A 71524-nucleotide genomic window follows, 5' to 3' on the forward strand; every position below is an offset into this window, starting at 1 on the left:
CTCCAGAAGTCCCTGGGCCCCTCTCTCCGCAGCCTGAGATTTTTGTATTGGAAAGCAGTAATTTGGGGTCTTTCTTCCATCTTGTTTTCACTTCTCTGGTATCCTAAGACAGTTTTAGTTCCTCCATTTGCTTTCCAGTCCCGAGATTTTATTGTTCTCTTCTCCTTTGCGGCGCTCTTTCTCCTTGCAGCACATGTCCTTTTTAGTCCCTTGGCTGCCATTTTAAGTGAGGTTGCGGGAGGGTATTTAATCTACCAGTCTTAACTGAAGTCTTGTGATATAGATTAAGTGAATAAAGCACATTGCAGGGTGAAAAAAAACCCAAAAGTTAATTTCTATATTAACAAAGAAAGAAAAAAAAAGAACAAAACCATGATATATGATTCATATATCTGCTTGTACATGTATTTTAATACATGGTATGGACAGATATATTCCCACCTCTTAACATTACCTCATGGTAATTGTCTTAGGGAGGTGGGGAATGGGGGAGAGGAAAGAACACTATTATTTTTTAAATTTATTTACTCTTAAATTATTTGAATTATTACGAGTATTACTTGTAATTTTTTTAAATGTTGAAAATGTATTTGCTTTGCACAAACTGACCTTATTTAAGTTTATTTATTCTGAGAGAGAGCAAGTGGGGTGTAGAGGCAGAGCAAGAGGGGTGAGAGAGCGAATCCCAAGCAGGCTCCACACCATCAGTGCAAAGCCAGGTGTGGGTTTCAAACTCATGAACTATGAGATCATGATCTGAGCCAAAATCAAGAGCCAAATGCCCAACTGACTGAGCCACCCAGGTGTCCCTATTTTGTGTTTTTTTTTAAATGTTTATTTATTTTTGAGAGAGAAAGAGAGTGCAAGCAGCGGAGGGGCAGAGAGAGGAGACAGAAGATCTGAAGCAGGCTCTGCACTGACAGCAGTGAGCCTGATGTGGGGCTCGAACTCACCAACTGTGAGATCATGACCTTAGCCGAAGTTGGGTGCTCAACTGACTGAGCCACCTAGGCGACCCTGAACTGATCTTTTAAAATTTACACAGTTGCCTGTGTGACCCATCCAGGGGTTGGAGGGTCTTGGGTTTCAGGGAAGAAATAGTCCTAAATCCTAGATGTTGTCTCAGATTTTGGCAGGGCTCAAACAAAGCCAGCAAGATCCAAATATTCAAGTACCAGAAGTACCTGCCTCTATGCTTATATTTCGTATAGAATAAAAGGAGTGTTCTCACCCCTAGCTGCAGATTAGACTTGCCCTGGAGTACAGAAGAATGTGAGCAGCAACAGTAACCACAAAACACCTCACTGCCCTGCCCCTGGACTAATTAAATCCCAGGCAATTCTAATGTGCAGCAAGGATTGAGATTCATTTATGCAGATATTATTTTAATCCCTTAAATTTTTTTTTTAACGTTTATTTGTTGAGAGACAGAGAGAGACAAAGTATGAACAGGGGAGGGGCAGAGAGAGAAAGAAGGAGTCACAGAATCCAAAGCAGGCTCCAGGCTCTGAGCTGTCAGCACAGAACCTGACCAATCAATTCGTCTTAAACTCATGAACTGTGAGATCATGACCTGAGTCAAAGTCAGACACAACTGACTGAGCCCTTAACTGACTTAATCCCTTTTTTTTAAAAAATTTTTTTTAAATGTTTTGTTTATTTCTAGGAGAGACAGAGAGACAGCGTGAGCAGGGGAGGGTCAGAGAGAGAGGGAGTCACAGACTGAAACAGGCTCCAGGCTCTGAGCTGGCAGCCAGCACAGAGCCCGACGCGGGCCTCGAACCCACGAACCGCGAGATCATGACCTAAGCGAAAGTCGGACACTTAACCAGCTAAGCCACCCAGGCGCCCCCTTAATCCCTTTTTAAAATCAGAAAGACCAACTCTCTGATGCACTCAGATATTAAAAACAGGTTGCTTTGCTAGATTTTTTAATTCTTCAATTTTCTGACATCACATAACACAATACCAGGGAAGTTTTTAGTCTGTGTCTTAAAATACTGCCTAGATTTGGCTTTGCAGGAACCACAGTCATCAACTGTGCAGTATATCTCATAGCATTTGCAAGCTGAATGCTCTCTCATGGGCTTTAGAGATAATGCAACTCTTCATTTTACAGATAAGGAAATGTCGCCCAGAGGTATTCTCTCACAGATTTACTATATTGGGGGGGGGGGGGGAGAAAGAGAATGTGTGTGTGTGTGTGTGTGTGTGACAGAGAGAGAGAGAGAGAGGAGAGAATGAGAAAGTGAATGTTGTAAAAGACTTGTATTACTTTTACAAGTTTATGTAACTGGCTTATTCTATATTATAACAAGAACATTCTCTAAAGATCAGTTTTACTTAACTTGAAAAAACATCAGTCAAGGTCCAAATGAATTGAGAACTGCTCATCTATTCTTCCTTGTGGATTTGTACTAACTCAAGTCCTGGCCTTGGCCTCTTGCAGAAAACAAAGAATAATTTTCTTAAAAAAAATTCTGTATCTTTATCCAGTGTGCTTCTCTAAGCTTCTTTGCAGCTTTACTGAAAGTATTTTGTTTCAGAGAGAAATCCTCTCGGCTTAACCTGCAATGTCCCAGAACAAATGGTGTGCTGTGTGAACAAGGCACTAGATTGCCAGCTTCTGTGTCTGAGACCCATGGAAGGCTTCAGGTCAAAGTGTTTTCCTTACTGAGGTCAAAGTGAGTAACAAGACAAGGTAGTTCACAGCAGGAAACAGGTTACTCGTGTCATGAGCCAAGACTCAAGTTCAGAAGGGAGGAAGGAAATTAATGCTCATTGGATGAAAATTTATTCTTGGGCTTTCCTCTATTAAAATCACATTACATTTCCAAGCTACGCCATTACAAATGTCATAACATATGATATGTTATCTTAAATGTACATTTATGGCTTCTCAGGGATATCTGTTAACCTACATGTATACTTACATCCCATGCCTGCGTTATTTAGATGTACCTATTCCGTATGTACAAAAAGTTATGTTCTCCTGTAAGTGAACTCATGTATACCTTTGTGTTGCATCACATGTATATGCAATCACTGGACAATATTTTTTCCTATTTTTATTAAGATTTATTGACGTATAACTTACATGAAATAGACACATACTTGAACTGCACAATTTGGTAAGTCTTTTTACTTGTATACACCCGTGAACCATTACCACAATCAAGATAATGAATACATCCACCTTCCCAAGTTTCCTTTTGGCCCTCTGTAATCCTTCTCAGCCCCTCTCCATTCTCCTATTCCCTTCTGCTGATCTGTTTTAATTTTGCATTTTGTAGAATTTTATATAAATGGAGTCATGAGTATTACTATTCTTTATCTGGCCCCTTTCAGTCAGCATAATTATTTTCAGATTCACCCATATTGTTACACATATTGGTGGCTCATTCCATCTTGTTGCTGAGTATTTACCACAATTTATTTATTCATCCATTTATTGATGAACATTTGGATTGTTTCCACTTTCTGGCTATTATGACTAAAGCTGCTATAAACATTCATGTACAAGTCTTTGTATGAACACAGTTTTCATTTCTCTTTGGTAAATACCTTAAACTAGATGGGCTGGTTCATAAGTTAGGCATATGTTTAACTTTTAAAGAAACTGTCAAGCTTTCCCATAGTGGTTGTACCATTTTCCACTCCTCCAGTAGTATATGAGAGCTCACCCTGGCCAACACTTGGTGTGGTCAATCTTTTTTTATTTTTGACATTTTAGTGGGTGTGTAGAGGTATCCTGTGGTTTAAATTTGCATTTTGTCAGTGACTAATGATGTTGTATATCTTTTCATGTGCTCATTACCCATCTGTATATCATCTTTGGTGAAGCATCTATTCAAATCTTTTGCCACTTATTAATTAGGTTTTCTGTTTTCTTATGATTAAGTTTAAGACTTTTTATGAATTCTGAATACAAGGACTTGGTCAGCCCTGTAATTTGAAAATATTTTCTCCAATTCTATGGCTTAAAAAACTTATTTTAACAGTGTCTTTCAAAGAGCACAAGTTCTAATTTTTGTGAAATCCAATGTATTACTCTTAGAAATGGATAGCGCTGTTGGTGTCATATCTAAGAAATCTTTGCCTAATCCAAGGTCACCAAGATTCTCTCCTATGTTTCTCCTAGAAGTTTTGTAGCTTTAAGCTTTATATTTTAATCTGTGATCCACTTTGAATTACCTTTTAATATGATGTGAGATATAGGTCAAAGTTCATTTGTTTTTGACATAGATATGAAATATTTTTTTAAAAGGCATTCCTTGGGGCACCTGGGTAGCTCAGTCAGTAAGCGTCCGACTTTGGGTCAGGTCATGATCTCGCGGTCTGTGGGTTCGAGCCCCGCATCGGGCTCTGTGTTGACAGCTCAGAGCCTGAAGCCTGCTACAGGTTCTGTGTCTCCCTCTCTCTCTGTACCTCCCCTGCTCACACTCTGTCTCTTACTCTCTCTCATAAATAAATAAACATTAAACAAAATGTTTTAAATTCTAAGACGTTCCTTTCTCCACTGAACTTTACACCTTTGTCAAAAATCAATTGACTATATATGTGGGGTTTATTTCTGGACTCTCTAACCTGTTCCATTGATCTATTTGCTTATTATTTCTCCAAGACCACATTATCCTCATTACCGTAGCTTTAAAATAAGACTTGAAATCACATAATGTAAGTCCTCCAACTTTGTTCTTTTTTTTTTCAAAACTGTTTTGGCCATTCTAAGTCCTTCGAATCTCCATATGAAATTTAGAAGTAGATTACCAATTTCTACAAAATAGCATGGTAGAGTTTTTATTAGAATTGCACTGAATCTATAGGTCAATTTGGGGAGAATTGACATCTTAACAATGGTGAGTCTTGTAATCCACAAATGTGGCATATCTCTCCATTTATTTAGGTTTTAATTTTTCTCAGCAGCATTCTGTAGTTTTTAATGTACTAGTCTTGCACACCTTTTGATTTATATTTCTTTTTTTAAGTTTATTTATTTTTGAGAGAGAAAGAGAGCAAGTTGGGGAGAGGCAGAGAGAGGAGGGGAGAGAGAGAATCTTAAGCAAGCTCCACATGGTCAGTATGGAGCCTGATACAGGGCTCAAACTCATGAACCATGAGATCGTGACCTGAGCCAAAGTCAGACACTTAACCAACTGAGCCACCCAGGCACCACATTATATATATTTCTAAACATTTCATAGTTTTGTTGCTATCATATATTTTTAAATTTCAGTTTCTAATTGCTGCTAGTATATAGAAATACCACAGATTTGTGTCTGTTGATTTTGAATCCTGAAATCTTCTTAAACTCACTTATTAGTTCTAGTAGATTTTTTGCAGATTCACTAGGATTTTTCAGTGTAGATAATCATATAGTCTCCATAGTTATTATTTCTGGTGTTTATTATTCCTTCATAGACCCATATTACCACTTGGTATAGTTTTTCTTACACTTGAAGATTACTTTTACTATTTCTCACACTATGGATCTTCTGGTGACAAATTTTCTTTTCTTTCTTTCTTTCTTTCATTTCTATAAGTCTGAAATGTCCTATCTTGCTTTTGTTTTTGAAACACATTTTCATTTGGTTATGGAATTCTACATTCACAGATTTTCTTTCAGTAATTTAAAGATGTTCTGGGTGCTTGTAAGATTTTTCTCTTTATCAGTAGTTTTAAGAAATTTAATTATGATGTGCCTTAGTGTAGTTTCATTTATGTTTATTGTGCTTGGGGTTCATTGAGCTTCCTGAATCTACGAGTTTACAGTTTTCATCAATTTTGGAAATTTTTAGGACATTATTTCTTCAAGCATTTTTTCTGTTCCCTTTCTCTGTCTTTTCCTTCAAACTCCAATGACCTCACTGGCTTATTTTAGATTACCTAAAAAATAAATAGCTGTAGCCCATAGGTGGGTGAGACACAGAAAAGGTAATACAAGTGGTCTTTGATTTATCATAGCAGATGAGATGGAGAAAGAGATAATGGAGAGATGGGTAATGTGCTGGGTGAGAAGTCGGAAGTTCCTTGTTTGAACTGCACCAAAGTTAACTATGCAACTTGACGTTAGCCCCTTTATACTTTGGATCAATATTCTCAACTATAAAATCTGGGAGTTGTTCTAGATGATACTTGAAGTTCCCATCAACTTACATATTTTTTGATGCTGGGTGAATTTTGGTGAGAGGAAAGGGGAAAGAAAGGACTGATTCATTCTCATATCTTTACAGGTGTCTAGTATCTATTTATCTTCAAACCTCTTAGTGTAACGAGTTTGAGCAATTTGAGCTTGACGGAGTTATGGAACTTGGTTATTTGGACCAATCCTCTAATTGAAAACAACCTAAAAGCTAAATTTTTAAAATTCCTTAAAAACACCAAAGAGCCGACAAGGTTGTGTGTGAAATTACTAGGGAAATTAGGAACTCAGAGAAATAAGCAGAATACTGAAGCCACACTTGCTTGTCCAGGGAATTGATTTATTATTGGCCTAGATCCCAAAGATAAGGATGTTCCAGTGACTGAGAATTTGATGACATAATTTATCTTCATCCAATGGATGGGATAATGACCTTAAGAACAGGGTCCATCTCTACAGTGAATTCCTCATTTAATATTAGTTGTGTTCAAGGATTGGATGTTCTGTCTGGAACAAAAGCTGTCATTATGTAAGAGGACTCAAGCTGAGCTTTTAGATCATTAAACTACTTGACATGACCTCTAAGTTCTTATTTCACAGTCAGAAATTCTTTTTTTTTTAAGTTTTTTAATGTTTTATTTATTTCTGAGAGAGAGAGAGAGAGAGAGAGAGAGAGAGACAGCATGAGCAGGGGAGGGTCAGAGAGAGGGAGATACAGAATCTGAAACAGGCTCCAGGCTCTGAGCTGGCAGTCAGCACAGGGCCTGACGTGGGGCTTGAACCCACGAACTGTGAGATCATGACCTGAGCTGAAGTCGGACACTTAACTGACTGAGCCCCCCAAGCGCCCCCCAATCAGAAATTCTTAAACCATATTCCCTAGGCGTTCCATAGGTTCTGGAAAAGGTGTGCAGTTTTGCTGGGCAGGCCCTCCCCCTCATTCTGCCACTTACTTTCCCAGCTGCTTTCATTTCTTCCAACAGTCAGGCATGCTGTGAAATTGAGTTTCAGTATCATTCTATTCCAATCCATCAGCTCAGATACTGATCATGAAACAGGTCAATGTGTTAGCTCTCAACAAAGCATTTCTGTTTTAGATTTGTCAAAATAGACTTCCAAAGGCATGTGTTTATAAGGATGATTGATGATTCAACCAAACTTCAGTGGGGTCACTTTTAATTTGGGCTGAGGGAACTGACAAGCCCTTTGTATCTCCTGGTTGTCAACAGTGGCCCACACAAGTAGGGGGCTTCCTAGAAATAACTCCTGTTCAATCCAGGTCAACCCAAATATTCCCCAAGTGTTATGCTTCTGGCTTGAGAATTATGGCAATCAGGATATAAGTGGTGCTGGAGGTAAATGTTCTCATTCTTTTGCTTTGTATTTCCAAGGTTCCATTTACAACATCTGTTATATGTGCGTCTGTGGGGCTTGGATGGTGACTGAGGCTCCGTAAGGACTGTTAATCGCAATGATGTAGAGAGAATAGTTGAGGCTTATATCCCAGTGGAAAAGCCTTTTCAAGCCTGTTCTCCGTTTTCTGCTCCTTCTCCTTAAAAGATGCCCTTTTAAGATTTTTATTCCCTGGAGTGAGGGTGTTTTTCCAATCTCTAATTCCCAAGAGGCAGGCAAAATTAGGAGGCCTTCTGTCTCTATTGCTTGCCTGTAGTTTTCAGAAGCAAATTAAGCTATCAATAAATCTAGATCAATAAGTTAGGAATGAGTCTTTACTCTAAGTCAGTAGGCCATCTATTCATGGGAATGATGTTTTGTGAAGCATACAGCCCCTCTACCACAACATACCTTTCACAACAAATAGCGAGCTTTTATGAGGGGCCAGGCACTATTCTAGAGCTGGAGCCACAGAAGTAAATAAAAACAAAGTATTTATCCCTTATTATTATCCAATGGAGATAATATTCCCTGGCCAGTTACTCTGTGAGCATGATCTTCAGCAAGACTGGAAGCACTGTGAATTACATTTATGCAATAATTGGAGGATTAACATTGATTTCAACTGCAAAGGAAATGGCAATGTCCCTACCTTACTACTACACCCCCTGGCCCCCCCACGGCACCTAGCAAACATATGCATTCTTTACACTCCCTGGCTTAGATGATTTTCAAACCAGGACTCATGATACTGTTTATTTGTTTAACAAAAACAACTAAACATCAAAACATTAGCCGCAGTTTCAAGTAGCATACTCAATGCATATTTATTTTGTTACAGGGTTTGGAAATTCAGAGAATTCTTTTTAGTGCCAAAATAGCAAAGAAAAATATGAAACACAATAAAAAGAATGGAGTCTAAGCTTTGACCTAAAGTGCTACACATTGACTCCGATTCTTTTTGCTTTCATATGCCATGAGAGGTTTTTTCTTTTTTTTTCTTTTTTTCCCTTTTGGCATTAAATTGACCTTATCTGTCAAATCCAAAGACTCAAGGCTGCAATACAGCATTATGCCTTTGTTCTCATAACCCTTTTACTACCTTATGTAGTTTTCAGGAAGCTAGACTTAAAAAACCAATCATAACACAGTGTCTCTTCCCACCTAAGATTTTTCCTTCATTTTAAGAGTTTTTAAAAAATTTTTTTAAATGTTTTATTTATTTCCAGGAGAGAGAGAGAGACAGCATGAGCAGGGGAGGGTCAGAGAGAGAGGGAGTCACAGACTCTGAAATAGGCTCCAGGCTCTGAGCTGGCAGTCAGCACAGAGCCCGACATGGGGCTCGAACACACGAACTGCGAGATCATGACCTAAGCGAAAGTCGGACGCTCAACTGACTAAGCCACCCAGGCGCCCCTCATTTTAAGAGTTTTTTAAATATTTTGTAATAAATTCCAACTGGGAGGCATGTGGGTTGGGCAGTGGAACAAGGATCGTTTAACTGGCCCTTGTTGAAGACGAAGGGAAATCTTAGTAGGAGAATGTATTTATTTAGGCTGCTTCCATTTAAGAGAAATGTCCTCTACCCCCTTCCACTCAGATGGGCTGTTCATTAGCCAGACTGAATCACAGAGCAAAAGCAGAAAGAGTCTGGCTGGAAGCTGCCACCTCTCTAACAAAAGCAGCCACATACATGAAGGGTTCAATTCGCTTCATGTGGTCTAGGGCTGAGTGGAGAAGGCAACGGGACATCTGGAACACAGATGAACATATTCCCTGATGGAGGCTGGGAACAGTGCAATTCCTCTCTGATTAGCAATCTAAAACATGCACTCTCTTTGTACCTTTCATTCAGCTAGAAAGAGGCTGTTCCAGGTATGAATATCAAGATTCCACAGAGAATAAATAGTTCAGCTGAGATGAAAGAGCCAATAAGAATTTTAGCTCAAAGCTCAAAGCAACTCTGAACCTAATAGGTTGAGAATAAACATCTCCTATTATGGAGAACTTGTTTTGGCTCTGACCTTCTATTACCAACTGCTCTGAGGGCTCAGAACCTCTGATAGGGCTGGGAGAGAGGTTCATTCTTTTAAATTTCGCCTTAACCCCTGCCAAGTGGTGTTACAGAACCAGCAGAAAAAAATGCTAACCCTTCCTCCACCATTTCTGTAACACTTCCATCTGGGTATCCATCTGGGAGAATTTCAGAAAGTCTGGAATGTGTAGACATTTCAAACACAAATTCCCACTTTCCTTTGCTCAATTAAAAACTGAACATTGTTACTACTTACACTTTGTTCATTCTTATAAGTAGCTTACTATGGTCATCTGGCCAAAATAATAACCCCTTCTTTCCTTATGGAGACTAGGTGAATGATATCTACTGGAAATGAGATAAATTTATCTTAAGGTATCCTTGGAAACAGAGAACAGATCTGGAACAGAGGACTAAAAGTCAGACATTACTAACTGCATATCTTGTTTTTCTCCAAGGCTTCAACTTTTTCTTCTCTTGCTTGCTCCTTCCCATACCCAACATTCCTTATTAAGTCACCTCCCACTATCTTTTTAAAGGGCTAATTTAATTCCCAACTTCTCCACGAAAATGTTCCCTGCCAAATTAACATAGTGACTTTCTAAACCATAGAACAAATCATACATCAAACAAAATCTTTTTTGTTTCTCTCCCAAAGCACTTTCACTATTGTGCACACCTAACAAGATATTTCTTGAAAGGAGAATGTACATCAGACCTGGATGTTGCCTCTTACAGGAGCCTGTATGTAGTCCAGTGGAGAAGATTGTTATAATACAGGCTGAAAGTAGTAAAGGAAATAAAGAATGCAAAGATAAACTACTGTCCTTTGCTGTGTCACTTTGAAGGGAGCAAAATCAGGGTAAACTTTGTGAAGAAGGTATCGTGGGTGGAGAACTGTGAAGGATGAATGGGCTATGTGGCTCTAGAATTGGCAGAAAGGTCATTCCAGACATAGCAAACAACCTGGGCTCCAAATCTGAAGGATGGAAAGTATAGATCATGCATGAAATGCATCAAATAGTTTTCTTTGATTACAGTGAAGTGATCAAGGAATACAGTATAAAATGGGGTTAAATAGGAAACTGGGGGGGGGGGCACATCGTGGAGACCAAAGAGTTTGCAAATTTGCATAGGGAACACGGAAAGTTTCTGAAAGATTAAATGCTTCAGGGCTGTATTTCAGGAAAACTGACCTGGGAACATTATGAGTGTGCTGAAATGGAGATGGTAGAGTTAGAGAATCCAGTTAGGAAGCAGTTGTATAGTTTAGAACAGAAGTAATGAGGTGGTGACAATGAATGGAGAGTTGACATATTGTAAAAGTACAATAGGAACTCAGAAACTGATGAGAATTTGAATGGACCTGGAGAGGGGGAGAGAAGACACCTATAACTCCAAAGTTTTCAATCTGGAGGACTTGGAAAGCATTAATACATCACAGTAGGGAATAAAGGAGGAAGGAAAGAGGGATGAAGAAGAGAACGATGAATTTAGTTGAGAATATATTGAGTCAGAAGTAGGGGTAGTGTATCATTAACACGTCCAGCATGCCATCGGTTTATGATGTTCTGGAGTTCTGTACAGATCAGGGACAGAGTCACTAACATAGAGATCGTAGCTAAAAGTATAAAACTTGTTAAGGTAGACAGAACAGTGAGAGAAAGTACAGCAATATGACAACTCAATTTGGACACATGTATTGAGGGGGTAGGTAATGAATAAAGAACAAGGGAATAAGGAGAGAGAAAAAATGCTCTGAAAGCAAAGAAGAAAACCAAAAGAATAAACTATTATAGAAACTAACAATGGAAAAGTTTTGTTTGTTTGCTTGCTTTGGAAAAGTTTTAATAAAAAAATAAAGACTTAACTAACAATGTTGAATGCTGTAATGAGTTCCACGAGAATTACAGAAAAACGGTCATAGGATCTGGTGTGGCAAATTACTGATTTTTAAAGAAAGCTGTTTTTGAAGAAACCAAGCATTTCAAAGGGTTAATGAGCAAGTTAGGGGGTGGGACAGAGAAAAGAGCCCCTGACTGGGAACCAGAGACCCTGAGTTCCAGCTTGGCCTTGCCGTTAAGCAGCCATATGACTTCTTAACCTCTCTTGAGCTGTTTGTTAGTCTTCAAAATTCTATAAAATCTGTCCTGACTCTTGTTTTCAAAGATTCAAGTAAGCTAACTATTTGCCTAAACTCTACAGACTTATGGAGCTACAAATCTTTATTGGATATATGCCAATTTCAGTACTTGTAACTTATGTAAAAGTGAGGCTCTAAGTGTTTCCTAATACAGAATAATTCAAACCATATCCTTCACGTATCTGCTTGAAGCAAACCTCCCACCATCCTCCTCCCATCCCTAGTCCACTCTCCTTTATTTCAACAACTGAGCCAAGATAGTATCTCTAGTTTATCCAGCAACTTGTCCTATTACTTGAAGTCAGGTGCCCCCAAAAGCCTTTTTTGTGTGTTGAAATCTGTTGGGTCATATTAACAATCAATCCCCAAACCATGGCTTTCCAGCCACATGTGATCGTATACTTGTACAGGAACACTTTCTGAAACTCAATGTCTCATATCACAAAATTAAAGCATAAATATGTTATTCAAGAAGAACCCAGATGCACTGAAGAAAGAACATTTGCTTTATTTGGGGGCTTTAAATCTATCAGGATCCTATAGCAATACAAACTCAGAATCACTGAAATGTTAAGGACTATAAATCTTTTAGTTGGGTTCAGGCACATAGTCCCATAATATATTTGAAGTTAGCGTAGGTGTGAAGTAGTTTGATTGAATCTTGTGATTAAAGTTAAGAAATAATGCTTTGTTTGAACACACACACACACACACACACACACACACACACGGACAGGATAACTTTCTCTTGCTGAGACACCAGAAAATTTTCCTGGAGTTCTCATCCCTTGCCTTTCTTTCCTCCAAAGAGGTTGGCCTGTTCTTTCTCAAGAATTCTTGTTTTAATTCCAAATGGATATTATAGGGAAAAAAAAGAAAAAAATTCAGTTTGTTTTTGAAAGAACTTATATAATTCAGCTCCAAATTCAGTGGAGAAAAGGAGAAGAAAAGGACAGTTCGCATCTTTGGTGCACCTGTTAAATGCCCAACCTGTTCACATACATTATCTTACTCAAGCCTGACAATAAGACTTTGCAGTAAATTCAGCTTTGGTGTTAGAGATAAGAAAAATGAGGCTCAGGGAGGTTAAGCTATCCTCTCAAGGTCAAATGGCAAGTTATAAAACTAGGATCGGAACAAGGGCTGAAACAAGACTCCAAAGCTCAAGCATGTTCTACTTTACCATGCAGTTCAGTCTAGTGAAAAATTCACTCTTGAAAAGGTCCTAGCATTTTAGGCATAAAAGAGTATTTGTTACAAATCACTGGAGCCTCTAAATTCTATTGTATCAGTACTGAATTCTACTGAAAAAAAAAAAAACTTAACAAAACAAAACAAAATAAAAACATCCCAAAGCATCACACACGCTTAGTTCCCCTCCCAACTGAAAATCGACAGTGAGGACAGTTCCTGAGTCATGTTCACAGAAAGCTGTCCTTGGACTCTATTATTGAGCTCACACCCCCATTCCCGACTTCCCAAGTGGCACCGAGAAAGAGAAGAGGAAATGTAAGAAAAGTAGAAGATGGGATCCTCTGACACCATGGTGGAAATTAGCACATTTCCCAGAAGACCAAGATAAAAATGCATGTGAGAAGAACAAGGGAAGCAAACAGATGGGGCAGTAAAATGGAGGCGGAATGAGCTCATCAGGATTTCCAGCACACGGTTTAAGTCCATACTGGGCTCTCAGCTGACCTGGGAGCCAGGAGACATAGTGAATGAGTGGGTGGTTACTATGCTGCAGCATCAGTTACACGAAGAGATTAGGTGGAGCTGATTCACTGCGGCAGGATCCGCACGACTTTTCAAGTGGAGGAAAATCTGTGGGCCCTGGTCTCGGCCACTCACAGAAGCATCCTTATGGACAGCATGAGTCAGATGTGTGGGATCCTGCAGGTAGACGGTGTTGTTGTACCGTGAGTAAACCAAGGGCGAGCTTTGCTGTTGCCGAGAGCAGGTTTCAACCGGACTATGGCACAGCTCTGTGTGAAGGTTTATCTGCTGGATACACAAACTCCCCACCTTCCCATACTCCTCCTTGGCTACAAGTGGTTCATAACACAAACAGAAAGGACAAGGCTCTGGAACGTTCGTCACACTGACCCGTGATCCTTTTCCAAACTATCAGACCCCAGAAGGGTCTCTGGAAGAGTCTGATCTAATCCCCTTACATGACACACAGGAAACTGAGGTCCTGGGCGAGGAATGACTTGCCCCAAGCCACTTAGCTAGTGACAGAGTGGGCTTGAGGACTCAGTTCCTCTGTTCCTAAGCAGGCAGACTTACTGCTGCACCAGCAAGAAAAAGTCACACCCCAAATAGCATAGACCCTGTGAACTAAGCCCTCTAATTATACTGCCTCCAGAGGAAATGGCATGTTAAATGCCTTGGTCTCTCCCTCTGGGCTTTGTCAGTTTCACTGGTAATTTCCTGGACTGAAGTCTCTTTTGAGAAGTTTGAGAGTAATTATTTTGGGATATGTGCTTTGTTATTTTCATGCCTTCTTATACACTACTTTTCTTTGTTCACAAGAAAATTAGGATTCTGGAAATACACTTGACTTTATTTAATTATTAAAGGAACAAGCATCCATTTCCAGTAGCCGTGAATATAAATGTATCAGTGTGGGTCAACAATGGATATATGGGAACAATATAGGCTATATTTCTCTGTGTTCACATCCAATTAAGATCCACTTAGGTCTCAGGAAAAATCATCAAAACTATGAGTGAAAACTGAAAAGTGAAATCCTTACCTGGATAATTCTGAACACGTCTGGATTCGGTGCCTGGTGGAATCATCTAAAACGTAACATTTTATAACAAGCTTTGCAGCCTGACTGTCTTCATTATTGCAGTACCTGTATACGTGGGCTCACTGGAACTTCTGGAGTTTTCAAGGAGCTGGAGTGAGGACGTAGAAGGAATGAGTCTATTCAGGGTCATGCTTACTATGTGAAGCTGATACCTCCTGGAGACCGGGACCAACAGCAGCATTAGCTCGTTATGCAGCCTCCCTCCTCCCCACCTCACATCTTTCCTACGAACAAAGGAATATTCTTACCTGAACCATCATCACTTCCATTGTCCTCCGCTTTGGGTGTTGTGTAGACCAGATTTTCTGCCTCTAATGTTTATCCATGAAGAGATCTCCACGAATAGAACTTTCCTTGTAATTTAGCCACATTGTCCTTGAAAACCCCACAACTATTTACATAACAGAAGCTATTGTTTGAAGTGCAAAGCAGGTCAAAATTTGGTTTCTGGAGATTAATCACTGCGGTCTATTTTATATTATCATAATAATTTCATTTATTTTGATACGATTTGTTTTCAGCATCAACCTCGGCTTCTGTGCACAAGTGACAAATCCATTTGTTTCTGGTATAATGGATAATGTGATTAATGACCTTGCAACAGGAGTTCTTAAAAACACTGAGGGGGAAAAAAAAAGTTTCCATTTATAATGAGCAGTAAACCAGCTCAGTCTGTAGCTGTGCCTCAAAGATCCCTCTGAACTTGTTTGCAAGCCACGGCCAAGATTTTCAAACAAATTTGCTCCTGCCTTTTGGGGTTTCTGTCCAAAGCTGTGCTCTCCAAGAATGTGAGGACAGCGACGTCGAACTGGGAAACCGGATCTTTGGGCAGCCCGCTTGCAAGGGTGGGGCCGTGTTTTACGGCGCGGTGCCCTCGCCACGGCTGCGCTCCGACAAACCCAAGGAGCCCAGGCCTCGCTGAGTAAGGTCACAGCACCTGCTGGGCTGTCGCCGCGCACGGGAGAGCTCTGCGGGTGGCCTCGTGACTCCGGCCTCCGCGCCATGCCCCCCGCCCCCCGCGTAGGGGCGGCGCGCGCGCGCGCGCGCGTGTGTGCAGACGCCCCCTCCGCGCAGTCGGCATCTGGCGCGCGTTTCCGGTGCCCGCGGACCTGGGAAGACTTCCGCAGGTGGCGGGGGGGAGTGGGGACCATGAGGTGGACGTGCATGGGGAGGCCGTCGTGCGTCTCCTTCCCGCTTTCAGGGTGACGCGGCCGCGGCGGCCCGGACCGGGAAGCCTACGAGGCCCGCGGGGGAGGAGAAGTCTCTCGACGGCAGCCTTGGGTTCGAGTTGCTCCTGGGGCTCCTCCTCATTGTCCTCACTTGGGAAATGAGGGTCCCTTTCCACAGGGGTGGCGGTGGCCGCTAAGCGAGGCCTCGCGCCGCGCCGGAAGCTCAGAAGGCGCCCCGGGGAAGCTCCCGGCTTCTCTTCAGCCCGCGACGCTTGCGTCCTCGGGTGGGTCCTCGGGGCGCCTGGACACGCTGGCCAAGGCTCGCGAAGGCACTCGGGGAGTGTTTTTCTCCCCTTTCTCCTCAGTTCTCCCTTCCTGGGGGCCCCAGGACCCCTTGCTCGCGCCCCCGGCTCCGGCCCACACACCCGCCCGCCAGCCTCGAGAAGGCGCCCCCGTCCCGCCCCCTCGCTGACGCGCGCCCAGCCGGGCCAATCAGAGCTCGCGGCGCTGCGCCCCACGCGCCGGGGCCTCCCCCCCCCCCCCAAGCTTAAGAAAGGGCGCGCGGGCCGGATAGGAGCAGAGCGCCGCGCCGAGTGGAGCGAGTGGACTGTGCCAGCAGACGGCTCCTCCGGCTCCCGCGCTGCTTCTACCCTCGAGCGGCTTGCCCGGCCACAGCCCGCCGCGGAGGCGCTTCCGCCGCGCGCCCCGACGGCGCCTTCCCGCCCGGCCGCGGATGCTGGAGTGAGCGCTGCGGCGGGATGCTGGCGCTGCTGGCCGCCGGAGTGGCGCTCGCCGTGGCCGCCGGCGCTCAGGACGGCCCGGCGCCCGGCAGCCGCTTCGTGTGCACCGCGCTGCCCCCGGAGGCGGCGCGCGCCGGCTGTCCGCTGCCCGCGATGCCCATGCAGGGCGGCGCGCTGAGCCCCGAGGAGGAGCTGCGGGCCGCGGTGCTGCAGCTGCGCGAGACCGTCGTGCAGCAGAAGGAGACGCTGGGCGCGCAGCGCGAGGCCATCCGCGAGCTCACGGGCAAGCTGGCGCGCTGCGAGGGGCTGGCGGGCGGCAAGGCGCCGGGCCGGGCGGCCTCGGGCAAGGACACCATGGGCGATCTTCCGCGGGACCCCGGCCACGTCGTGGAGCAGCTCAGCCGCTCGCTGCAGACCCTCAAGGACCGCCTGGAGAGCCTCGAGGTAGCCGGGAGCGGGGGTCCTGGTGGGGGTAGGGTCCGAGGAGCGGGGCAGAGGTGGGGCGCACAGGGTCCTGCCTGCCACGCTGTGCTGGACACGGCCTCCTGGGGCGAGCCCGGACTCGGGGCGAGCTGGGCTGTGGGTCAGGGGACGGCTTCTCGGTCGTGGTCGCCAATTTGCTTGCGTGGCTCGCAATCCGCCCCCACCCCGCTTCCTGCTGGAAGGAAGGGGTTAACTCCCCGCGCGCTGGGACCGTCCGCCGTGTGGACAGTCACTTCCCGAGGTCCGGGCGAGCGAGCCTCTTCCCTCTTGTAAAACTCCGAGTCCCCCGGAGCCGGCAGCGCTCCCAGAGGCTGTGCCCAGTGACGTGAGGCTGCTGCGCGAGGTCGGCTGCCCTGGGCGTCCCGTGTTCTCCTTTTATAAAGGAGCTGCGGGCTGGGCCTGAGCGGGCGGAGACCTCGGGGTCTTGGCCGCAGGCGATGGCTGGCGGGTCGCGGGCCACAGCAGTTCGCCTCGGAGGAAACCCACGTAACTTCAAAGACGCTCTGTCGGCGAATTGCGCCCTTCTGAGGTGCCCTTCCAAAGGGGGAAGGGACCTTACTCCGTGCTCTCTCGGAAGGCGTATGCAGTTTGGAACTTTGAAAGAAAAATTCTCATGTACTCCATCTTCACTTTCGAACCGTATTTAAGAAGCGTGGTGGATGTTTCTGTTGAAAACGTTTACCCAAATACTTATTAGCAAAACTAGGTTTCCATTACAGGTGATAATTATTGCAGAATTATTTGAGGATCTCCCGTGGCATGATGGCTGAATACAGTATTTTCAGCATCTGTATAATCCCTGATTCATGATGATTAATAACAGCGAACATTTCTAGTTCACTAAATATGCACCAGGCGTGTTATCTAATTTTAAGCCTTGCAACAGTCCTTTGAGGCAGATCCTATTGACTGCACTTTACAATTCGGAATGCTTTAGAGAGGGGGTAAGTAGCTGTCCAAGGATTCATGGCTGGGCAGCGGCAGACTGCCTCCAGAACCAGCATGATGGTAGAGGAGTAAAAGAAATAGGAAGTGAGGATTTAGAAACTGCATTAAAAGCAGAGATTCCTGGAATTCAGAAGTCTCATGTTTTAGAGCTCTCATTTTCCAGTAACATCTCTGGCAAGCATAGTTATTCCCCGTTTTCGACACACCGGAACTTGGGGGCTGTTTTCATTTCTAGATGAAGGCTCCTCAGCTTTCGGCACCTTTTGATTCTTTTTTTAACCATAGCTCTGTTGCAGTCTTGACCCAAGAAATGGTAGATAGTGATTAAAATGTTGACTTTTTAGCAAGAGGAGAAAACCAGCTTTCTGAGAGAGGAAAATGTAATTCATAAGTTTCAGATATTGCAGCAAGGTAATTCTTGTTTGGCTTTGAAATCCTTTCCATACAAAAAAAGAAAAACACGTCGGTGAAGTGCGCCCCTTGGCAGGGTTTAATAGTCCTGCTTTGGAAGCTTCTCCCTGTGTGGTTGGGCTTTTAGAGCTGCATCTCACAATTTCTTTTTAAATGGCCTTAATACTCCTCCTTCATGTGTCCCTCCCCCAAATGGAAGCACCAGCTCCGAGTGAACGTGTCCACCGCGGTGCTGCCCGGCGACTTCCGAGAGGTCCTCCAGCGGCGACTGGGGGAGCTGGAGAGTCAGCTGTTGCGCAAAGTGGCCGAGCTGGAGGACGAGAAGTCCCTGCTCCACAATGAGACCTCCGCTCACCGGCAGAAGACTGAGAGCGCCCTAAACGCTCTGCTGCTGAGGGTGACTGAGCTGGAGCGAGGTGAGTTCGTGGCTGGCTCCTTTGTCGCCCTGTGGTTGACGTCCCTCCCAGCACCGCCCTCCCCACCACCACCTTGGTGTTTGGCTGCAGGGTAAGGGCGGCTGGGCTCTGAGCAAAGCAGAGCGGGCAGAGAGGAATGGCCCCACAGCTGTCTTCCCCATTTACACACCATGCCATTAGGGCCCTTGAGGGAGTGGTGGCTTCCAGACCCCTGTGCCTGCCGACGACTCTTAGCACTTGGTTCTGTGGCCGCTCCTCCTCTGTCGTCCCTGAACCTACCCATCCTATGTGCGGAAAACCCCAGGATTCTTTGCCGTTCCAGCAGCACTCTGCTTGGCCTTCTCCGTTTTTCAGATGAAATGGGGGGGGGCACTTTCAACTTGAGGCATCTCTCCTGGTGCACAGGGGTTTAGGATTTCCACCTGAAGGTTGCCTGGCTCAGCATCCTCGTTGGCACATCTTCCGACAGAGACTGAAGGCACTGATGGCTCCTGGGAGCGGCCTGGTTTCCGTCCCTTGCAGTTGGACCCAGGGTGTCCGTAGCGATGGGGCACTGCATGGGGATGGCTTGTGGCCGGCTGAGCAAATAATAAGTGTGACTGAGGATGGTCCTGCCAGGAGTCAGCCCCAACCCTGGCCCACTGGCATTATCCATGGAAACACTGTGCAGCTGGCCGGGCATGGTGACCAAGTTGCTATGAGGGAGTAGGTCGATAGAAGCCCACTGAGTTAGTGTGGAGTAGTGCCAGGCAGTGTGCTGGCACGTCGCCCCAGTGAGACAGGACTTCTCATACACCCGTGACACCAGTGAGAAAACTCCAAAGCTTTCAGCCAGAGGTGTGTCATGTAGGGAGAGGGGCCCAAAGTGGCGCCTGGGCCACCAGCTGATGAGCAGCAATGGCAACATGGCTTTGGCCACCTAGGAGCTGCCACTGTGTCACTGTCCCTCCCATCCCCAGCCTCATTCCAGCACCCATGCTCTTGGTATATAAGTTCTACAGAAAGCCCTCAGAGCTCCTCTGGCACAGAAAGGAGGGCCGTGTCCCAGCTAGAGCCCAGCTCTGCAGGGCAGGGCCCCTGACTGGCCTTCTTGTAGCGCCCCCAGGACCTGGGCTCCAGAATCCTTTTGTGTGCTCCACCTGGTTCTGGGATGTGTCTTCGAGGAAAGTGGTCATTTGCTGAGCCGTTTGTCTTTTGGGCGATTTTAAGTTTATATCTGCCCTCTTTGTGGTGAGTCTAAAGGGATAGATAAACTGCCAGTCCCCAGATACACCGTGAGTGGAAAATATACTGTGCTCCTCAAAAGTACCCTGCTGAACCCAGAGGCAAGGGACCTCAAGCATGTGCAAAGTAGGAGGTCTTGGGGGGCCTCTGGCTTTCGGTCCATCATCTTCTGGCCATTAAGTGCTTGTTCTGGGCCAGACACTAGGCTGTAATCCTGTGAGGTAGGTATTAGTGATAGACGAGGGACCGAGTCAGATGCCTGCATCTACATCTCCAGCAGGTTGCAGAGCTGGGTGGTGACCCCAGCAGATAAGAGGCTCGGAGGCTGTAGCCTGGAGTGCTGTGTAGGCTCTAGCCCTAGTGAGCAGCAGGCTTCCCAGAGCCCAGCAGCGAGCATCCAACCCTGAGTGCCGCCCAGACCCACGGATGCTCGTCTTCTTTGTTGTGGGACCTGACCATCTTCCAGGGACTCCACAGTGGGGCCCCCCCCGCCAGGCCCAGCCCGCCTCAGAGTCCAAGTAAACGCTGCCACTGAAAAGAACCCTTCTCATTTGACCCCAGCTGGCCTCACTCGTTTTCACTTGTCTGCCACCTGCAGCCTCTGATTTATTGGTCAGGCCTTTTAATGCCTTAATTGGTTTTAACTAAGTTTCCTCTGAACCTTCAAGCAGTTTGATATAAATAGAGGGCGCCAGCTTTCAGGATGCAGGCCCCCTCCTCTGCCCCTCAGCCCTCCCAGGTCTAATTAAACCTATCTGTTGTCACCTAGCTAACTACATTACCGACACCGAGCCTTATTAAGTCAGCAAGCCTGCCCACCTGCCAGGGTAGAAGTTATTTCTCTTTATTAGATAACCATGCCTTTGTGAAGAAAGGGCAATTTGCAGATTAAGTACTAGCGGCTGCACGTAGTTGAGGGAGGGACTGCCACTCCCTGCTCTGTCATTCATTAGCTGTGTGGCTGGGGGGCTAAGTCATATCTCTCCTCTGAGCCTCGATGTCTCAGCTGCACAACCCGCAAAATCTCTCGGTTTTGTTTAAGCCAAACACGGGGTCAGCCCCCCCTGTGTCCTGCCGGGGCCCCCTCACCTTCCCCAGGTGACCAGGTCCTGCCAGCCCTCACCAGGTGCTTAGCAGCCCCGCAGCCAGGAGGTCAGGATGCAGGAGACAAGACTACACAATCAGCCGATCCGAGTAAATAGTACACATGAGACCCAGATTCTCACAGTTCTCTGCCGCCTGCTCCAGGGGTGAAAGGGCGATACTGTACCCTGTTGCCTTTCTTTTCACACGTCTTCCTCGGTCCCGTGGTTCACACCACAGCACCAAAGAACTTATCTCACGTATTATTTACTATGAAAGTAAATGAATTGGGGGTGGGGGTTGTAGTGGAGAAAGGCTCATCCATTCTGGCTTCTGTTCTACAGAAGGGGCTGATTCATCCACCAGAGGCACCAGCACTTTGGCTCCATCGGTTCTGGGTCCAGGGAGCCTGCCTCTTTCTCACGGTGACACAGTCCTTCTTGTCCCTCATGGATGTCCAATAAATACTTCTCAAACGAGTGAAGGGTGTTCAGGCTTCTACCCTGGCAGCATCTAGTGCCCTGAGAGTTCACAGGATTGGATAGTACCCTGAAAACTTCAGAATCTGTGATAACTTGAAACAGGGTCTTGCCTTCCATGTGTTTATTTTTGTTAATTTTGGGATTAAATCAAAACTATTGGAAATTACTTAGATTCATAGAAGAGTACCAGTTGCTTTCAAAGGCAACCCGATTTACCTGGGGACAGTCAGGGGGTCCTCATCAGTCCCAGATGGGCCCCAAAGGCTCCACGCTCTGGCAAGGTGCGTTACCTCAGTGGGGAGGCAGACCTCCATATTTCTCTGCCTCTCACTGGTTCCAAACCACAGGAAATTGTCAACAGATGCAGTCTTCTCTTGAGGAGGAAAGGGCAAATCATGAGCAAGGCGGTCCATGTCAGCCACTTCTAAGTTAAGTTGTAGTATGGAGGCACGGATATAGACGCCTTTGCCTGGGTGGCAGTGATTTCTTTAGGGGGAGAAATGGCAGGGGCTTGACAAGTGTTTACTCAGTGCCCAGGTCCGTAATAAGACTTCCTGCCTCCAAGTTCATCAGGGCCCCGACCCCACCCTTGCTGACAGAGCCAGGATTTTAAGAAAATAGCCGAGGAAGGATTTTTCTGGCTTAGTTTAACCACAAAAAAAAAAATGTTTTTAATGTTTATTTATTTATTTATTAAATGTTTTATTTATTTATAGGAGAGAGAGAGAGAGACAGCATGAGCAGGGGAGGGTCAGAGAGAGAGGGAGTCACAGACCGAAACAGGCTCCAGGCTCTGAGCTGGCAGTCAGCACAGAGCCCGACGCGGGGCTTGAACCCACGAACCGCGAGATCATGACCTAAGCGAAAGTCGGGTGCTTAACCGACTAAGCCGCCCAGGCGCCCCTTTAATGTTTATTTTTGAGGGAGGGACAGAGCACGAGCGGGTGAGGGGTAGAGAGAGCAGGAGACCGAATCTGAAGCAGGCTCAGAATCTGAAGCTCTCAGCACAGAGCCCTCTGGGGGGTCGAACCCATGAACCAGGAGATCATGACCTGGGCCAAAGTCAGACGCTCAACTGACTGAGCCAACCAGATGCCTCTAACAAGGAAATTAAATCCATCTTTCCCCTTCTTCCATATTTCAGGAGCAGCAGTGTTCTTCTTTACTGCTGGGGTTGTAGCACTTTGAACAGCAGTTTCCCGGTAGCAGGTGCTCTGGTGCTCGAAGGACCAATCTGGGGGAAGAGGGGGTCCAGGTGAGCTGTCACTCTGGGCTGCGCCTGAGGGGAGCAGGCTAACGCCCCATGGCCTCTCTTCTCCACCCCCCAGGCAACAGTGCATTCAAATCTCCTGATGCGTTTAAAGTGTCCCTCCCACTTCGCACAAACTACCTGTATGGCAAGATCAAGAAGACACTGCCTGAACTGTACGCCTTCACCATCTGCCTGTGGCTGCGGTCCAGTGCTTTGCCAGGCATCGGCACCCCATTTTCTTATGCGGTGCCTGGGCAGGCCAACGAGATCGTGCTGATAGAGTGGGGTAACAACCCCATTGAGCTGCTCATCAACGACAAGGTGAGGCCCGCTTGGACCACCGCCCTTCCCCATCACGACAGCAACAGTCAGGGTGCTGCAAAATCTGACAGCCCACTGTAGGGCCGTCCTCCTCGGAATGGGGACAGCTCTGTGCTGACTCAGCCCAGCCCGGGGCAGCTGACTTGGCAGGGGGCAGGGGCAGGCAGCTGTGGCTCGTGGAGACCCAAGCTGGGAGTGTGGCTTAGAAGCAGCTCAGGGTCCAGGCCAGAGATGGTGGAAAGAACAGAGCTGTGGTCTCTGTGGGCCAGCCTGAATCATCATTGGCCCTTGGGCCAGTCAGGGAGGGCTGTTCTCTGGGGCCATGCTGATTAGGGGAGGGGGAGTGTGTGTGTGTCTCTCTGTGTAGAATACTTCTCAGCGTATTTTTTGGGTTTATTGAGATGTAATTTATATACAGTAAGACTAAGAGATTTTTGGAGTACAGTTTGACCAGTTTGACAAATGTGTGCAGATGTGTGACCACCACAATTAAAATATAAAAGCGTTTCAAGCTTCCCCCCCCGCCCCCCGCAATTTCCTCATTCCCCTATCTAGTCAGCTACTGCCCCTACTCCAGCCCATGGCAACCACTGATCTGTTCTCTGTTCCTATGGTATTGCCTTTTGTAGAGTAAATACCCTTTATTAATGTTTTTATTTATTTCTGAGAGAGAGAGAGAGAGACAGTGCAAGCAAGGGAGGGTCAGAGAAAGAGAGAGGGAGACACAGAATCTGAAACAGGCTCCAGGCTCTGAGTTGGCTGTCAGCACAGAGCCTGACGTGGAGCTCGAACCCACAACCCGCAAGATCATGACCCGAGCTGAAGTCAGACGCTTAACTGACTGAGACACCCAGGTACCCCGAGTAAATACCTTTTTTTTAATAGACCGGCTGGTTTTGACGTTCAAGAGCATGATCTCCTCGAGAACTCGGCTCTGGGCATCTGTGGGACCTCTAGGAGCACCATGTAAACTTCCATTCTGAAGGGAGACTCAACATAGACAAAAATGTGTCCTCATACCCTTGCTGGGGCTGAGCTCCAGCCCCCTGCTTCCTCTACCCTGGCCCTGTACCCTGCTTGTATTACTGAACTGCCCTGGGTGGAGTTTGTTTAAGTGGGAAATGGTGTGGAATCTCCCTGCTGGGCTCCTTCTCGCGGTGACCATGTTCCCGAGCCAGGGATTAATTGTTCTAAGTAACGCCCTTGGACACAGCAGGGCCCAGAACCTTGTTTTCCTTTTGGGTTAGGTGGCATGTAAACAACCAATTCCCAGGAGGAAGCACCGGGTTGCTAGGATACCAGCAGTAACAACAGGAAGGTTCCCAGTTGGGCTGCTCTGTGGTACTCACAGGATGCTCACAGACACTGACGTGGGTCACAGATGCCATTCCTCCAGTTCTGTATGGGGGTCTGAGTGTGCACCTCCCCCCCACCACCACACACTCCCACGTAATTGTAAGCCTTTGGTCTTTTGCACAGGAGGACGGACACACACACACACACACACACACACACACACACAATCCCCAAGTGCCAAGACAGAATTTGAGACCCTGCCTCGAGTATAGATGCCTGGTTGGATTGTCTTCCAAAGATCCCTTTAGGTTCTCCAATGCAAGGCAATGGGGCCGGGAGGGGGCTCGTTCTTCACATCTGCTTGGTCTACACAGTGTCCTGGACCCTCAGCCAAGTTGGGGACCAAGGGTATCCATTTGCAAGCCAGGCGACCCTGGGGGCAGGAGCGTGTCCCCAGGCTGCCTCTTTCTTGAATGTCTGTGTGTCACACACATAAAGCATCCCCAACCCGAGGCCATCTCACCCACATAGAGAAGGGGTCATGGGCTGGGAAGAGCATGACCTCCAGTCCCCACGCACGTCAGACTCCGGGGAACCCTGTGGGGGGCCCTCACCTGCATGTTGCTGCCTACAGGTTGCGCAGCTGCCTCTGTTCGTCAGTGATGGCAAGTGGCACCACATCTGTATCACTTGGACGACACGGGACGGCATGTGGGAAGCCTTCCAAGATGGGGAGAAACTCGGCACAGGGGAGAACCTCGCCCCCTGGCACCCCATCAAGCCAGGGGGGGTGCTGATCCTCGGGCAGGAGCAGGTAGGTGCAGGGGAGTCTGGGAGTACTCTGGCCAGCCACGCATCACGAGGCCATGGCTGCAGCCTGCCCCCTGCCCAGCTGTCTGCCTTCCAGACTTGCACTGCAGCCTGATGGCTGACTGGGCCCACGAGTGGCTGAGGACCAGGGGACCAGGGTGTGGTAAGTTCAGGAAGATTCCAGAATGAGGTCCGACATAGGCGAGCAGGAGTTTCCCTGAGCTCGTGCTGTCATGGAGAGACCCCCATTCTCTCTCCAGGCATTTGGCCTCTGCTGGGCACAACAGTGGTTCAGGGTGCCAGGGGCTGATGTGGCACCTCCAGGAGCTGCTGGCTCAGTGTCTCGGGCACCTGGGGCATGACTATGTGATGCTCAGTGCCCCGGGGAAGATGGAGGTTGGGAATGTGATCTCAGAGGCTGCCCTCTCTCCCTGGGAGAGAGGAAATCTAAGTTGCTTGTCTGCTCTTGGGCAGATAAGAGTTGACGTTTCATCTGTATTTGAGGTTTGCTGAAAGCCAGAGAGTAGAGACCAGGTCCTTTGAGAGCTTCTAGTCTGGGCCCTGCTCGGCCCATTGCCTGCCTCACTCTGCTGTTGCTTCCCCGCTGGCAAGGCTGGGAGTCTGGAGACCCAGGTCTAGTACTCACTTTGGGACTTGGGCAGCTGTCGCCTCAGGGTGGTGTGGTCTGTGTCTGGGGTCTGGACTGTACAGGAATCGGGTCAGGGAGGGGGTGTGGTCAGAAGTGGGGGGGTGAGGAATATGCTCCAGTCTCCCCCTCTCCCTCCCTACTCTGCACCCCTTCCCGAGGCCATCACATCCCCAGAGAATCAGTGGGCACGTTTGCCTTCTGAACCCGTGCCAATGAGGTTCTGTCCCCTCTGCCCAGGACACCGTTGGGGGCAGGTTCGACGCCACACAGGCATTCGTGGGGGAGCTCAGCCAGTTCAACATATGGGACCGCGTCCTTCGCGCACAAGAAATTGTCAACATTGCCAACTGCTCCACGAACATGCCGGGCAACATCATACCCTGGGTGGACAACAAAGTAGACGTGTTTGGAGGGGCCTCAAAGTGGCCCGTGGAGACCTGCGAGGAGCGCCTCCTTGACTTGTAGCTGCTTCTCCTCTGTCTAGGAGGCCAGGGCTGGGTGGCTCCTATCGGAAATGCGAGGCCACCTGCTCCCCCCAGTTAAACTGTGTGTAAAGCCCCTGCCAGAGTGGGCTGGGGCCCCCAAAGCTTGTTCCCAGGGAATCTCGAAGACTGGGGTTCTGTGGCAGCACCTGTCACTGGATTCTTTGTTCCTTCCCAAGATTTCGTCATGTTGACAGGGGAGAGGCCCTGAGCTGCAGGTGGGCAGATACCTGACTTCCTGCTGTGGGGGGAGGGGAGGTATTCAAGGTCCTCGAGGCCCTGTTCAGAGCCCTCACAATTGCTAGCGCACCACAGCCTTGCCCGCCCTGTCGGATCCTTGGTGTCTCGTGTGGCCTTCTGTTTGTCCCCTTTAAAGGCCATGCGGCCATCCCGCCGGATCTCTGTGTCCCTTGTGTATTAAGTGTATCCCGCTGTCCGCTGAGCACGCAGCAGCAGCCCCTGCCGCCCGTGGCGCGGAAGGGCTTGCTCTTGATGTTCTCTCCCCTGTGAGGAGCCATTGAGCTTGAGGAAGGCAGGCTGCCCTGACAGTGCCCTGCCTTCTCCAAGGTGGAGGGGGTGTCCACGCATCCAGAGGGGGCTGGGAGCTGGAACTCAGAAGGGCGTTCTGGAGAAGGGCCACGGCAGCTGTCCGTCGCCCTCTGTCACCTCTCACTCCGACCGATGCTTTGATGGGATCATCGCTGGGAATGGCTTCTCTGAAAAGCCTCTTCACTCCTCCAGTGCCAAACGTTCAGTTGCAGCTTCTACAACCATCTGGTGTGGTCAGGAGGATTTAATTTTTTTCCCCCAACAGAAAAGAATAGCCATTATTAGCAGGCTCCCATATTTGATGTCTCACCCCACTGTGAGGAATGTGCTAGTTTTCATTCATGTTGATTCCTGTAAGCCGTGGACCGTCTCAAGGATTTCCCCCAGAACTTCTTCAGGAAAAGGAAGTCATTTGGCTGATAGTTGCTTAGTGACTCCAGGCCGCATAATTTATTGGACAGAGAGTAGTGATTTATTTTAAGGACAAAGTGGTAAAGTGGGGGAAATTTATAAAGCTAAATATTATATATTTTATTTTTCATACATGTTTCAAGTGCGAATTGTGGAAATTCCATTTGTAGGACCAAGCTGACATGCCCACCCCAACATTGTATGCTATGAGAACTCTGGATGATGGAATTCTGATTAAAGTGCACTGGAAGATACCTCCGTATCTGTTTTCTCCAGGGCTTTGGGTGGGGCTCTGCCACAGTCAGCACATCTGGGGCCTGTGTGTGTGTTGGACCCAGGGGTGCTGAGGTGCTCTGAGGAGGGCGAGGTGCAGCGCTGACCCCTTCCCTCCTCAATGCCAGGCCCAGACTGAGGACGCCCCATGGGCTCTGCCCTGCCTCCTATCTCCAGCCAGCCCCCCATTCTCTCAACCAGGAATCGAGCTTACCTAAAGGACACTGAGAGCTCCCCATCCCGGGCATTACCTCTGCTCACCACCACTCTGTGTGTGCGCGCACCATACGCCTCACTTACCCCTCCAAACAACCTCCTGAAAGTGAATCCTGATCTGCAGGTGACTGTATGGAACAATTAAATGGTGACTTGGGTCATGCGGCTGGTTAAGGGCAGAGCTGGGGGTCAGGCAGGCCTGAGGCTCTGGAGTCCCTGCTCCTTCCGTGATCACCCTTGTGACAGCGTGGCTGACTGGGAGCCGTGGCTTGCGGCAGCCACCCAGCATCACAAGTATCCCACTGCATATCGCTTGCCCAGGAAAAGTCAAACATCAAAACTCGAAACCATTTCTACTGCACGTGTGTGGCTTTCATGCCATTGTGAGGTCAGAAACTTGTGAGTCAGGCCACTGTAAGTCAGGGACCCTCTGTATGCTGGAAACTATAGAACATGATTTTTTCCTTTTTTTTTTTAATAGAACATTATTGAAGAGAATTAAAGAGAATCTAAATACATGGAAACATCCCCGTTCATAGACTAAAAGAACTAATATTGTCACGATTGCCATTGTGGACATGTGGGAAAAATTTGGTTCAGATGTCAAGTCCGATCGCACCACACCACCCTGAGGCCACGAGAAGGTTTATCAGATCATGAGACTTTTCTAGGGAGATCATGGTGGCACCCACATGGGTCTGAAAACCATGAAAAATGGGCTTGAGAGAACAGAGAAAAAAACTGGCTTGATTTTTTTATGGTGGTTAGCGAGTAGGGCCAGAGTGATGATCCTTCCGTATTGTTCGCACACCCCACTGGCACCAAAGGAAAAGAATTTAGGCTCTCTTGTTACTTGTCCAGGTGTGGGGAAAGAGGGAGAGGTGAGGCTTACACACTGTCAGCATCAGCAGCCAAACATCAAAAAGCGAAGGCAGACCCATTATTACAGTACACCTCAGTCAGATGTTCGATGCCTGAAACACACCATGTTGCATTTAATTAGATTTGAACTTGTGTAAGTCATTATGAGGTCTGTAGCTTCGGGCTGGTAAGAATTCTGCAGGTAAGAGGGGCACCTAGGTGGCTCAGTTGGTTGAGCATCCAACTTCAGCTCAGATCATGATCTCAGGGCGTTCGAGCCCCGCATTGGGCTCTATGCTGACAGCTCGGAGCCTGGAGCCTGCTTCAGATTCTGTGTCTCCCTCTCTCTCTGCCCCTCCCCTGCTCATGCTCTGTCTCTCAAAAATAAATAAACGTTGTTAAAAAAAAAAAAAAAGAATTCTGGAGGTAAGAGTCTTGTGAAATGCCTGTTCGGGGGCCCAGAGTTGTGTATTTTGTGAGGTACAGTGAGTAGCTTGACCATTACCCATAATATCTAGAACTCTGAAGGAGAGCAGTATCTTGATGAGGTCTTTTGTTGTGGCTTTCATAAGTAGAGAGATACATGTGATCTTAAATTATATTTTGGGTGTCTGTGGGACAGGACATTCCCAGAGGTCTTTACCCCCAAGGGGGCAACCTGGCTCAAGAATCTAACAGTGTACAGATGGGTCAATTGTTGGCCAGGGCCTCTCATCCTAAGATGACTCTCTGAAGTTTGGCCAGTTGTGCTGACCCTTGGGTCCTGCTATCCTTCAGGGACATCCTGGGTAAGGGATAAAAAACACTAACTTTCCGAGGGACACTAGCAGGTGTCATGGTGGCAATGCCATCCGCAAAGTGTGAGGACTCTCTGCTTCTCCTTAGCTGTTGGCAAGGCTCCTCAGATAACCAGGGGGTCTGGGAGAGGGGTGGCCACCTCCAGCTTCAAGGCATCTGCCAGGGACTGAGGACAAGGAAGGCCACCCTCTGCTGTAGAAGGGCTATGCCAGAGGGTACAGGGATAGCTCTGTTATGTAGCAAAAAGGCCTTGGTGGCCATGCTGAGCTTATTGCTGGGATGTTGGCTTTCATGACCCAAGACATATGGACTGCTGGGCATGGGAGGTCTCAGGCCAGGGCCTGTGATAGTGACTACTTCCAGGATCACATAGTATGCAACCAGCAATTGCTGCTCTAATGGCATGCAGCATGAGGCCAAGGAATCTCTTGTATTACAGAAGCCCATGAGTAACTCAGAGCGGTCCACAGGCTCTGGGAGGCAGGAGAAGGATTGCCGAAGCCTCTTCAGTGAAGGACCCTCCAGGGCACTGTTGGGAACCTGCTGCATTGCAGTTTGCACAGATTCTAGAGACTTTATTGTGGGGGCCCCACTCTAGCTGGGCAATTTGCAAGTAATAGTGCAAGTGAGCCTAATAAAATTTGTAAATGCAGAATGCACTGCTTCCGGAACCCAAGAAAGTCCTAGAAGAGGTTAGGCTTGTTTTAATGTTGTGGATACTCAGAGGGACAATAGCTCTTTTTTGGCAATGTCTGAGATGGGGTGGCCTTCCGTTTACCAAAAAATTTTTAGGAATTTAACCAACGTTTCAGGGTTTTGCAGTGTGTGTGTGTGTGTGTGTGTGTGTGTGTGGTGGGAGGCAGGGCAATGATCTGCTAGAATTGAATCAAGATACAGGATTCAATCTGCGCCACACAGACAAGTGTGGGCCAAGGCATATGACCCAGGGCCACTTTAGGGAGAGCCCCTACCCCACATTCCTGTCTAAAATGCCAATTATCTAAACTTCTGATGCAGGTCAGTTAAATCCATAGCTGTGACTCCCAAGCTGGTGTGTAGTTGGCTGGAGGACAGGGAAAGGACACTGGCTTGGGGTTTTTACAATGGTTAGAGGGTGGGACTGGGGTGAGGTCTCTATATGTATATGTGAGGTCTCTATATGGGTGAGGTCCTGCATCATGGGAGAGGGCACCTGGGCTCTCTCATCAGCTTGCCCAGGTGTGGGGCAGAGAGGAAGAGGGAGGGAAAGACAAACATCAAAAAATGGAGTCAAAGGATTTACTTACCATGACAGTACCCCCCAAATGAATCTGCAGATTTAACACCATCCCTATTAAAAACCAACCTGAGGGGCGCCTGGGTGGCTTAGTCGGTTGAGCGTCCGACTTTCGCTTGGGTCATGATCTCTCGGTTCGTGGGTTCGAGCCCCGCGTCGGGCTCTGTGCTGACTGCCAGCTCGGAGCCTGGAGCCTGTTTCAGTCTGTGACTCCCTCTCTCTCTGACCCTCCCCTGCTCGCGCTGTCTCTCTTTCTCTCTCCTAGAAATAAATAAAACATTAAAAAAAAAAAAAAACCAACCTGACTCTGTCCAGAAATTGGCAGGCCAATCCCAAAACTGGTATCAAAATGCAAGGGCCCTGGGCACCTGTGTGGCTCAGTCAGTTAAGCGTCTGACTTCGGCTCAAGTCATGATCTCGAGGTTCATGAATTTGAGCCCTGTGTTGGGCTCTGTGCTGACAACTTGGAGCCTGGAGCCTCCTGATTCTGTGTCTCCTCTCCCTGCCCCCACTCATGCTCGCTCTCTCTCTCTCAAAAACAAACATTAAAAAAAATGTAAGAGACCCAGAATAGCCAAAACAATCTTGAAAAGAAAGAATAAAAGTTGAGAGACTCCTACTTGATTGCAAAACTGACTACAAAGATATGGTAACAAGACTGTATCCTGGCTTAGGGACAGATGTATAGATTAGTGGAATAGTTCCAGAGTCCAGAAATAAACCTATACATTTATGGTCAATTGATTTTTGACAAATGCTAGATATCCACCTGAGGAAAAAATGAAGGTGGATTTCTGCCTCACACCATAATATAAAAATTAATCCAAAATAGATGAAAGGCCTAAATTTAAAAAGTAGAACTATAAACTCACAGAAGAAAGCGTAGGTATAAGTATTTGTGACCTTGGATTAGGTACTGATTTCTTAGATATAATACCAAAAACACAAGCAACCAAAGAAAAAATTGATAAACTGAATTTCATCAAAAGTAACATTTTTTGTTTCAGAGAACACTGTTAATATGAAAAGACTACCCAGAGAATGATAGAAAATATTTGCAGTTGTAGAACTGATATTAAAAAGCCTAGTATCCAGAATATGTAAAGAACCTTTAACAACTCTATAACAAAAATGGACAAATAATACTATAAAAATGGGCAAAGGATTTGACTAGGTCGTGCTCCAAACAAGATATACAAACGACCAATAGCACATGCAAAAATACTCAATATCATCAGTCATCAGGGAAATGCAAATTAATGCCACAGTGAGATACCATGTTACATCTGCTAGGGACAGCTGTAATTTAAAAATAAGTAAATAACAAATGTTGGTGAAAATGTGGAGAAGCTGGAACCTTTGTACTTTGCTGGTGGGAATTTAAATGGTGCAGCCACCTTTGCTCCTAACAGTTCCACTCCTAACTATATACCCAAGAGAGTTGATAGCATATTCCCACACAAAATGAGTACACAAATGTTCACCACAGTGTTATTCATAATAGCCAAAACTAAACAACCCAAATACCTATCTGGATTAAAAAATTGTGATACATACATACAATGGAGTACTATTCTTCAATACAAAGGAATGATACAGTGATATACACTGTAATATGGATAAATCTTGAAAACACTATGCTATAAGTGAAAGAAGCCATTAACAAAGGACCACATCTTATCTCACTTATATAAAATGTCCAGACCAGGCAAATCTATAGAGACAGAAAGTAGATTAGTGGTTGATGGGGGATGGGCGTAGGTGTGACAACAGAGGGAATTGGGAAGTGACTGCTAATGGGTACAGAGTTTCTTTCTAGGGTGATAAAAATGTTCCCAAATTGGGGTGTCCAAATGTCTCTGTCAGCTGAAAGTCTGATTTTGGCTCAAGGTCATGATCTCACAGCTCTTGAGTTCTAGCCCCGCACTGGGCTCTGCACAGACAGCGTGGAGCCTGTTTGGGATTCTCTCTCCCTCCCTCTCTGCCCCTCTCCCACTTGTGCGCGTGGGTGCTCTCTCTTAAAGTAAATAAACGAACGTAAAAAAAAGTTCCCAAATTGATTGTAGTGATGGTTGCAAACATCAGAATATTTTAATATCTACTGAATTATACACTTTAAGGGTGAATTTTATGGCATGCAAATTAGGTCTAACTTTTAAAAAGAAAAAAGTGAGGTTTTAGACCTGAAAAGGTGGTCAATGCCATTTCTTGAGATGGGGAGCTGGGAGAGGGCACAAATGCAGGTTTGGGAGGGAGGAGAGTCAAGAGTTCTGGTTTTGAACATAGATTTGAGACGCCTACGACACATTTCAGTGGAGCTGTCCAGTGGGCAATTGGATTTTGCAAGAGGTCCGGTGTGGAGATTAAAATTGGAGTTAAAAACATGGCTCCTGCCAGTGTGATTGCCCAGCCTGTGCATTTTTTGTGAGTAAATGCAAAAAAACATTTGAGCTCATCCTTCAGTGGACGACAGGCTGGCTGCTCTATGCAGGGAGCCATAATCATGCACAAGCCAGTCTAATTCAACATGCAATTATGGATCCGGTTTTGAGCAGTATTCAGAAAGTTGGACCTCCTCTCCCAGTCTGTTATGAGACACAATTAAACCGATTAAGCCAAGTAAGCAAATCATTGTCTCTGAAAGCCTATAGATGGCCAGTGCTGGGGGATGGGCATTTTCCATAGGGACTTGTTCCTTAATGACCCCTTGCTCCACATTCAGCGGCAAACTGAACCAACCCAACCATTGACCTTAACCTCAATGGTTCACAGAACAGCCAGTTGACTCTGCCTGGAGTTGGCTTTGGGCAGTCACACAGAAGCCACTTGAGTGTTACTAGGGATTTCAATAGGATAGGGAAGCTTGTCAAGTCCAGAATTCCGTGTGTTTGGTTACGGGACTTTGGCCTTGACAGGCTGCTGGCTTCCTATTGTTTTCTCAGGGAAGCACAGCACAAATTTACCAGGTGGTTTTTTACTTCTCTCTACAAAGCAGTCCTGCTCTCTGCAGTTGTCAGTGCAAATATTCACAAGCACATTTTAAAACCCTGTTCAAGCAGAAATAAAACACAGAAGACTGCAGCTTCTGGATAGATTCACATTTCCTTGTCACTCATCATCATGCACCAGAGAGCACTTCCTGAGGGAATAATTCAGTCGTATCCTGGCTTTCTGTGCTCAGGGGAATGGCATAGATCATGAAGGGTCTATATCTCCGCTCAAAATTCAGGTCTTGCAAGAAATACCGTGTCTATTTTCTTCCAAGACTATTTTGAGACATCCTGCATACAACAGACTAGGTGTAATACATGTGCTCAGTTTAAAAATAATCCTAAGTGAACATTAGTGTATCAACCACTCGGTTTAAGGAGTATTTGTTCAGGGCCTACCTCGTGCTGAATACTATTCTAGACACTTGGGGGATGCCAGTGAGTGAAAGAGAAAAAAATTCTGCCCTTGCGGATCTAACATTCTAGGGGGAGGAAATTAACAGTAGCTCCTAGACGCATGCGTGAGCAAATTATATAATTTGTTAGAAGTCGGTGAGTGCTCTGGGGAAAGGATGGGAAGAATGGAGTAGGGTGAATAGGAGTGTGGTTGTGGGGATTTCCCAGCAAGGTAGGTTGATGGGGGGCACCTGGGTGGCTCAGTTGGTTAAGCATCTGACTCTTGATTTTGGCTTAAGTCATGGTCTAACGGTTCGTGGGTTTGAGCCCTGCATTGGGCTCTGCACTGACAGCATGGAGCATGCTTGGGATTCTCTCTCTCTCCCTCTCTCTCTTCTCTGCCTCCCCCAAAAATAAGTAAACATTTTTAAAAAGTTAGGTCAATAGAGTAGGCTTTATTGAGAAGATGATGTTTGAGCAAAGATTTGAAGGAGATGAGAGTTTTGACCACACAGACCTTTTCTGCACAGATCTGTGTAGTCTTTCTTGAATGCCCATATCACATTCACTTATTTGTTCTTTAGTTGGTGAACCTTTTTGGATGGCAGATATCTACTAGTGCAACCTGCAAGAATTTTCTCCAGGGCTAATGCCTAGGAGTGCAACGGCTAGGCTGAAAGATAGGAACATCTTCACATTTAACCAAATGTTATGGTTGGAACTGTGTCTCTCCCGCCAAAAGATGTCGAAGCCCTAATCCCCACGATTTGTGAGTGTGACCTGATCTGGAAATAGGGTCTTTGCAGATGATGGAGTTGAAATGACATCATTGGGATGAGCCCTAATCAATATGTCTGGTATCCTTATGAAAAGAGGAAATTTGGGTTCAGAGACAGACAAGTATAGGAGAAAGACAATGTGAGGACACAGAGAGAAGGCCGTGAGTAAGCCAGGGAACACCCGAAGCTACCAGAAGCAAGGAGACAGGCCTAGAACACACACCAGTCACACATCCCACATTGTCAACTGTACTTATGGCCGCCTGGCTGTGAATTGGGCTCCCATGACCTGCTTCTTGGGTTTGGTAATTTGCCAGAATGGCTCCCAGAATGCAGGAAAATACTTACGTTTATTGGTTTATTATAAGGGATATAGTAAAGGATAACAGGTGAACTACCAGATGAAGAGATACAAAGAGGAAGAATCCCAAGTTCAGGGGAAGATCCCAAGTTCAGTTTCTGTCCCACTGGGTTGGGATCAACGACCTTCCCAACACATGGATGTGTTCACTGACCCAGAAGCCCTCCAAACCTCACACTTTGGGGATTTTTTTCTCATCACATAGGCATGACTACTAACTCCATTTCCAGCCCATCTCCCCTCTCCAGGATAGAGGGATGCAATTTCCAAGCATCTAATCATGGCTTGGTCTTTCTATGACCAGTCCCATCCAGGAGCCCACCAAGAATTGCCTCATTAAAATAAAAGATGCTCTATCACCCAGAAAGTTGACAAAATATTTAGGAGCTCAATTTCAGGAACTGGGGTCAGAAACTAATGTGTATATATATATTTATTTTATTATTTCATAACTTTTTGGTTGTATAAAGCAGAAATTTTTTTAAGTTTATTTTTTTTATTTATTTATTTTTTTAATATTTTTATTTATTTCTAGGTGAGAGAGAGAGAGACAGCATGAGCTGGGGAGGGTCAGAGAGAGAGGGAGACACAGACTCTGAAATAGGCTCCAGGCTCTGAGCTGGCAGTCAGCACAGAGCCCGACGCGGGGCTCAAACCCACAAACCGAGAGATCATGACCTAAGCGAAAGTCGGACGCTTAACCGACTAAGCCACCCAGGCGCCCCTAAGTTTATTTTTGAGAGAGAGAGTGCACGCTTTGTGTGTGTGTGTATGTATGTGCACGCGTGCGCACGTGCACACACATGAGAGCAGGGGAGTGGCAGAGAGAGGGAGACAGAGAATCATAAGCAGATTCTGTGCTGTCAGCACAGAGCCCTTCTCGGGACTCAAACTCGTGAACCGTGAGTTCATGACCTGAGCCGAAATCAAGAGTCTGAACAACCCTTAACTGACTGAGCCACTCAGGCACCCCAGAAGAAAATTTTAAACATATTGAACGAACACTTATAATAATTGTTTTAATGGCCTTGTCTCTTTATTTTAACATCGCTGTCAATTCTGGGCCTGGCTCACAGGAGCCCTGCCCCACAAGTCCTCAGTAGTCCGGGGGAGGAGTGTGGTCTGTCTGTCTGCCCCTCTGTCCAGGGACGGTGGAATAACTGAGTTGTCTGCCCCGGGAGAGTGGCGGGCCTGACTAGGAGCCCTCTGATGGCCTTCCTTTGGGCACGTGCTCCAGGGGTGCTCCGTGAGGCCCAGCAGCCCCAGCCTGTGTGAGCTGGCCAGTGTCCCTGGGAGATATGGCCACACCCATGCCCTTCCCTGCAGGGAGCCCCCCAGGACCAGGGCCACTGACTAGGCTGCTGCAGACACCGTCTACATTGTCGCCCAGGGCAGCATTTCAACAGGTTCCCAAGTAGCGTGTTAGAAGCGGGGCCTCTGGCAGAGCGGAGGAATCCAGGTGCGGCTGGCCGAGTCTGTACCCGGGACAGGATGACACTGTCCGGCCCCCGGGCCTTGTCTGCGCTGTGTGTGGGGTAGGGGGAGGGGTGAGCTCAGGTATCCCTACCCAGCTCGGCCCTCAGAGAGGAACTTCTGCCTGGGATTTCTCCTTACAGCCCCACCTCCTGTTCTATTTTAAGAGTCTCTGGTGCAAGAAAGAGGAAAACAGGAATAAATACATATATTTGTGTTCCGGCAGAGAGAGGAGGCAGAGTGTAGATCCTGCAAGGAGACTTTGGGAACAGTATCTCCTGAGAACAATCAACGCATTCCCAGCTGGGCAAGGGTAGGGCCCCTGTTTACGTGTGGGGAAACTGAGGCCCCAGACTTCCGAAAGAGCCAAGACTTGATCTCAGACCTCTTAGTAGTATACTCTGCATGTGTGGTCTACACACATTATTCTCTTAGTAATAGGATGTAATCTTTTTTATTCCCTAGGATGTAATTTAAAGATAGATGCAGCTTTTGGCTTACTTACAAATCAAGGTATGGACCTGGACCCGTTAACCTGCAACCCGAGGTGATGGGGGTGGCCTGCAGGGAGAGCCCTGGGTCCTTTCCTCAGGCTTCTGCAGAAGCATCGAGCCCCTCCCGGGCAGTGCAGGGCCACGGGCTCCACTTCCCTGCCTCTCTCTGCTGAGACATACTTGGCAGAAACTGTCCACACACAGGGCACACCCCAAGCCCTGACCCAGAATGTGGCTAAGCCCTGAGCACGTCCACAGGGCAGCACACTGCCGCCATCATTCACGGCCACTCAGCTGGTGACAGTTGGTCAGAGAGGGCCTCGTGCCCTGAGATGACAGAAAGGCTGGGTGGCTGGGTTCTGGGCTCCGCTGCACTTGCTGTGTGGGCTATCTGGAATGTGGCCGGGAGATCTTGACATCCCTTTGTCCTAGAACGCAGCCAGGGGAATCTTTACAACAAGCCCTCGTGAGGATGTTCCAGGGGGCACGTGACATCCCTGAAAAGGCAGGCATGTATGTTGTTCCCATTTCACAGATGAGCAAACTGACACTCAAGCAAAGGAAGGGGCTTACTGACACAGAGGAGGCCCACCCAGGATCTGGCCTTGGACATGCTGTCTTAAGGGCATATTTCAGGCAGAGATTCAGGGAATGGGGGCATGAGGTGGGCATGAGTACCCTGGCATACTGCTAGAGGCATCTGAGTGCCCCCAGGACCTGGGCTCAGCCCCCAGCCAGCTGCAGGCACCCACAGCAAAGCCTCGTTGCCATATCCTCAGGGCTCTTCTCCTTCCTACCTGGCTCTTTCTCTCTCCTTCAGCAAATATTTGCTATTGCTCAGCAAGGTGCTACCATGGTTACAGGCATCCCGGGAGCTAAGAGTCCAAGTTGGACTTTAAACCTCTTTAAAATTCAAGACCCAGAGTAAACAGCTGCTTCTCGAACCCTCAGTCCTGCAGGTGACAGTGTTCACATCACTTCAGGCTACAAGCCCTTTGCTGGTGGAGGGGTTGAGAACGGTGGAGGAGGGGCTCTGGGGTCGCACCAGGGCCCCACAGCCCTGGGTGGGGGAAGAAGAGCTTGAGGCCACGCAGGACCCCTTATGGGGACACCCAGGGGTGATTTCTGCTCTGAAGAGGTGCCTCCTCTGGGCAGCGGGGACCCAGCTTCCAGTAACCCCAGGGGACTGGGGCCTGAGTTCTGATCGGGCACCCTCCATCCCGGCTGTGTGTCTGGGAAAATCAGGGTTCTCTGAGTCCTTAGTTTGTTCATCTATAAAAGAAGGGCAATTAGCCCTCCCAGGCTTATTTGGAGGAGTAAAGCCTTTGGATGAAGACATGCTTTCTAAGTAGGAAAGTGTGGCTGTCAGCAGATGGGAGCCCAGAGGTCTTGTTCTAATAGAAACAAACACTCAAGTTTCTCTGCACAACCTCTCCCCTGGGTGCCTTGGGGCCGGTGACTCCATGTCTCCGAGCTGCAGTTTCCTGCCTGGCTGATGGAGGAAAAACAACGCACGGCACAGGGTCATTCCAAGGATTGAAGGAGCTAAGATGCGTGTATCAGTTATCTGTTACCATGTAACGAATTTCCCCAAAGTGCAAGGTCTGAAGCCAGCAGACATTGTCTCACCGTTTCTGTGGGTGGGGAATCCGGGAGTGGCTTAGCTGGGTGGTTCTGGCTCAGGATCTTGAGGGTTGTGATTGAGGCGCTGGCTGGGACTGTGGTCTCTGAAGACTTGACTGGGCGGGAGGGGCCGCTTCCAAGATGGCTGTTGGGAGACCCCAGTTCCTCACAACATGGGCCCCTCGAAAGGGCTGCTCACGATGAGGCAGACCTAACAGCAGTGGTATCTGCTGTAACCTAATCCTGGGAGTGACATGCCACCACTTCTGCTGTGTTCTAGAGAGTGCACAGAGCCCTGATGTGATACATGGGCAGATGGGGGTCTACTCAAGGCTATGTGTTCAGGAGGCAGAGGTCACGAGGGGCCATCTTGGAGGTAGGTACCACCCCGGGGAAAGGGCTCACCCAGGGCCAGCATCTCATGTACGGGAGGCAATACAGTTGTTATGCAGGACACAAACCCAGCACTTACAGTGACTTAGGTTGGAGAAGGGAATGCAGGAAAAATACCAGGCTGAGAACTAGGGATCCAGCCGTATGCCACGGTGCTTTCCAATCACAAGAGAGCCTTTTCCATTGTCCTCTGTTTCCATCTTCTCTGTCCTAGACCACTCTGGATTCATAATCACCACCAGACAAATGGCAAGGTACCAAATATTAAATTCCAATTAGCCAGGAAGCAAAGGAAGAAAAAAGGAGACAGACACCAGCCCAACTGGAATGTAAATCACATCTCCGGCATTAACAGGGAAATTTTAACATCTTTCCTTTGAGTGCAGCTGAGTTTCAAGGCTATCCTATGGGGGCGGGGGGCATGGGAAGCAACATGGGGCCCCTGGGCGGCTCAGTCAGTTGAGCATCCAACTTCGGGTCAGGTCATGATCTCACGGTTCATGAGTTCGAGCCCCGCATCAGGCTCGCTGCTGTCAGCACAGAGCCTGCTTTGGATCCTCTGTCCCCCTCACTCTCTGCCCCTTCCCCCTTCCCTCTCAAAAATAAACATTTTTTAGAAAGTGGGGAAACAACTTGACTCAACAGGAAGAAAGCAAGGGTATCTGGATCTTCCTCCTGCTAATGGGGGTATACCTGTCAGCTATGCTATTATGAGGCACCTGCTGTATTCTAGGCCCTGGGGGAGGTCACAGTGTTGGACATTGCTCAGGTTGTGGCCTCATGGGGACACCCTTTCTTCTCTCTTTACACTCTGCCCATCCTCAGGCCCTCCTATTTCCCTCTCCTCCAGGAAGTGTCCCTGACCACACCTGACTTTCCACCAGGATTCACATCACCATTAGTGGAATCTGTCCTGGATACTCTGGTCCCCAACATTGTTCACACCCACTTCTCCCCTGTGTCTGGGGACACTGAGCCCACACCCATCTCCAGGGGTGGGACCTGGCTATTCTGAACCAATCAGGGTGACCCTCCTCTTTTTTTAAAAAATTTTTAAATGTTTTATTTCTGAGAGAGAGACAGCATGAGCAGGGGAGGGTCAGGGAAAGAGGGAGACACAGAATCTGAAACAGGCTCCAGGCCCTGAGCTGTCAGCACAGAGCCTGACGTGGGGCCCGAACCCATGAACCGTGAGATCATGACCTGAGCTGACGTCGGATGTTTAACCGACTGAGCTACCCAGGCGCCCCCAGGACCAGTGTTTTTAGAAGAGGAGATTAGGACATGGATATGCACAGAGTGACGACCATACAAAGACTCAGGGAGAAGGTGACCATCTACTAACCAAGGAGACAGGCCTCAGAAGGAACCCCACCCCCCCACCCCCCCCACCCCCCCCACCCCCGCCAATACCTTAATGTTGTACTTCCAGCCTCCAGAAATTGGGGAAAATACATTTTTGCTGTTTAAGCCACCAAGTCTGTGGCACTTTGTTATGGCTGTTCTCACAGACCATTATACCCGACTTCAATTCAGTAACTCAGGCTAGAGGGACTGGCTCCGGAATGGGCATGTGACCCAGATCTGGCTGTGGGGAGATGTGCAGGGGCCACCGGGCTCTTCTGAGAGAGCTATGAGGAAAGATTCTTCCAGGGACTCCTGGGCGGCTCGGTTGAGCATCCAACTTCAGCTCAGGTCATGATCTCATGGTTCATGGGTTCGAGCCCTGTATCGAGCTCTGTGCTGACAGCTCAGAGCCTGGAGCCTGCTTCGGATTCTGTCTCTCTCTCTCTCTCTCTCTGCCCTTCCCCTGTTGCGCTCTGTCTCCCTGTCTCTCTCTCAAAAATAAATAAACATTAAAAAAAAAAAAAAAGACTCTTCTGGACCATATGGTGTGAGCAGGGAAGGACAGGCCAGGGGCTGCCATCCTTACTCCATAGGAGAACCATCTACACGTGTGTCCTGATCAGTTCCTTGTCAGTGACTCTGAACTGCCCTCGTGGGAACCATTTAGTGTCCACTGTTCCATCTCTCACACCATGAAGCCTCCAGGCTAAGATCCAGTTATTACCAAGGTCCAGCACACGACAGCTCTAACATGCAGGTTCACGGGCCAGGCCCCTAGAGACTCTGATTTGGGGAGGGGGGATCTGTAAGGCCCCAGGACTCCACATTGTTTACAACCTCCGACGATCCTGACACCAATGGCAGCAGACGCTTTTTGGACGATGGCAATGTATGCTCCCAGCAGCTGTGTGCCATGGGGTCGGGACAGCAGCTCTGGGAGGGGGGCGCAGCTCTGAGTCAGGCCCCAGCTCTGTCCCCTCCAGCTGCAATCAGCTTGCTCATCACACTTGCTCCTCCCTGTTCGAGGGGTCCCCTTGCCCCCCTAGAGCGAGCTCCTGGGTCCGTGTTGATGGACAAGGGGTCTGTCTGCCCTGGCTTCGTTTTTCTTTGTTCTAGACCAATTTGTTTTTGGTTCCAAGGCACCTGAGAGTCATTGCCCCCTAAACGAGCAGCCTTCCCATGGAGAACAGGGTGCCGTGGACAAGGGAACACAGCACACACTTGCACATTTCTGCTGCCCTTTGTGTCCCCAGCAGGAACACTGGGGTCCTGACCCGGAAGAGCCAGTGTCACAACTGGGAACTACTGGAGTAGTCTTACAAGGATATATCATTTAAGGTCAAGAAGCCAGAGGAAACTACATAGCATAACACGTGTAACCTATGTAATGTAACAGAACACGTTAAGCAGAGACATGATAGATACAAAAACAAAGACATAGCTTTCCTTCTACAGGGAAGAATCGCAAGGTCCCCGATAAACCATGAAATCTGTATCTGGTGACTTTGGGGATGAAGGGGAAATAAAGACAATCTCAGATGCAGGAAAAGTAAGACAATCTGATATTAGCGGACCTACCCAGAAAGACTGACTGAGAGACATGCCTCAGGCAGAAAGGGAACAATTCAAGGAAGAATTTTGGAGCCTGAAGAAGGAGGAGCACTAGAAAGGACGGACATATGGATAACACACAGTAGACTATGCCTCTCCTCATGAGTTCAGAAATCATATTTGATGGTTGACACAAAAGTTATAACACCATCTGCTACGCAAGGTGATGACATCTAAACGTAGAGAAGGTAGAGGGACCAAATGAAAGTAAGGTCTTTGCAAGTTACTTCTAATGGCAAGATGTCGCTACGAGGAGACTGCCATCAATTACAGGTGGGTATTGTAATACCAGAGCAACCACCACCGAAGCTGTACACAGACGCCCCCAGGCACTGAGAGTAAACCAAGATGGAATATTAGGCAGCTCTTCAAAACAGTCTGATCCATCTGTACTCACGTGGATGTGGAAAAATGGCCAAGACGTGTGGTAGCAAGATAAAAACAAATTTCATAACAACACATATAATTCCTCTGCATATGTGTGCTAGTTCAGGTCCTCTGAGAAGCAACACCAGCATGGGCTTAGACATGATCCACGTGTGAGAAGTGTATTAGGGATGTGCCCGTGCCCGTGAGGGAGGACCAAGTGCTGAGAGACCCCAAGGGGGAGAGGAGGGTTGGAAGAGAGGTTAGGTAGGGTAGGGAGTTGTGTAGTGTTCCCCAAAAAGACACAGCCAAGTCCTAACCCTTGGTACCTGTGAATATGACCTTATTTGGAAGCGGGGTCTTTTTGTACGTAGCAAAGTACAGATCTGGAGAGGGAATCATCCTGGATTAAGGGTTGGGCATAAATCCAATGAGCAGTATCCTGCGAAGAAAAAGGAGAGATTTGACACACAGGAGAAGGCCGTGAGGACGCAGAGGAAGAGGTTAGCGTTATGCAGCCACCAGAAGCCAGGATACAACCACGCAACAGACTCCACCTTGGGGCCTCCAGATGGAGCCCACCCTGCCCACCACTTGATTCCAGATTCCTGTCCTCTGGACTAGGAGACAGCAAATGTCTGTGGGGTTATAGCACCCAGTTGGTGACACTTTGTCACCACAGCGCTAGGAAACTGGTACGGGGAGGAGAAGTCTCAGATGAGCACTTTCCCCAAAGTGGATGGGGTGTCCAGAAGCCACACGGCAGGCAAGTGGGAGTCCAGATCTGACTCCCAGAAGATCACTGTGGATGTCAGAGACGCTCCCTAGTATGATGGCCATCACTATGACTGAATTGCTTCCCCCCCGCATTGTCCCCTCGCCGCCAAATTCGTGTGTTGAAGCCCTAACCCGCAAGGCGGCCATATTCGCAGATGGAGCCTTAATTTAACCTTAATTAAATGAGGTCATAAGGAAGGGGCCCTAATCTACTAAGGTTGGTGTCTTATAAGAAGAAGAACAGACACCAGAGCTCTCTCTCGGCCACGTGAGAGAGAAGAAGGCAGGTGTCTGCAAACCAAGAAAAGAAGCCTCAGAACAAAACCCACCTGGCTGGGCACCTTGATCTTGGACTTCTTACCTTCAGAACCATGAGAATTAAGTTTCTGCTGTGTACGCACCCAGTCAGTGGCATTTTGTCATGGCAGCCTGAGCTGAATAAGACGGTGATGACTTCAGCTAACATTCTGGGACACTTACTACGTATGTGCCAGGCACTGTTTAGATGTTGAGGATGCAGCAAGAAATAAAATAAGGAGAAATTCCTGCTATCATAGAGTTTATATTGTAGTAAATAGATATTACTATATATATGCAGATCTATACAGTATCTGTCTATCTATCTATCTATCTATCTATCTATCTATAGTAAAACCTTGGTTTGGGAGCATAATTCATTCCAGAAACATGCTTGTAATCCAAAGCACTTGTATATCAAAGCGAATTTCCCCATAAGAAATAATGGAAACTCAGATGATTCGTTCCACAACCCAAAAATATTCAGGTAAAAATGAGGACAGTACTGTAATATAATGCAAAATAATAAAGAAAATACAAAAGATGAAGACAAAGAAACAAATTAACCTACACTTACCTTTGAAACCTTTGTGGCTGATGTGAGGGAGATCTATTGTTGTAGAGGACAACCGACATTCGCTATCACTAACGGATATTGACTGCAGTGCAGTGTTAATAAACTCTTGTCATTAACTGCATTTAACGGAACTGGCAAAAAGGCAGCAGAGGAAACGGTCTCTATATGCAGATGGCCTGACCTAGAATGAAGCAAAGCATCCTAAGCTCACTCTTGTATGGAAAAGCAAAGGAATGTCCATAGATGCTTGGAAGTGACAAAAAATATGCCAGGGCCAGTTGTGGGCACCTTCTAACATTCTGAAAAATCACTGATTTCTGCCAAACACCTCAGCCTGTGACCGAGTATCTGAGCATGGGAGACGATCACCCACAATCTTGCAGTGAGAGAGGGAGAGAGAGAGAGAGAGAAGAACCATGAGCTCAGTTGTGATCATGTGACATTTGGTATCACGTACTACACGTATTGCAAGACATCACTTGTTTATCAGGTTAAAATTTATTAGAAATGTTTGCTAGTCTTGCAGAATACTCACAGAATAAGGCTTGCCATCTGAGGTTTTACTGTATTTATCTATCATCTTTATACAGTTATATATACAGTAAAATGTATACCGTAATTGCACTAGTCAGGGCTCTCCAGAGAAGTAGAACCGGCAGGGTACACGGGCAGAGGGAAGGCAGGCGCACAGCCCCTGGCGTGAGCCGTTCTCAGATGAACACGGGGTAGGCAGGACCTGCGTGGCAGGAGTGGGGGAAAGTGGTGAGGCAGGGTCTCCGGGCTGCCGCTTCTGGGGCCTCCACGCCTGGGTTAAGGACTTTGGATTTCATTCCAGTATCAGGAAGCTGCTGGAATTTCCAGATGAGAACACTATCCAACTTGGGTTTGAAAAGGGACCCCCTTGGCTCTGCAGGGACAGGCTGCAGGGACCCAGGGAGAAGGCAAGGAGAACAAGGAGCCTGTCTAGCAACTCAGGACAGACATGGCGGTGGCTGAGCCCAGGGTAGTGGCAGTGGAGTTGGTGAGAAGGGCTTAGCTTCCAGACTGACTCCAAAGGTAGAGCCACCAGGGTTTCCCCGCGGGTTGGCTGTGAGGATGAGGTTTGGGCCAGAGCCCGGGGCGTGCTGATGCTGTGTGCGGACCCTGAGAACCGGGCTTGGGGACATGGTGTGGCTGGCATGGGCACTGGACTTGGAGGAGTCTGTAGGCATCCGGAGGGCACATGCATCAGAGTCCAGAGACCAAGAGTCGGGCTGGAGAGGAGAATGTGGGAGCTGAGGCACAGAGGTCGAAATGAAGCCATACATCAGCCAGGTGCCACAGGGGGCACTGGATCCTGGACACCCGGGTTAGAGGTCGGGAGAGCAGAGGAACTGACCGGGAGCAGCTGGGGACAGGATGAAAAAGCACAGTGTGGCATCCAGCACGCTTTGCGAAGGAGGGAGACAGGAAACACCTACTAAGTGTGCTGGGTTGAACACCTTCCCCCCCAAATCCATGTCCACATGGCCCCTCAGTGTGTGACCTTAGTTACAGGGGCTTTGCTGTGTAATTAGTTAAGATGAAGTCGTGCTGGATTTGGGTGGGTCCTGCATTCAGTGACTGGTGTCCTCATAAGGAGAAGACACAGAGACACAGAGGAAGAGGCGATGTGGTCACAGAAGCAGGGATGCAGCTATGAGCCAAGGAGTGCCACCGTGATCTGGCAGGGGTGAGGACAGGTCCTCTCCTGGAGCCTGCAGAGAGAGCACGGCCCTGCAGTTACTTTGATTTTGCACACCGGGCCTCCAGAACCAGGAGAGGATAAATTTCTCTTGTTTAAAGCTGCCTGGTTTTGAGGCTCTTTGCCCCAGGAAATGAACACAGATCCCTCTCCGTCACCAGCCCACCCCAGGGGACATCCAGAGTGTTATCCAGAGGGTTGACACCTTGACCCCCTCTGCCTTGTCCCCTCTGTCCCCCTCCTACCCTGACCCACCACCGCCAAGACATCTAGTGACTCTCTGTGGGAGGCCCTAGATGAGACCTGTGTATCCAGGGGGCCAGAGTTCGAGTCCTACCCTGCCACTTTTTAGGGGAGCCCCTTCCCCGCTCAGAGCCTTGTTTCCTTGCCTGACAAATGGGAGCCACAGCATCATGGAGGACTTAATTCACATGCAGAGGTCTGCCTGGAGGGCCTCACACAGAGCAGGCTCTTTCAGAAACAGCACCTTTGGCTCCCCACAATGTCCAGGTGGGGACTTGATCTGCGGAATTCACCAGGGAGAATGAGCCAAGCCCCTCGCATCACAGAATGTTGTGAATGGAAAGAAGGAATGACGGGAAGACTGTTGGTAGATTTACTGCAGAGGAGAGAGAATCTTTGCCTGGGCCAGCTTTGGAGGTGGGAGTGTCTCTGGGCTACAGTCTCGCTTTTGGCACCTGGGGGCACAGCACACCATACTTTTAGGGTTAACAGTTAAATACAGGACACCCAGTAAAATCAGAATTTTGGACAAACAACAAATAATTTTATGGTGTAAGTATATCCCAAACACTGCTTGGGATATACTTATGCTACCAAATTATTTGGTGTTTATCTGAAACTCAGCTTGGATGGAGCATTTTGTGCTTTAGTTGCTAAATCTGGCAACCTTTCATTTGCTAAAGATTGCTTCCCCCCTCACCTAGGATTTACGGCCAGATCTTGTGAAGAGGCCACCCACCGACCTCTTGGCTAGAGAAAAGCAGAGTCCTCCCCTCACCCACCTCGGCCTCTCTCCACCTCCCACAATTTGGCTCCTTGTCCGCCAGGGGCAGAACGCTCTTTCCTGTTACACCTACGTCCCCAAATATGAGGAATCAATAACAATTTTAGGGAGAAAATACAGTTGTCATGGGGAAAAAAATGGAGTGAATTCAGAGTTCATTAGGCAAGCTAATCAAGTTGTCCAGCCGTGCCTTGCTGCTTCTTGGAGCCATCTGGCCCTCCTGGATCAATGCTGGGCCCAGTGGGAGGTGTTCTGTGGTGGAGGAGGAGCACAGAGATGCCAGCCGGTAGCAGGACTGGAGACCCTGGCAGAGCCCTGGGGCCCTCGGAGCGCGTTGCCTCACACAGGGCTGCGCAGCTCAGCCAGGACCTCCCACCAACCCCCGTACTCCTTTTCTCTGAGCTTCTTGCACAAGACAAAGAGGAGCAAAGGACCACCATTGGCTGAAGAGCATCTGCTCTGCCGCCCATGCGTCCTGGGCTCCTGCCCTGTTCAGCCACCCTTCCAGGCGGTGAGCCAGCCAGACCCGATCCTGTGCTCCCAGGGCTGATAGCCCAGACTGGGCAAGGTGGTCAGCACGGGAGACCAGCTTCCTGAGCTGTGGGGCTGCTGTGCCCCCTGCCAAGTTCACTGGCGGGCCGACCCCCTTGTCCACAGGGGCCAGCGATCCTTTGTCTTGGTGGGTGCCTGAACCAGGCAAATTTATAATTTGCTTGGCTGGCTGACATGTCAGACCCCAGGGTCATGGAGCAGACTCACTTGTCCACCAGAGCCCACCTGCTCTGGCTTCTCAGGAATTCACTCCCACCGTCTCCCTTCTCCCTGCTGAGTGTGCCGTCTGGGCCAAGGTGCCAAATGGTCACCCAGAAATGAAAGCTTTTCTGTCCCTGTCCTATGTTCTCTTAACTGTATGTGTCTTAGCTTTTTTTTTTTTTTTGTAATGTTTTATTTATTTCTGAGAGAGAGGGAGAGATAGCGCAAGCAGGGGAGGGTCAGAGAGAGAGGGAGACACAGAATCCAAAACAGGCTCCAGGCTCTGAGCTAGCTGTCAGCACAGAGCCTGATGCAGGGCTCGAACCCACAAACCCTGAGATCATGACCTGAGCCGAAGTCGCACGTTCAACCAACTGAGCCACCCAGGCGCCCCACATAGTGTCTTAGCTTTGATTCCCCAGGAGGAGACCAAGAACAAGGACTCAGATGCAAGTGGTGACCCGGGAGTCGCACCAGGAGGCAGGGATTAAGGAGCAGGGAAACCAAGGTAGACAGAGAATCAGAGAAGGGCATGTTAATGAGTGGGTTCCCATGGGAGATGGGACTCACGATTGTCCCACTAAGAGACAGTTTAGCCACTTACCCCCGTGTTCCATTCCTCCATAGCTGATGCTGATTCCGAGGGTGTTAAGACCCCGGGTTGCCTGGGCTTCTCTGCCCACGGACTCGGCTCCTTCCCAGGCACCAGAGGGGAAGCCGCCAGTGTGTCCAGGGGCTGCCCACAGGTGAACCCACAGTCATCTTCCCAAACTGAGGCTCTGTCCCATTAAATACTAACTCCCCCTCCCACTCCTCCAGCCCCTGGCAACTATCGTTCTACCTCCTCTACCATTCTACCATCTGACGATCCTGGGTCCTTCGTATAAGTGGAATCCTTTTTAAGATGGCATAATATTCCACAGTATGTATAGATCACATTTTGTTTATCCATTTATCTGTCGGTGGATACCTGGCTTGCATCTACATTTTAGCTATTATGAATAAGACTGTGATGAACCTGGGTTTACTCACCAGGGGTTTTTGAAGAGACTTTTGAATGAAGAGTCTGTTTACCGAATTAGAGGCAAAATGGAAGAACCGACAAAAAATGGCGATACACCCAGAGACTCCCAAGAGTGGAAAGTCATTACCACCTCCAGGCCTGATGGGCAAGGTCAAGGAAAGGTGTTAGTGGAGTCCAGGGAGCATCGGGGGCTGCTCGGCAGAAACTGTAGCTTCTAGAACCACAACAAAGCAGAGGGATGGCAGGGCCATTGGTGATGGGGCAGTGATACCCTGACATCCTTCCTCTGGCTGTCTGATCTGGTGAGGCCTTCCCATAGAGCCTGGGTGTGCCCTGGTCAGCTAGTGTCATTACCATGCTGGTAAGATGATATTCAGTGGGCTTCCAACAATAATCATTTATTCTTATGTTCAAGGATATTCAGATCAATGGGGCAGCCCTACTCTATCTGTCTTATATCTCGTCCGGCAGCCAGCTGCCCAGGGTGGGTCCTTGTCATGGCCGAATAGAAGCACAAGAAGGTGGGTCCAACTGTGCAAGCACATCTGAGCCTGCGTTCCTCAGGTCCGGTGGCTTCCCGCTGGCCAGGTCAGTGGTGAGGAGGACCTCTCTGCCTGCCACCCAGCCATGGCAAGGGCATGGAGGTGTATTTCTGTTATCGGAGAGTGAGGAATCATGAGCAGTAATCCAGCAACTAGGGAAGGGGGGGCGGATAGTCTTCAGAGTCAGGTTCCGGAACCCCAGGGAGGGGTGGGGGTTGGATGGGCAGAGTGGGGAGCAGACCCCATCCCTCTGCAGGCCCATCCGACCCCCTCTCCACGTGAGTTTGCATCATCCCCCCTTCCTGCCTCCAGCACACACATTCTGCAGAGAGGGACTTGGCGTGTAGTGCTCTCAGCCGCCCTGGTCAGAGGCCGGGAAGGGTTAACCGGAGAAGTGCACCGAATCACAGAGAGAGACTTTTTCAAAGACTTGATAAATAAATCACCACTCATGTTTAATTCAAAGCCCCCGCTGCCTACAGAGAACACAGGGAAGCAGCGATCTTTCAATTAAAACGGCTCTGAGGGGCTCCTCCTGCTCTCCTGGGGCTTTCTGGCCTCTCCCTCTGGCTGGAGGCACCCCGGCAGGGAAGGCGACCCCACAGCGTTCCCAGGACAGCTTGGAATAGAACGCAGACCCCTCATCCAGGCCATCTGGGGGCCTGGCCTCGGTTCACGGGCCACCCACCTCCCTGATCTCACCCTCCCAGGCTGCCCATTCCAGGTTCCTGTCAGAACCCCGTTTTCTCTCTCCATAGCTCGTGTCCTGATGCAAAGTTTCTTTTGTAGGTTTTCCTTGTTCCTTTATCATCTGTCTCCCCAGCTAGAATGTCATCTCCGTTAGAGCGGAAACGGGGTTCATCTCACTCCCTGCCGAGTCCCTAGCATCCAGGACAGCACTTAGTAACACCGTAGGTGCTCAGCAGATGTGTGTCTATGTTTGCGCCTTTCCACTTCGAGGCTAAACACCCCCAGCTCCTCTGGTTTCGAGCATGAAGCAGCACGTGGAACATGTCCTTGGCCCTCTCCATTTCTTAGAGCTTAGGCCGGAACAAGAAGCCCAGAGAAACGTGGGGCCCCATGTTGCAACAGGCCAGCACCACGCTGAGCACTTTGCATGGGTGGACCAGCCCATCATCACCAGAGCCCATTTTACAGATGAGCAAACCAAAGTACATTGAGATGAAGTCACCTTTGCCAGGTGGCACCATTAGTGTGGCGGACGTAGGATGTGAACCTGGGCCCAGGGCCTCCAGAGCAGGCACCCTGAGTCACTCTTCTCGAGGGGGAGAGCTTTTTATAACCACTGTGTATAAAAAGTGCTGTGAGGATGAGTTACCACACGCCTCAGGAAATCCCAAGTGGCAAAGTCAGGCCTGGAGACGAAAGAGAGACTGACTATTCTTGTAGGCTGGGATCAAAATAAGCTCTCAATCAATATTTCGGGCTTAAAACCTGTTCTTTCATGTCTGTCAAAAATATATCCTGTTCCCAGTATAGCTCTCTCTTTTAGGAGTGATCTAGATGTCAGCATTCAGCACACCTTTGGTGATTTATCTCAGCAATATAGTGCAATTGATATTTTTTTAAAAGATTTTATTTTTAGAGAGAGAGAGCATGTGAGCAGGGGAGGGGCGTAGGGAGGGAGAGAGAGAAAATCCCGTGGAGCCTGACTTGGGGCTGGACCTCACCAACCGTGAGATCATGACCCGAGCTGAAACCAAGAGTTGGATGCTCAACCGACTGAGCCCCCCAGCTGACCCCGTGCCGTTGATAGTTTAAATCTCCATTTTCTCTGTGAAAATCTCCATTTTCTCTGTGAGAAAACGGAGTCCCCAAAAAGTTGAATAACCCAGTCATCCCACTTGGGTGTGTCAGAGTTCTGACCCCAGAATCATGTTCTTTCTATGGCAATCCCAGGTGATTATACTGTTTGTGGCAATCATCCTCACCGACATGTAATGGACACTTAGTGCTGGACCGTGTGTTCAGCCATTGCAGTTGTTAACTCACTTGATCCTAATTACAACCCTAGGAGGCAAATACTATTTTTAGCCCCGTTTTATTTTTTTAAACATTTTTATTAGTTTATTTATTTTAAGAGGGAGAGAGAGAGAATGAGCTGGGGAGGGGCAGAGATGGGGTGAGGGACAGAGGGTCCAAATGAAGCAGGCTCTGTGCTGACAGCCACAAGCCCAATGCGAGGCTTGAACTCATGAAACGTGAGATCGTGACCTGAGCCAAAGTCAGTTAGTTAAACATCTGACTTACGATTTTGGCTCGGGTCACGATCTCACGATCTGTGACGTTGAGCCCCCTGTCAGGCTCCACACTGAGAGCACAGAGCCTCCTTGGGATTCTCTCCCTCTCTCTGACCCTCTCCCACTCGCACTTTCTTTTCTGTTTCTCTTTCTCTTTCGCACAAAATAAGTAAAATAAAAACAATAAAGATGAAGGTCCAGATGGTTAAGGAATGGTTTTAAATGTAGGTTGTATTAGCATTCAGGTGTGGGGAGGCCACCAGATCAGGAGGCAATTGGCAATGAAAAGATAGTTTGTTGGGGCGCCTGGGAGGCTCAGTTGATTCAGCGTCCTACTTTGGCTCAGGTCACGATCTCCCAGTTTGTGGGTTCAAGCCCCGCATCAGGCTCTGTGCTGACAGCTCGGGTCCTGAAGCCTGCTTTGGATTCTGGTCTCCCTCTCTCTCTGCTTCTCCCCCACTCATGCTCTCTCTCTCTCTCTCAAAAGTAAACATTAAAAAAATTTTTTAAAGGAGAAAAGATAGTTTGTTTCTCATGGTTCCCAAGAGGCCACACCACGCAGGTTACACGCACGGAGTCACCATCACCAGTCAGAAGGCAGAGGAAGTAATGGGGAAACATGGGCAAGAGACTTTATTGTGGTTTCAAGGGGAAGGCAAGCTGAGGACCCGCAAGTCTGAATAACTTCAGAAGGCGCTGGAGTGAAGGGCTGTAGCCAGTTGTCTGGTACCTGGCTGTGGGGTAATGAGGGCAGGGGGTAGAGGCCCAGAGGGTGAGAGCCTGACACACAAGGAGGTTGACGACATGAGCTCCAGACTGATTGGTATGCGTGTAAAAGACACGCAAGGTGAGCACTTAAGAGTCCCTGGGAACTGGCTTAGCCATGGGATGGGACGGTCTCTCTGGGGTCAGCAGGCTCCAGATGTCGAAACGTCAGCAGCACATGGTCCCCCAAGGTCCCCCAGCACAGGACTGGAAACCTAGATCGGCTTGGTTCAGAGCCCTTGCTCTTAGCCGGTCTACAGTGAGATTTCCTCTCTGCAGCAAAGACTTGCTAACGCAACATGGGGAGAGAGCTCAGAGGAAGTTACCGCAAACACCGAGGTATGAACAGAGATGAGCAGGGCGGAAGCTACAGGTGGGAACAGGGTGGGGGGGCAGGAGCTAGGAGGGCTGTTTGGGGCTTTCTTCAGCCAGACAAAGGGTGGTTATGAGCCAGCGTCCCTTGTTGATTATATTGCCGTTTCAATTTGGGAGAAAAGCAGCCACACCTGACGGAAACTTGAATCCCACCTCCGCCCCCCCCCGCCCCCCCATCACATAAGAGCCCAAATTGGATCCAACAGACCCCACTACTTGGCTAAGCCGCATCCTGGTTGTGTTCTGTCAGGGGAGCGTCGTCGCTGGGCTTCCAGAATATTTGGATGATGAGCCTTATTTGGGATAGGCAGCTGGGAGGGGAGGCACAGCCCGGACTGAAATAGCAACATCTGTTGGAAACTCCCAGGAGAAAAATTCTCCTTTTGTTGTATATTAAGTCATTAAAACACAAAAAAGAAAAGGGACATTAATTTCACCACCATATGCAGACAATATTTTAATGTGAAGGTACCAAGGGAAGTGTCGCCTGCCTTCTGCTGACAGCCTGTGGAAGGAGTGTCAGGCAAGTGTGGGGGGGTGACCCTCCACAGGAGCCAATTTATCCCCGGCAGAGAGTGGACCAAGCTGACTGGACCGGCTCTGCTCAATCCCATATTCCGAGTCTCTTTCTGCTTCCCAGGCCTGAGCTTGGCTTTGAGCTCTGGGGTCCACACTGGGGTCTCCAGCTCATGCTCAAATCATTGTCCCAGATTCTTGTATTATTTTATTTTATTTTTTAAATATAATTTATTGCCAAATTGGCTAACATACAGTGTATAAAGTGTGCTCTTGCTTTTTGGGGTAGATTCACGTGGTTCATCACTTACATAGAACACCCAGTGCTCATCCCAACAAGTCCCACATCCTTTCAGAGGCCACGGTCATTTCCCCGAACCCAGCTCCCAGCCTCCTGGGTCACTGAGGTAGGAATGCCAGCCGCCATCTATTGGACCTCCATTAATCAATCGTCTGCTGCAGGGGGACAGCTTTGGGGTCCAGAAGTCCTGCACTGGAGAGGCTGCTCCAACCACTTAAATGGCTCTATGACTCTGCTTGGGACTTGGCATCTCAGGGTCTCCGTGTCATCGCCTGTAAACTGGAGGCTGGCGTGACATGACAGGTGTTGTGAGGTCTGCAGGCAGTGCCGGCACCTGTGCGGACCGGGCGCTTCCATAGCTGGGGAGCCGGGGAGGGGGGACCTGTTCTCTCACCTTCCGATGGATAATCATTCTTCCCATCCCATCGCGCTCAGCTGGGATCCCTGCAGGCAGGGTGCACAGTGGCTTCGTCCAAGCTGGCCCTTGGATGTGGGGGTCATGTGACCCCTTGCTGCAGGGGCTTTTTGCCCCACTGCCTCTAATACCTTCTGCCAGGAAGCCCCTGCCTTCGACATGTGGTGGTGCAGCAAATGCAGCGAGCCACTGCCTGTTTCTGTATTGAGGGAGCAAATTACCCACAGGCCCTGGCCTCTGCCTTCCGCCTTCCCTGACCTCCTTGGTCCTGAAGAGTATCCTTCCTGCTCCGTCTCCTGGCACAGGGGCCCATCTCTGCCCTGAGCTGGACATCCGCCTGAAGAGCTTCCCCAGGCAGTGACTTTTCAGGCCAGGCCAGCCCTTGGCAAAGCCTGTTTGCATCTTGCATATCAGCCACTGCCTTTTTATTATTTTCTTGAGAGAGAGAGAGAAAGAGAGAGAGAGAGAGAGAGAGAGAGAGAAAGAGACTGTGTGTGTGAGAGCAGGCGAGAGGGGCGGAGGGAGAGAGAGATAGAGAATCCCAAGCAGGCTTCACCCTCAGTGCAGAGCCCTCTACAGGGGTTTGATCTCACAAACCGTGAGATCATGACCTGAGCTGAAATCAAGACTTGGATGCTTAACCAGCTGAGCTACACAGGCACCCCACAGCCACTGCCTTTTGTGTGCCTGGGACAGCCCCCGTGAATGGATCAGAGCCAACATCTTCCTTCCAGGATGCCCTTGGCACTCCCTCTTAGGGGAAATATGGTCATTTGTGTTCTTCCCTAGGAACAAAATGCCTAGAATGAAGTGTCATTTGCAATGGTAGCAACCACCCCAGCCAGGATCCTGGATCTTATGACCGGTTTCCTGAGTGCTTGACCTGGAAGAGGCTCTATGGCAGCAATAAATACTCCCAAATCTCATGGCTTTTTTTTTTTAATTTTTAATGTTTATTATTTTTTAAAGTTTCTTTTTAATGTTTTTTATTTATTTCTGAGAGAGAGAGACAGCATGAGCAGGGGAGGGTCAGAGAGAGAGGGAGACACCGTATCAGAAGCAGACTCTAGGCTCTGAGCTGTCGTCACAGAGCCCGACGTGGGGCTCAAACCCATGAATCGAGAGATCATGACCTGAGCCGAAGTCAGATGCCGACTGAGCCACCGAGGCGCCCCCCAAATCTCATGGCTTTAACTCAGTTGATGTTAATTTCTCACCCACTTAGTTTCCAGGGCTGGTCCGGGAGACTCTCCCGACACCCATCCTCTATACGGGGTCCTGAGAGTACAGGCTCTGTGCTCTTCAGTCTCCCCATCGACACGACCTTCCCAGGGATGAAGGATCCTGGAGAGTCACACTAGCTTTTACAGGGTTTCACACGGAAAGGTCATGTGACCCTGCTACTCACATTTCATTGGCCAGGGCAAATGACACACGCAGGCCTGGTTCCAGAGGAGGGCAGGAAGGTGCAAGCATCCTCTGGGTCAGAGGGAGAGGAGAGTTGGAGGGTGGGGGCAGTAGTAATGTCCCCCACAGCCAGTAATGATAATAAAACCCTCACAACGCTTACCGTGATCCAGCTGCGATATGTGAACCCCTTGAATCCTCACAGCAATCTATTTTCATCCCCCTTTTATGGATGAGAAAACTGAGGCCCGTGTGAAAGCAGTGACTTGCCCAAGGCCTGCATAGCCATCCAGTGGGTGTCATCCTTAGATGAACAGCACTGACAGGGACACAGAGAGCAGACCCCAAGCTTCTTGGGTTCCCCCAGAGCTGGCTGGGGCTGGACTCCAGTCTCCCTGGAGTGGGGGAGGGGCAGTGGTGGCAGCAGCCCAGCAGGGTGTGAACTGAGATCAGCACCAGATTCCCAGCTCTCCTGCGGGAGCAGCTCCTCTGCAGAGACTTCACAATCTTTGACCCCAGTAATGACACGGTTGAGCCACTGAGGAAAAGGAAACTTCTACCCCTAAAATTCTCCCGACCCTCTGGTGGTGGTTTGCAGGTCAGAATCCTTGGCTTTTTGACAAACTGAAGTTCGTTCTAATGCCATCTTCCAGGGCCCAGCCCAATGCCCCCGGTTGGGCAGCCTCAAGAGCGTGTAACACCATGGACTTTGGAAGCCAAGGACAGTTATTTTTGTTCACTTGTAAGAAACTACACACCCAATAAATGGTAGATGAAATAAGTAAGAAATGTCTTTGCCTCATGAGACAAGGACCCTGGGGAAGGCAATCCATGGGCATTATCAGAAACTTGGATTATCTCTACCTTCCTGTTCTGCCATCCTTGGCATGGGGATTTGACCACATGGTTACAATATGGCTGCTATGCCTCCAGGAGTCTTACCTGAATTCCAGACAGAATAAAGGGCAAAATTTGAAAGGTTGAATTTGCTCCCAGAACTTCCTCGTCCTTTTTGCTTACATGTTGATGGCCGAAACTGGTCACTTGGTCACTTCTAGCTGCAAGGAAATCTGACAAGATGAGGGTTTTAGCTTTCCACTCTCTTTGGGAGAGAGAGAAAGCAGGTCGGGAATGGCTCTGGGCACCCGATCCTCTGGCTGCCAGAGACCGACAGGTCTGGCAACATCGCTTACAATGACCTTGCACAAAGTATTCCTTTGAACTTCTATTTATTTGCTTGGAAAATGAGGACAATCACAGTGCCTCCCTCCCATGGTTGCAATGTCTGGAATACTGAAAAATATTTAATACATGGTAAATGTTATTTTAATTATTACAATGGGAAAACAATATTTACAGAAAAGGCGGGCAGTAGACCCAGTTAATACACTTCTGGAAAATTACTGAATTGTCCCAAATTACACAGAAATGTATTCCGAAAATCCCTGTAGAGGTAGCTTAGAGTTCTGTTTGAAGAGGCCTGCGGGTGAGGGTGGAAACCCCTGACCTGCTTTCCTCAGCAGCCTGCAGGGGGGCAGAGCAGGGAGGGAACGGGAGGGTGTGGCCAGGGCGCTCCCAGGGCCACAGCTCCCAGCCTGCCTGGCCCACGCAGGACTCAGGACCAGACAAGACGGGCAGAGTGACAGCTGCAGGAACCCAGCAGCTGCCTGCCTGGCCGACCCTTCCCGCCCCCCCCGCCCCAGCGGAGCTGGGACCCTTCCCACCCCCCACTCGCACTTGCTGTGATGCAGTTTTTGCTTGGAACAAACAGATGAAAGATGAAGACAGCTGGGGGCGGCTGGTCCTGCCCCTGGAAACATCTCTGAGCAGGAAGCAGCCGCTGAACTGACTGCCCTTTGGAGTCGGGGGCTGCAGTCCTGGGGTCCATGAGGATGAGAACCGGAGAAGGAGAAGAGCAGGCTAGCCGAACTCCTCTGAGGAAAGCTCTAGTCTTTGTTCCTCTGGCCCAGGGAGCTCCCAAGGGTCAAGAGTGAGAGAGTGGATGGGATCAACAATTGGCCACCCCCCCAAGACCATTCTGATTGGTGCTTGTCTCCTAGGAGCCCTGGTGGCCACCGGTCCTGAGGAGGGAATGTGGAAGTGTCCTGGGGTCGTGTACAGGCAGCAGCCACAATCCACGTGGGCCGAGTGGGGAAGCGCAGTATCTGGGATGTGGTAGGCGCTCCCGAAGGCCAGGCTGTGGTGGCAGACGCTAGGTGCCACTCCAGGAAATGCACACAGCCACTGCTGAATTGGCTGGATGCCTGGCCTGACTCACTCTGATGAGTGACCTCTGTCCTGCCACGCTCCCCCCCCCCCCCCAAGGCTGGCATGCCTCCTCCAATGTCCCTTTGCAGCAGGAAAGCCAAAGGGAACTAGAAACAGAGCATCCTGACTGGTGAGGTCATTCACGCCTAATGAGCATACATTGAGCACCATCTGTGTGCACGCCCTGGGCAGACAGGGTCACCGCCCAGCGTTGGAAGCTGCCATGGGTCTGTATGTAGCTCTCGATTTTCATTTAAAATCTGCTGTTTTTCACCTCTGTCACGTTCTTCTTAGAGACGACTCGTGGAGTTAATCACTCAGAGAGACACAAAGGAGAAATTAAATTAGGAGTATTTCTGTCCTAATGGTGAATCCAAACAGACACCAAGCAGCTGGCTCTCTTGGGGAATCAACTTCCCCACGTGGGGCTGGATTTGGGAAAGAAACCAGAGGCTGCTGCCTGTCACGTGGCTCCTCCTTCTGGGGCCTGTGGGCTAAGCTGAGACAGGGAATAGCGTCCATCAGCCCCTTCCTCCCCCTTACCAGTCCCCACCCATCCCCAGAGCCTGACCTATAACCAGATTTGACTCATTTATTTGATCTTCTCGTTAACCTCCAAGGTCATTCCTGCATCAGGCCCTTTGCACTTGCTCTGCCCTCAGCCAGGGAACGGGTTCGCCCCTAGATCTTCACAAGGCCCGTTCTCAGGCTTCAGCTGTCAGCACAAATGTCACAATGTCCTAACAAAGAGCGTCACTCATCCCCTACACCCTTTCTGCTGTTTCATTCTTTACTAACGCTTAGCTTGAAACATCTTCTTCATTGCTTTCTTGTTCACTATCCTTCCCCCTTCACCAGGGAGCAGGTGCCCAGCACCTAGAAAGGAATGCACACGTAGTAGGAACGCTCAGTAAACATTATCAGGCAAATGAAAGAACGCTATTTGGCAGAAACATAACGGAGGCCCAGAGGCTAACAGAGTTGCCAAAGTCCACAAAATGAGTCAGCGGCAGGATTCAAATCCAGGTCTCGGGTTTCCACATCTTGTACTCTTTCCATCTAGACCTGCTCTCTAGAGGAAGTTTCCAGGCTTCTTCTTGTTTCTGTCACAACCTACCCCTCCTGGGTCCTGCTCCCTCAAGAAGGGTAGTGACCTTTGAAGAAAGACAGTGACCCTGGGAGGCATTTGGTGAATCGACTGGGCCCAGAGGTTGGGCAGCCTGGCCGCTGAGCTCAGTTCTGTCACTCACAGCTGCTTGCCCTTAAGTCACTTAGCCTCTGTTTCCCCTTCTATAAACTGGGGATGATAATAATACTGCCCGTCTTAAAGTACATGTAAAAGTTAAATGAAATCACACACACAGAGCCTTGGGACTGAGCCGTACACAGAGGGTCAACAAACAAATGTCGCTGTCATCAGGGACGGCCTGTCCTCCTAGCCATATTGCCACGAAGGCCGCGTGGCATCTCCCACCTCCCCCCCCCACCTCCCCACAAGCCATGGCTCCCTCTGACTGCAGCACCTGCCACCATCCCTGAAGCCAGTGAACTCACGAATCACATCTTCCTGGTGGGAATGCTTTCTTCCCTCAGAAAATCCCTCTCCACAGCCGCCGCCTCTGAGAAGCCTTCCTGGATTCCCTGCCCAGCACCGAGATAGCACTGGAGCAATAACACACGGAGGGCAGGAGGCAGGGAACCAACTCACAAGCCACATGGAGCCATTTTAGAAGCAAATCCTCTGGGCCCAGGTGAGACTTGACACTAATGTGTCAGTTGCAATCTCCTTAGACACTAAGCTGGAACCACCCAGCCGCATCCTCTCAAGTTCCCAAGCCACAGAAAGCAAGACTGTAAGTACTCTTGTTTTTTTTGAGAGAGAGAGTGTGTGTGCAAGTGCACGCAGGACAGGGACAGAGAGAGAAGAAGAAAGAGAATCCCAAGCTGGCTCAGTGCTGTCAGCACAGAACCCAACACAGGGCTCAAACTCACAAACCGTGAGATCATGACCTGACCAAAATCAAGAGTCGGACACTTGACCGACTGAGCTTCTCAGGAGCCTCGTGAGTACTCTTGTTTTAAGCTGAGTGTTGGGATGACTTTTTAGTGCTGCAGTAGATAACTAATGTCGCATTGAAAAACCCACCAGAGGGCATTGTGCACTGATGGGGTCGCTGGGAGGTGGTGCTCTACCCTGGGTCCTGGGGTGTCCCCATGGGATAAATTCCCATATCTCACTTCCCCTCGCCGTACTCTCGCCTCCCAGATAAACCACTTGTCCCCAAACCCTTGTCTCTGAGTCAGAGAGGACTTCTAGAAGCCCAACCCAAGACACAGGGAATGCCAGTCTCCACCACGTGGTCCTGCCCTCTCCTCTGAGCATCGCTGCCCTGGCGGGGGCCCGGCACAAACACAGCTCATCCAGCCCCAAGCGTCTGCTTCATTTATGGGTCTCTCACCTCCCAGGAAACTCACTTCCTCTGTCCTGAGCAGAAAATCCCTCCTAAATCTAGGCTGGTGTCAGCACTCAAGGCCTGAGGATCCCAAGGGCAACCCACGCCCTTCCCTCTCCCCTCCTGTTCCCAGCATGCGGCCAAGAGTTCCTACCAGGGTGGAGGATCTGCTCTCCATCCCCACTGTGCAGCCGGCATAGATGCAGCCTCCTCACGATGGATTAGTTTTCAAATGTATAGAGATGCTGTGATAAAGAACTTTTAAATTCTCTTTAAAAATGTGCCTGCACACCCCAATGTTTATGGCGGCACTATCAACAATAGCCAAGGTATGGAAAGAGTCCAAATGTCCATCGACAGATGAATGGATAAAGAAGATGTGGTACACACACACACACACACACACACACAATGGGAGTATTACTCGACAATCAAAAAGAATGGAATCTTGCCGTTTGCAACAATGTGGATGGAACTAGAGTTTATTATGCTAAGTGAAATTAGAGAAAGACAAATATCATATGACTTCACTCATATGTAGAATTTAAGATCCAAAACAGATGAGCATAAGGGAAGGGAAGCAAAAATAATATAAAAACAGGAGGTGGGCAAAATATAAGAGACTCTTAAATATAGAGAGCAAACTGAGGGTTGCTGGAGGGGTTGTGGGTGGGGGGAAAGGGCTAAATGGGTAAGGGACATTAGGGAGAACACTTATCAGGATGAGCACTGGGTGTTCTATGTCAGGGATGAATCACTGAATTCTACTCCTTTTTTTTAAATTTTTTTTTTAATGTTTTATTTATTTCCAGGAGAGAGAGACAGCGTGAGCAGGGGAGGGTCAGAGAGAGAGGGAGTCACAGACTGAAACAGGCTCCAGGCCCTGAGCTGGCAGTCAGCACAGAGCCCGAAGCGGGGCCCGAACCCACGAACCGCGAGATCATGACCTAAGCGAAAGTCGGACGCTTAACCGACTAAGCCACCCAGGTGCCCCCACTGAATTCTACTCCTGAAATCAGTATTGCACTACATGCTAACCAACATAGGTGTAAGTTAAAAAAATTGTGCCTGAATTCATTCAAATAGCTGTTTGTCCTCTACTGGTGTCTCAATCCACAGGCTATGTGGATTTTTCTGACATTACAAAGGGGCTCTCCCCCTAAATGAGGTTGGGACCCCGTGGTGCAACATAGGCCATTAACCCAGGGTAGCAGTGTGGTAACAGCTGTGGGCAGTGCTGGGTCAGGAAGGGAAGTAGGAGGTGGGGGAGGCTACCTCACAGGTGATGTCCAGGTTTTCCAGGACAGCAGAGGCTCCACACAGCGATCTTGTTGTCAGATGTGGGGCCTGATTTGTGTTCTGAAGTTGAGGTCACTGAGGCCTCAGTGGCATCTGCATGGGCTTTGCCTTGGTCAGGACGCTTTGCCTTGGTCCTGGTTGTTGACTTTTCTGATCTTGATTGGGGGGGGGGAGGGGCTGCAGCATCTGAGATGCTCAACAGGTCTGCTATATGCAGTTGTGCAGGTCATAGACACATGGTTCTGGAGGGCTTCATGCACAGGCATTTCTCCAGAGCATTCCTGCCTTCCTGCTGTTTCCATGCTTTTCACTTGCTTGTCTGTGTCCCTCCCAACCCTGAGCCCCATGTGAGCTGAGTCTTCATCTCCCCTGTGCTGCATGCCCAGCTGAGGCCAGGCCATCAACACGGCCACCAGAACCTTCACACCAGCCACACATGTGATCTAAATTCTCTAAGAGCCATTTTACAACAGCAAATGCAGCAGAGGAGATGGATTTTAATATTGTATTTTATGTACTCCAAAGTACCCAAAATGTTTATCATTCCAGCATGTGATCTACATAAGATTTATTAATGAAATGTTTTATACTTACTGCATATGCCAACTCAGACCCCTAAATTTTCATCAGAAACACCTGATCTGTATTTAGACTTCGTAAAATTTGTGATTGAAAAGCATATTCATGGGGTATCTGGGTGGCTCAGTCTGTTAAGCATCCGACTTCAGCTTAGGGCATGATCTCACAGTTTGTGAGTTCGAGCCCCACGTTAGGCTCTGTGCTGACAGCTGGGAGCCTGGAGCCAGCTTTGGAATCTGTGTCTCCCCCTCTCTCTGTCCTACGCCTGTTTGCTCTCTCTCCTTCAAAAATAAATAAACATTAAAAAAATTTTAAAGCCGATTCAGATGTCCAAGTTGTTCCAAACATCCTTGAGGGTTTTCCAAGAACTGTGTCAAGCACCTACTTTAAAATTTAAATGAATAGAAAACAAACAAAAATTTAACATGCGGCATTCAGCTCCTTGGTGACTCTAACCACATTTGGGGCCGGTGACCATTGTACTGGGCAGCACAGATAGAGAGCATCCCAGTGGGCAGAGACTTTTGTTGGACAGAACAGATCCCAGCCTTCATGCTCTTGGGACCGAGGCGCTTATTAACAATGAATTAGGACCCATCTGGACGCTGACTCAGACCCTCACCTCACCCCCCGAGGGGTTTGGGGTGGAGATGCACGCTCTTCCTGGCCCCCAAACGTACCCCCGCCTTGTAATGCCCTTACAACTCTCAAACACAATTCTGCAAATGACGTGGGCAAGAAAGCCCAGAAAGAGAAGGCAGATTGATTCAATATTCCCCCCGGACCTTTGTGTTCCAGATGGGGCCTTGAAACCCAAAAATTTCAACATGCTCTTCAGAGACCATTGCTTCCAAGAACGTGTGGAAAAGCAAAATCTGAGACAAGAACATCTTTAAGCATTTCCCAGGCGGGGCCCATCTAGTTCATTTTTGGTGACACTTAAGGGCGGTGAGGGGCTATCCGCCCATTAAGCCGGCCACAGGCTGCCGCTTTAATTTACTTCCCGCTATTTCAGGGCCTTGGTCTGCTTGTGTGGCTTTTCTCTTAGCCTCAAACAAATAAATAATTCATCCCCAAAGTGGCACATTTGCTGGTATTGCTTAGATTAAAATCCCTAAAATATGTATTTCATTTGGATTTGGTAGGGGCTGTTATCAGCCTCAGATAACACTGGAGCTGAAGTAAAATCTGGACCTCTTATGAGATAATCCACAAGTTAACTCCGGACGTTCTCTGAAACTGGATTCTTCTCACTGTGGTCTCTCCTAATGACCGGTCTGGAGACAGCAAGTGGCAGTGTTTTTATAGCACAAGCTGGTCCTCTGGCTGAGTCCTCCTAATTACAGTGTTGGAGAGCGTGTAGCACCTGGTTCCTGGGCTTGCAGAACTGAGGAAATGTGCTATGTAATATTTATGGTTCCTGTAAAATTCACGGAATAATTTGTGGTGCTTGGCATTTGGTGCTGTTTGCAATAGAGGCTCCCAGCCTTCGTGAGGGGGCACCCTCCCCGCCACCTTCACCCGGGGTCAGGCGCACCTGCTCAGGGATCGTGCCCTCCTTAGGGGTGTGTGGCCAGGCTCTTCTGGCTGGCACTGGCCTGGGAATTTGGGTCAGTGGTGGGATTAAAGCCCCATTTAAAGATGCTCAGAAATGTATTAGCCTTCCACGAATTCATTCGGAATCCTCACAACTGTCCTGTGTTGGCCTTCAACATGTGTCTGGCAGAAGCCTGAAGAAACCAGGGAGGAGGGGAGAGTCTTGAAGATGGTAAAGGTGGAGGGGAGAGGGGGATCTCAGGAGACCCAAGATTCTGTTGACATTCCTCCCTCTCTCCTTCCTTTCCTTCCTTCCTGTAACATTAAAAAACTTTTTAAATGTTTATTTATTTTGAAAGAGAGAGAGAGAGAGTGAGCAGGGGAGGGGCAGAGAGGAGGAGCCAAAACCAAGAGTCGGATGCTTAACTGACTGAGCCAGCCATGTGCCCCTAGTAGGTACTTATAAAATGTTACAGGAAGGGACACCTGGCTGGCTCAGTCAGTCTGACTCTTGATTTAGGCTCAGGCCGTGATTTTCACAGTTGGTGAGTTCAAGCCCCACATCAGGCTCTGTGTTGGCAGTTTGGAGCCTGCGGGGGATTCTCTCTCCTTCTCTAGCTGCCCTTCCCCCACTCATGCTGTCTCTGTCTCTCTCAAAACAAATAAATGAACTTTGAACATTTTTAAAATAAGTACCTACTACATGCCAGGTACCCATAAAGATGCCAAACGTCGAGTCCTTGCCGTCAGGAAGCACATGGCCTGGAGAGGAGGAACTACCCTCAGGAATCACACATGTAAATTCACAGTGGTGCCAAGTGCTGCAGAGAAGCATCCAAACGATCTGGTTCTTGAACATGTCAGACTTCAGGGAAGCCCAGGTTTTGGTCCTTGCTGGCCTGATACCCATGTGGGCACAGATAAGGACTCTGGATGTCGGGCATGCTGCCATTGCGACCCACGCCTGTAAACATCGCATCATCTGTGCCTTCATACATTTCCTCCATCCACACGCATTCGCTGTGCAGGCCCCGTTCTGGCTGCCGGGCAGGCAGAGGTGCCCACAGATGACTCTAAACCGGCAAGGAGACCCCAGTGACAGGGGTGAGCTGTGGAGGGTGAGGCCTCGTGCTCAGGGAGAAGGAAGGGGGGGTCAGTGTGGACAAAAATGAAGACTCCCAAAATGAGGATCAGCTAAGGCTATTTATTCAGAGCCTCTGAAAGCAAATAAACCTGCCATCCGTGTTTGGTGGAGACGCAAAGGCAGGCAGCGGGGTGGCGGAGCTTTACAATGCGCCACAAGGGAAGGCTCAGACTTGCCCTGGCTGGGGGGGCCTGAGGAAGCTGGAGACAGGCTCCTAGAAGTGGGACATCCTATGTGATCAGTTAGGGGACCATATTTGACTTTCTCTGGTTTGTCCTAAGCTGCAATCATGAACAAAAATTAGCGAAGTCACCAGCTGACTGGGGCCAGTTGCTGCAGTGAGTTCAAGTTCTATCTTCACATACAGTCTGGCCCGTGGTTGGCATTTCAGCCTCTCCTCCTGAGTGCTCCTGCTCCGTGCCACCCTTCGGATGAGCGCTTCTTTCCACGTCCTTGCTCGCGTCAGAAAGGCATCACAGACGTGGGTGCGTGAGCTGAGTCCGGAAGGGAGAGGAGAGAGATTATCTTGGGGAAGGGCGCTTGCGGCAGAGGAAGCAGAGTCAGGAAGGAGCCGAGGACCCAGGGAGTTGTGAGCACCTGGGGGCGCGGGCACCGAAGGGCTTCGTGTCAGCAGAGGCTGCGAGAAGGGATGAAAACAGAGAGCGCGAGAGAGAGCGAGAACACGGGTCATCCAGCGTCTTCAGGTTACGTAGGAGCAATAGGGAGCCACCCGAGGGCTTTCAGCAAGGGCAGGCCACGATCTGAAATGAGTACTAGAAAGCGGGGTGTGACATCCTGGGGACAGTTTGCTGTTGTGGGGTGGGGGGTGGGGGAGGCGGTGCTCAAGGGGAGATGGGAAGATTTGCCATGGCACTTGTCTGGCCAAGTGACAAGGAGCCAGAGCCCTCAGGACAGTCAGGGGAGACTGGATGGACAGCCAGCCATTCCTGTGGGGGATCCTGGGTACGGAGGTGACACAGAGATACTCCTGGGTTCCACACAACACCCTGAGTGTCCCCAGGAGCAGCTTTCAAGATGTGTGGGGCCATATTCTCCAACTCATCCCCATCAAGATTTATGGCAACATCTCTCAGATTTAGTTGACAGTCAGCTCACAGGGTTCATGTAAGTGCGGCAGACAGGCTGAGACATCTCTTAACTGAAATGGTACAGGGAAGTACCTCGTTAGCTTGCACAAACGATCACAGAGACCGGGGCCAATCACTGAGCATCTCTGACACAGTATTACAAATGAACACGTGCATGAGTGAGTGGGTGAGTGAGTGAATGAATGAATGAATGAATGATACAACAAAGCCCCTTCATCCAACCAGTGTGCTTCCTTGCAAAGCAAGAAGTCGGCTTCCTCGACGACTGGGATGTAATTTAGTTCCTAATGAGCCCTTGAGTGTGTATCATAATTAGGGAGCGCTCTGGCGGGCAAACCTGGTGGCTGGACTAACCACTTCTTTGTTGAGTTGAGCTAAGATGGTGATTTACCAGAGTGAAAATTAATGAGATTCCACAGTCGCCAGCTTTTATGTGCAGCCATATAATACAGGCATAATTATACGTGCGCTTCCATAAATTGGACACAGACTTGAAGAGCGTGCTTCTGGTAGCAAAGCAAAAAGAGTCACTACGAAGCCATAAAAGATACACAGTGCCCACTGTGTGCGTGTGAAAGCTGCCATTGGTGGGGTATCTGTTTCCACGAACTCGGTGACCTGGCGACTCTTTTGTGATTCAGCAGTCTTGCCCTTTCTTCTGAAAGCCAGGCAGCACCCCAGTCTTAGGGGCCTCCCTACATCTCGGCTGCTAACGTTGGCAATAGCTTTGTGCGGGCTGGGAGCATTTCTTGTGCTCTGTGTGGGTTCCTGCCGTGTTGTTGGTTAATCACAGAGCTTAAAATGTGATCAGACAAGATCTGACTTTAGCCTTTCTAAGCTGGCAATTTTGCAGAAGGCCCACAGAATGACATTCATTACATTAATCATAAAGCCCTTGAACCTGAAGCAGATAGAGCGGCGGGGGGATTGGACAGTAAGCCTGCCTCCTCCTTGGAGCCATTCCTTCACCTGTAAAGGGGGGGTTGGTCCAGGCTGCCTCCTGATAAGACCCCCCTAAAATTCTAAAGCCCTAATTACTCCCTAGGACATGGCTTCTGTAACTGTCTGAACCCCACCTTGTGTGAACCAGTCTGGAATTGGGTGAAAAGGCTGAGAAACATACCCAAGGCATTTTGGCCACTTGGTGCTCAAATGACTCTGGGGAGATCCTCTTGTTACCCATTTGCCAGGACAGGTTGATTCAGCCTGGCTCTTCCAGGCTCTTTGAAACCCTGGAGGGAGAGTCTGTTTGGGGGGCTGAGAAGATGTTTCGGGGGTACTATCTATGCAGATTTCCCAGTGCTTTTGTAGCTAATCCTATGTGTCCACTGCCCTCTGGGAAGGCTGTGGGGGATGGAGAGAACCAAGATGTTGAAGGTCTCTGAGGCCTTCCAGGAGGAGGCAGACTGGCAGTAACCTCACCAGCTGGGTGGGATTCTGTTGGACAGAGAGAAAGAGACAAGACACTCAGTGTTTTCATCTGAGTGGTGACCACCTGGTTATATGTGCAAAGATCCACCGAATCTTTGGGATGCCCCACCTGATAAGAGTGTCTTTGCTTACTTGGAGGCCTTTGGCAATGGCAGACAGTCTAGTAATATGATTTAGGGTGGGGGCTTTGGGTCACAAGGGTCAGCTTGACCTCTAGAGGTGCTGGAGACTGTGGTCAGCCATATGGGCAGTCAACCATGTCTATGCAATAGATCCCCAGTAAAGACTCTGGGGCGCCTGGGTGTCTCAGTTGGTTGAGAGTTCAACTCTTGATTTCATCTCAAGTCATGATTCTAGGGTTGTGGGACTGAGCCCTGTATTGGGCCCCACGCTGAGTGTGGAGCCTGCTTAATATTCCCCCCCCTCCCCGCTCCTCCCTCCCATTTGCATGCACTCTTTCTCTTTCTCTCTCTATCTAAATTAATAAAAATAAAGATAAAAGACTCTGGACACCAAGGCTGGGTGGCTTCCCTGATTGGCAGTACTTCATGCATATTATGACATGTCACTGGGAGATATTAGCGCTGCCCTTGACTCCACTGATAGGTGACAAGTGGAAACTCCATGTTTGGATCTTTTCTATCCTCTGCCCCATGAGCGTCTTCCTGGTACTGATTTTAATCTGATTCTTTCACCGTAATGAACCTTGACCTTGTATGTAACATCTCTTGGCAAATTCTGTGAGTCCTTTCAGTGAATACACCAAACCCAAAGGTGGCCTTGGGGACCACTAATGTCATAAGTGAGAGTGGTCTTATGGTCTATTCCCCTAACTCTGGAAATGGCCAGGCTGCCAATTGGATTTTCCACCATTTGCAAAATATATGCTTGGTTCAGCTCACACTGGCCACCTGCACTGGGAGCAGATGAGGGAGGACCAGGGGGAAGTCTACTGAGGTCCTTTCTGGAAGCTATTTCTCTTCAGAAGAACAGCACCACCTGGGTCCTCACACAGAAACTCCCACTTCCCTGTTTTGATGCCACCGAACAAAGAAACAGACGCATTCCTGATCCACAGAGTTATGGACGCTCCTTGGGACGTGGCCCTCTGAGTCTCACTCCACCTTCCTTTCTGGTCCCTATCTCTCCTCCCCAGTCACATGTCCCCAGAGGAAAGTGAACGTTTCCAAGAAACTGCCGACCGCGTGAGGTCGGTTTCTTTAGATTCCATGGGACTTCCCTCCCCTGGTACCCACAGAATCTGAAAAAAAGCAAATGAGTTCTGGAGAAAATTTATTGGGAGAAGAGGAGATAGCAAACAATTATGTGTATCTGTTGGTTTGTTTTTCACATCTGGTCACCAGGCCAAAGAAACATAATTAATTTTTTGGTTCCAAAGAGACAATTCCACCAATGATACACATCTTTAATTAGCCCAGCTCAACAATTGTGCCCCGGTGCTTTATTTCAGGGAGCTCCACGCTGACACGTTAATGGAAGATGGTGCCAGACTCTGGGGTAGGAATAAAAGTGATTGCACAGTCCTGAAACAAAGGTGGTTGCTTACACAAGATAAGCCCTGGGTTTCATTCTAGAAGTGATCTAATCGGTTGCGCATCTAGGAGCCACATGCAAATGGGAGAAGAGCAGTGTAGAATCCAGTAGGGGGGAAGGAGAGGGAAGCTAAAGCGGTTTAGGGACTGTCTTTAGTAAATCTCTTGAGACTGTGTTTTGCAAATGGTGGAAAATCCAATACGAACTACCTTGAACATCCAGAACGTTTGTCATCTTACAGATCTAAAGGGTCCTGTGGCAGGAATCTCCGAGCAGGCTCTGACCCAGTTCAGTTTCTCTGCCATTCTCTCATCTCCCTTCCTCTCCTTGTTGGCTTCTTCCTCATGCTGGTTTCCCTCCCGGTCACAAGATGGCTGCCAGGGGACATGTGGCTGCAGGCCTCCTTCTTCTGGTGGGGGGATGTGGGGGGCGGTGGGGAAGTGAGCAGAAGAATAGCTTCCCACAACCGTCAAAGAGTCCTGAGCTCGGCTCTGACGGGACCAACCCTGTCGGGGCCTGAGTGGCTTAGATGGATGACCCACGTATGTACCCAATGACCACACGAGGAGAGGCTGAGTGTGGTCAGAAAGGAGTGACCAGTTGCGAGGCACCTGGGTGGCTCAGTCAGTTAAGTGTCTGATGCTTGGTTTGGGCTCAGGTCATGATCTCACAGTTTGTGAGTTCGAGCCCCGCATCAGGTTTTGCACTGAAAATGCGGTGCCAGCTTGGGATTCTCTCGCTTTCTTTCTCTCTCTGTCCCTCCCCTGCTTGTTTTCTCTCTCACTCTCAGAATAAATAAATGAACTTTTTTTTTTTAAGGAGTTATGGGTTGATACCAGCAGCATTTAGGAACACCAAATAGTAGGCTACTTTGAGGAGAGCTTACTAGAGACTCATCAGAGGTGTGAGCAGAGGGAGAGGAAAACCATGAAGCTGAGGCAGTGCCCTGGGCTCCATGACTGCCCCTAGGCCTGCAGGGGCAAGGGACGGGCATGCTCACTGAGACTGGCATCAGAGGGGCCAGAGGGGAGAGAGCCACCTGACAGGACCTGTGGCCCTGGTCCAGAGAAGCAGCCAGCTGGTGGTGACAGTGCCGATAAAGAGCTGAGAAACAAATACCCAGACCCCACACTTTTCCCTCACTCTATCACCTGCCAGGCTCCCCATTGCCAAACCTTACAAGAAGCCAGAGGGCAGGGAGCCTCAGGGTGTGGCTGGCACAGGGCAGTCCCAGACAGAGAGCAGCTTGGACGAACCTGGAGGAGGGTCCCGAGGGCAGGAGACAGAATCCTGGCCCCTGGCGTCGGGCATCTCCTTCCAGGAACCAGGCAGGGCCATCAATAACGGGTCAGACCACGCTCCCTAGCAAGCCTGCTGGTCCTGATGTACGAGCCCTCTAGGACCAATTGGGGAAGTTTGCTCTCACCATCAAAAAGTTGCACTGTGAAATCTAAACCAGACAGATCAGGTTTCAAATCGTGGCTCTGCCACTTACCAGCCTTGTGAATAGAAGTTAGCCTCTTTATAATCTAGCCTCCTCATTCATAAGAAGGGAAGGATAACACAACCCTTTGTCAGGGGCTTTAAGTTAAATAATGTGCGCCAGATAGCTGACATGTAATATGTGCTCAATAAATGCTATTACCGTTTTTGACATCCGTTGTGATGTATTTACATTGTGATACAAGGTGATACAATGCCCATAAAGATTTATCATGATGCTCTACATGGGGCCCTGCACTATCTTTTTTTTTTTTTTTTAATGATTTCTTTAAAGACGTGGCATCTCAGCTAGACCAGAATGGGCAGAAAATTTCCAGAATGCCACTGTAAGGAAGATCTTTCTTTATCTGCTCCTTCATCACATCATTGTGCTGTTCAGACACCTGCTATCACTCCCTATTTCCTGCCGTAAAAATTCTGAGCCTGGGTGACCTGAGTTCCTCCATCTGTCCACACCATCCGCATCCATGGGAAAGCTGTGCCCAGGCCCATCTGGGTAGTTCTAGACAGCTGGAAGACCTCCCCCACACTCCCATCTTCCTAAATCCATAAATCCCTCCCACTTAAGCTTCAAGACTGAAGGAGCCTCCCGTGATCTGTGCAACCCTGTTTCCACACCCACACATCCCTACCCCGTTGGATTGCGGCTCTTACTCACCAGCTCTGAGTTGCTGGATGAGCTCAGAATCCTGGCACATAGCCTTGTTCACAGTAGGCACTCCATGAATGTTGGTTGAGTAAATACGTCATTATTTGCAACTTAATTAATAACTTCATATTTTATTAGTTGCAGTAAGTGACCATTTTTCTAGAGTGTAATTTTCTCATTGGTAAAGTGGACAAAATATCTCTTAAGAATTATGATGACGAATTAACCAATATGAGTTCACACATTTGTTATTAAGACTCATCACATGGGCTCAATAATATATGTCCCCCCCGAATCCCCTAGGAAATGTAAGTCATCTGAAAGCATGCCCCCATGTTCTCCTAATGCTTCTTAAAAATCCATTTTCTTGGGGTGCCTGGGAGGTTCAGTCAGTAAAGCATCCGACTTCGGCTCAGGTAATGGCCTCACAGTTCGTGGTTCGAGCCCCGCATTGGGTTCTGTGCTGACAGCTCAGAACCTGGAGCCTGCTCCAGATTCTGTGTCTCCCTCTCTCTCTGCCCCTCCCTCACTCACACTCTGTCTCTCAAAAATAAATAAACATTGGGGCACCTGGGTGGCTTAGTCGGTTAAGCGTTTGACTTTGGCTCAGGTCATGATCTCGTGGTTCGTGGGTTCGAGCCCCATGTCAGGCTCGGGGCTGACAGCTAGCTCAGAGCCTGGAGCCTGTTTCAGATCCTGTGTCTCCCTCTCTCTCTGACCCTCCCC

The 71524-nt window shown here is 48.8% G+C and overlaps 1 protein-coding gene across 1 annotated transcript; it reads left to right on the forward strand.

The window, feature by feature from the left end:
- Positions 1 to 16297: 16297 nt before the first annotated feature.
- Positions 16298 to 27510, forward strand: NPTX2 (neuronal pentraxin 2). The gene is made up of 5 exons (XM_039225965.1): positions 16298 to 16883; positions 18481 to 18697; positions 22815 to 23059; positions 24990 to 25169; positions 26052 to 27510. The coding sequence occupies exons 1-5, from the start codon at positions 16458 to 16460 to the stop codon at positions 26277 to 26279; spliced, it is 1296 nt and encodes a 431-aa protein (XP_039081896.1). The 5' UTR covers positions 16298 to 16457; the 3' UTR covers positions 26280 to 27510.
- Positions 27511 to 71524: the final 44014 nt, after the last annotated feature.

The sequence above is a fragment of the Hyaena hyaena genome, unplaced genomic scaffold (genome assembly GCF_003009895.1).
Source record: "Hyaena hyaena isolate Hyena2069 unplaced genomic scaffold, ASM300989v1 scaffold_20, whole genome shotgun sequence".
In the NCBI taxonomy this organism is placed as follows: Eukaryota; Metazoa; Chordata; class Mammalia; order Carnivora; family Hyaenidae; genus Hyaena; species Hyaena hyaena.

Excerpts from the sequence above, each read along its gene's own strand:
- NPTX2 (XM_039225965.1), top strand. The coding sequence starts at position 16,458 with ATGCTGGCGCTGCTGGCCGCCGGAGTGGCGCTCGCCGTGGCCGCCGGC. Across the intron at positions 16,884-18,480 it reads ACCGCCTGGAGAGCCTCGAG|CACCAGCTCCGAGTGAACGT; the intron begins GTAGCCGGGAGC and ends CCCAAATGGAAG. Across the intron at positions 23,060-24,989 it reads AGCTGCTCATCAACGACAAG|GTTGCGCAGCTGCCTCTGTT; the intron begins GTGAGGCCCGCT and ends TGCTGCCTACAG.